A 72,089-nucleotide genomic window follows, 5' to 3' on the forward strand; every position below is an offset into this window, starting at 1 on the left:
TGACTAGAAAGCAATCATGCTCCTTGTTAGTGGAAATTAATTAATATTAGCTCTTTCAGTCCCAATTTATGACTTATGAAAAGGTGTCTCATTACCAACACTGTGTCACACAAGAAACATTTCATGATTTGTAAAAACCTTATTGTTACAAAACACTGTTGGCATTGGTTACACACTTTCAAAAATGGATGTGTTAAGTAATATATAAATATTTTTTGTCTATGCCGTTTTAACATTTTGTGTCATTTTAAGAGGGAGACAACACCATGCCATGCACCTTTTTGGAGTTGATGTCCTTAAGAATATACATTTGTGGTATAAGTAACAAAAGCCATTTTAATATGTTTTTACAGCTCTTTTCTCAGGAGCTCTGTCAAAAACAGGTAGATTACTGTTTATGAGCCTCTCTTCTGATTGGCCTGACACATGACGAGGCTAGTCAAATGTAACAACGTCACAATTATGTCACAGTGCTACATAAGGAGCTTAAAATATCTTCTCGTGATATCAACTACAGCTGTGGTAAAACACTGTTAAACGAGCCCACTGGACAGAAACGATTGTCAATAAATTGAATAATAACTTAGCTGTAAAACTGAAATGTATATATACATCTGACTAGATAGACACTGTGAGTTTGTCCTTACTATACACGAGAGATCTGATTCACCTCATAGATCCTGTCAGATCGTCCATCCTCCATCAAAGCTGAGAAAGGGTAGATAACCTTTCCCTGTATGAGGACATAAAAGGAAGATTCCAGATTGGGCCATCTTTGCTTTTGATTTTCTCATAGGCGAAGTAGGATACCCAGGTCTCGGCTTACAGTTATCTCCATGTTTAGCAACTGGGGGTCCTTAGGCAGGCTAGGGGAACTCATATTAATGTTAAAAAAAACTCATAAAGTGAAATGTTCATGCCATCGGACCATTAACTATCACCCAGTCACATCGCTGCTAGAAATGTTCTCAGATCGTCCTGCTGGTGACAGTGATGTTGCTAGTATGCTTCCTGAGATGATCATGATGTGGAGCCTTTAAAGTGTTGAGGCACGCTATTTGGAGAACCTTTAGATTAACACTCAGAGTGTGTTTGATTCCACAATACCGAGTTAAAGTAACACTGAACCAGTTTGACTTAATTTCTGTCAGACAAAAGCTCTTAATGCAAATTAACAGAGTATTGTATTTAGTTTTATTTTATTGTTGGGCTATTGACCCTTACACTTTTTTTATATTAATATACAACTGACCACTTATCAGTAAAAGTTTTCTTCTGGCACTTATTTTGTTATAAATGTGTTAAATTTACAACACAAGTCAAGGGTCAAGAGCCCATCTAAAGCAAACACAGTGATGATTTGTGATCGACAATCTTCCTCTGCTGAGACTTTGATAATTGATAAATATAATATAATTGAAGTAACACAATGTATTGTCCTTAACTACACACACTGTGTGTGTAATTTTTGTTGTTGTTTTTTTAACACACACATGTTTTTATCACACTAATGTGTCATAAATAACACAGTTTGCGTCAGAAATGTTCTATTCCTAAATATTCAATATTTTATATATTTGAAAAATATCAAGAGTGCAGAAAGAACGATACAGTGAGCGCTGTTGGGGCACACATTTGACCACAAACCGGCCACGATTAGATATACCTGGAAAGATTTCTAACAGAGGAGTAAAAAGAATTATCAGAAGAGTTGTCCAAAAGCCAGGAACCACTTGTGGAGAGCTTCAGAAAGACCTGGAATTATCATGTACAATTGTTTCAAAGAAAACAATAAGTAACTGCTGTAACCTGTGCACAATCACTATGCAAAGATCTATTGCTGAAGAAAACGTCTGTTAAAGCTCATTTACAGTTTGCTTCACAACATTTAAACAAAAATGTAACACTCTGGATGCCATAATTTGAATGCCGTAATGTCAAATGGCACTGTACATCAACCCAAAACATGGTGTAGCACTGGCAAAATTCATATAATTAAGGGAAGGATGAATGGAAAAATGTAGTGAAACATTCTTGATAAAACATCTTCTGTCATCTACCAGGATGATGAAGATGAAATGAAGATAAGAAACCCTCAATTAGGTTTAGAGAAGGAAAGTAAAGCTGGTAGTATTGCCCAGCCAATCATCTTGCTTGAAACCAATAGAAAATCTATGGAAAGATCTAAGTTTAGAGTTCATAGAAGAGACACCTGAGCAATGCATACAACTAGCATACAACTTATCTTAAAGCTGTTAGTAATTTTCAGTTGAACTTTTATGATACTTTTTCCCCAGGTAATTCCTTAATTTCTGAACTTATTTACAGAATTTTTTGGGGATTTCTTGGTTGTTTCCAACATCTGGTGAAAATTTCATGTCAACAGCACCTTACGACGTATATTTATTGAAAAAATTGTCACATGTTGAATCAATATTTTATCTGCTGCGTTAATTCTTTAAATAGTGTTAAAATAGTTGTGTTGAAGTTGTTTGGCATACTGACATTTATACATTAACTTGTATATTTGACTATCAGGTACACCTGATAGTCCACTTTCAACATTCAACTATAAGTAATGTTTGCAAGTATATGTCAACTAACTCTCATTAGAGTAATAGCAGACTGCTAGGTTACGGTTAGTAAAAAAAAATTGACATTTCACAGTTAAAGTCATCTGTTGAGGGGCTATCAAAACGAAGTGTTTGCAGACATTAAGCAGACAATCTACTAATGCTTCAATGACTTCTAGTTTATACATAGGCCTGGTTACAATGTTACTTAAATGTTGGAAATGGACTAGCAAAATAAAGTTTTACTTATTTATATAATATCTGATGAATATGTTATATATTCATGTGTAATAGTCTATATTCAAATATGCTCTTGTATATTAGTCAGTGCTTTTGATATAGTATAAAACGTGCATTATTTGAATAAACATAATTTTTTAAACACTAATTAGTGCATACCATTTTTTTTTCTTCAGCACTTGGGACTGGAGCAAGGACAGTACATTCTCATCAGCAGATTAAAGTGCTAATGAGCAAAACAAGAGTACTTACTGTACAGTGTTGCATGTGCTGTTTTGATCATTCCTATTAATTGTTAAACTTTTCATTAAACAGGAAGACATCAACATGGGGCTGTCTACGTAATGGTTCCATGGCTCTCATGTTAAATATATTTACTGGAATTATTTTCATTTCATTATAACTTAGTTTATCAGCAACTCTTGTCATATGTGACTAATTATGAACAGATGTATCCAGTAGTGATTTAATTAGCTTCAGGCTGATTAAAAGTGTGCTCCTCTTCGGATTCTTAACTTCAGGGATCCCAGATGCTCCCTGGGATTTATTGTTTCAGTGCTTGAACAGTCCCCTAGGAAACTTGAATCAGGGCACACACACACACACACATTTGCATTTGTAGTTTACAGGGTCTCATCATAGAAGTAATTTTTTTATACTGTACAAACCATACAAACCCTGCACCAACTCTAAATCTAAAAACTACCCCTAACAGGAAACTAATGGTTTTTTATTTTATTTCATAAACTACTGTTTAGTATGTTTATTAAAAATTTTGTTTACGGGCACACTCCTATGGAAAGTGTCCTCATAAACCATGTTTATGTTGTAGTACCCATCTCATTATACACGTGTGTCCACATAAACCACAAATGCCAGTACACACACACACACACACACACACTATATTGCCAAAAGTATTGGGACAGGCCCTTTTAATGAACAGCTTTGACTACTTCTGTAATTTCTACAAGTATAAATGTTAATGTTTAAGCATACAAACAACTCTTTTCTATTCCAACATAAGTGTCTCAGTATATATGTCACGTGCGCCTCGTGCGCTCCCTCCATTGCCCGCGCCCACCAGGCTCCATCGTCCCTCCGGCTCCGCCTTGGTCTGTCGTCGACCATCCGTCACCTCGGGATTCCTCTCCTCCGGCTTCGCCTCGTCCCTCCATCCCACCGGCTCTGTCAGGCTCCTCCTTCCCTCCGGGTTCACCTCAGTCCTCCATCGCTCTGGCTCCGCCGCGTCCTTCCCGTCCCCCGTCTCCGTGTCAGTCGCCGAAGCCTGTGGCGTCGCCTAGGACCTCCAGCGCCTCGGCGTCACCCTGGCTCTTCGGCTCTCCATCTCCGCCTAGTCTTCTCCACCACCTGCTCCGCCGCCGTCGGTCCCATGGAGTCGATGGCCGCTCCTCCTCCATGGCTCCTGTCTCTGTCGGCTCCACCGTGGACCACCATAGCTGGGCTCTGGATCTCCTCCTGCTCCGGACTCCTCCTGTCTCCTCCCTGGCTCCTCCCTCCGTCTGTTCCTCCCTGGACTGTCTGTCTACTCCCTCCTGGGGGCCGTCCTCCACCAGAACCTCCTCCCAAGATCCGGTATCCCCAATTCCTAGTTGTTTTGTTTTGATGTTACTCTTTAGCTGTGAGGAGGCACCTTCCGGGAGGGGGTGGTAATGTCACGTTCTCTGGACTTTTGTTATGGTTTTGTCGTGTGCTTGTGTGTAATTCCGTAAAGTATTTAAGTCCTGTGTTTTCAGTTCCGTTTGTCCGATCTTGTCTTTATGTGTGTGTGACTTTGTCGTATCTGCCTGCCTGCCTGCCTGTATTTATATTGTTTATTTCATCCCTGAGTGGATTAAAACTCTTTATTTTCATTTAGGCTAGTTGTGTGCTCTCATGCTTACCACACTCGTGACAATATATGACAATATTTAAAAAAATAATACAATTATTCATTCAGTCAGAAAGCCATCTAAACACCTATGGTGTGACTTTAAATGCAAAATGTGAACCAAAAACTCATCACTAAACACCAATCACAAAAGTATTAGGATGCCCCCTGAAAAAAAAAAACACTTTCAACACTGTTGCTGAAGAAATTTTTAAATACATAAATTTATTTTAATTTTTGTTGCCGCAGTTTTGGAAGTGTATAAAATAACTATACTAAACTATACTATAATATAAGTGTTTGGCTTTTGTTTGTTGTGTAGACTATTTGCACATCCTAAATAATCTAAAGTGGAAACTATTCATCAATTGTAAATGCCTATAAACATTTTGTCACGACTCTGGTCCATGACCTTCCATACGATTGCCACCAGAGGTTGCTTTTCTATTGTATTGACTCTCACTAGAGGTAAGAAATGCAGGGGCTAAAGAGTAAAAGTCTTGCCATAAATATCTTTCACCCATGAACTCAACAGCTGATCTCACCAGTGGAGGAGGAACCAATCATTACATTCAAGTCACAAGCAAATCTTGAGTCAAATCTCAAGAGATAATTATATGACTGATTAAATGATGATTGTGCATTAGTGATGAACACTTGCTGTTAGCAATCAACATCACTGAAGACAGAATACAAAAGAGATATACAAGAACTACAACTGATGTGAAAAAAAGAAAAAGAAAAACATTACCATCATAACTGTGATCAATGTTTGCTTTTAAACAAAGAATACTCATTCATAATAAGTTATAAACAAAAAGCCTAGTTAAGGTGGCAATGTTTTTTTTTTTTCTTTTGATTTATCCAAGGCTGTGGCTGAAGTGAACTCTAAATACTGTATTTCTTCTTGTTTCTTTTTTTGCTGTTCTTCTCTTTTTTTCAATGATGTAGTTTAAGAGCTGGTGTTCTTTCATTTATTTTTAACACTGCTTCAGTGCTATTTTTTTAACTTCACTGCATTTGAAACAAATATGATTTCAGTTTTCTCTTTGTTTAACTGAAAAAGTTTTGCACTTCCAACTGTTAATTTCATCAACGTGTTTGCAGAGGGAGTCAATGGAGCTAGTCATTTGGTGATAAGGATAGGTAAATCTGGGTTTCACCTCCATAGCTGTGATAGGCAAATTGGTTCTTTCTCATTATTTGAATTAGTGGGAGCATCCAGGCTAAACAAGAGCAGTGCAAGACATGGACATCTACCTAAACTCTTATGCTCACATAATAACCTCTTCTTTCTAAGTATGACCTGTAACACCAGCACTGATATTTTGCCAGAATCAAAATACAAAGTAATATAATTTTGTTATTTTTATGAGAGCTGTCTCTGTGCTGTGCATTCAGAAACCGTATTGGAAACTGTCTAGGTATCCATTTGAGTTTAAGTGGTTGTTCAGCTGATTAAAAACTACTTTTTCAATTAACTTGTCTACAAAAGGTAGATTTGATGTAGGTCCATACACACTGTATTACTCAAATATTACTTATGGGGGGTGTTAAATACAGCCCATTAAGTGCACTATTAGTATGCTTCTTTTAAACTAAAAATAGGAAAGTACACTTTTAGTCTACATTTTATTTACTTTTTGGTCTCAGAAAAATACTTTTAAGTATACTTATAATTAGAAAAAGTATATTCAGGCTACATTTGTGCTCATTGAATCTGTATTGAATGGTAGGGGGCGCTAGTACATACATATTACATGCATACGACATGCATATTACAATGCAAAATGAGTATACGTATTTCCAAATAAAGCCAGAACTTGTGCAATTTTCTCGAACTCTTTTATGAATACTGAGGATTCAAATATACTTATTCACTTGCCTACTGCCTTTTGACTGCCATATAATAGGTAAGTATGCCATTTTGGATGCAGCCACTATTTTCTTATTAATCTGACTTTATTGAAGTACATAAAACATACAATGATATATCCACCCTTAGTGGTTGCTAAAGGAGGTCACAAAATGCATCACACATGGATCCAAAGATATTTGTGTACCCATGATTTCATTCTTTTTTATTAAGAATAAACCAACTCTAATATCTCTTCTAGATGCTTAAGAAATAATTTCAGTATATTTATAATGCAAAGCAATATAATTCAATAATTTAGTGAAAATAAAGAATATAGTGTTCAGGCTACATGGCACTGACACTGTAATAAGACAGTATACGAAACACTACAGTCTTGACTGGCTGAATTTGAGGTCAGGTGATGTAGTGCAGAGCAAGACCATACAGAGACATTTGTCTTTAGAAATTTAGGAATGTCTTTGTATTTGTGTGCTGTATTGTTTGTCATGTTATTTATCACAATCTGTGTTTTAGGCAGTATGGCCAATAAAAAAACTAAGAATTGTATGTGACTGTTTTTATGTTCTTCACTGTTCTTTTTTTAAAGAAGGATGACACGCATGCTATATGGGTTATGCGTTTAGAAGTGGAGCATGCTTAGTTAGCTCTCAAAAAGAGACACGGTGGCTTGTGGTTGTGGTTTCGAGTCCTGCATTTGTAGCTCAGGGATATTTTGTGATTCTGCACACTAAACTTTCTGTCACGTCTAAAATTTCCCATAATATCACATTACATATAAAAAAATAGTGTGATATGCACCCACAATTGTCCTGTCTCTGCAACTCTTCGGTTTTTAATCTTTTCAATAATAACTACTAATGGCAGAGGTAGAAATAAGTATTAAGTTTATGTCATTAACATTTTAGAATAGAGGAAATAAAATGATTTAAAGCTAAACTAAGCTGGTTTACGATAATAAAATGATCTATCTTCTGTTTAATATTCATTACAAAAAAATTACTTGAATGGGTTTATGAGGCAAATAATTTTTTTGCGAATATCAGGCAGGTTTAAAGCATAAACAAGTGGGTTGAGGATGGGTGGTATGATAAGAAACTCCAGTGAAAGAAAAACTGACAACCCTACAGGAAGATTTAAAGTCACAACCCGACTTAAAGTGACATCAGAAATAACTGCAACTGAGAAATTCAAAAGGACCACTACATGTGGAATACATGTTTGATAGGCTTTGCCTTTGAATTGTGATGAGCTTCTTTGACAGATGATAAGAATATTTACATAAGAATATAAAATCAAACTTAATGGGATGACAGTAGTTACAATTGTTATAAACATACCAAAAACATTAATAACTATAGTGTTTTCACATGAAAGCTTTGCTAATTCATAATTGTGGCAGTATACCTTAAACAATTTGTTTCACACATTTTCATTTTTGTAGTTAAAATACCAGCAATACCAAGCAAAATCATTGTATAAGTCAAGTTTATAACTATTAAAATAGTTAGAGACCGTGGTGTAATTATGGTGTGGTACTGTAAAGGTTTGCAGATTGCAGCAAATCTGTCAAATGCCATTAACATTAATATTGTATACTCATTTACTACATATGTGAATATCACAAAAGACTGTAAGATACATAATTCACGGGAGATTGAGTGTATATCAGACAGTAAGTCTGTCAGTACTCTTGGGAAAAAGGCAGCTGTACCAAATACAGAGTTAACAGACAAACATGAAATCAGAATGTACATGGGCTGGTGTAATGTCCTTTCCAGAAATATTGCAAGAATAGTAAGAATATTAAAAAATATGATAGTACAATACAGAATAAATGCCAAACTGAATAATACATATCTTGTATATCCAATATTTTCAAACAACATGAAGTAAAAATATGTTGAATTTTCCATATTGCATTAGCCAAAGTTTTGTCACTGACCTGTGGAAGGATTAGATAAATAAATAGTTTGCATTGTTTTTTAAATAGTTTACAAGTGAGTATTTTACATTTTTAACATGTAAACAATAAGGCAAAAGCGAATATTTAATTTGTTAAAGCCAACAATTTACAGCATTTATTAATGTAGTTGATAGACATTTCTGAATATTCTAATAGCTAGATTTCTAAGATAATTTACCGTTAGTTAATGAAGTATGAATTACCATTATCAATAAACAATAGTATATTTACAAATTAACATGAATTTAGATTAATAATTGCTGTAAATAATTGCATGATTATACATATAATCTTCAGGTTTATTCAGTTTACTTATCAAACAATTGTCATAATATTTTTGTAATAAACATTGGTAAAATGTTTCAATACCTTTAAAACAAACATTAAATTATTTATATACCTTGTGTGATACACCTTGGAATGATTATTGCTGCTTCTTTATTTGTGATGTGGCGATGTGTGAGAATAAACTGTTTTAGAAGAACTGCAAATCACCAGTATGCCTGTGTTTTTATAGTGTCTAACAAGTCTCAGGAGGCTTTTGCAAGTATTAGACATGTTTAATGAGGTTTTTAGCTTGTACACTCATTTACTTTCAGCTAAAAATTTATTTACACATTATTTACTCATTTACACATAAGAAATTAAAATTAATCTACAAACATGTCAGTAGTCTACGAATCACTGTTAAACCCTTATTAATCCTCAGTATGTTGATGATGCAGACATGTTGAGACCATATCACCAGTGTAATACTACAGTGAATCACTTCATTTGCAGTCATAATTTATAGGCTATTGTAAAATACATGAATCATGGCTGAAAGCGAATACCATTTATATGTTGTTACATTACAGTAATGGGAATAATCATCCTAACATAAAGATAGCTATGAAACACATCTTTTGGAGGGCCAGTATCAGACAGCAGTTGAAGTGCACTTGTACCTGCAAAATACCTCAGGCCATCTATGCTCTGTAGCCATTGTGATTCTGCAAGTTCCCCTCAAACAAATACAGAAAGGCACTGATGCGAGGTTTATGCAGGAGCTGTACACAGTCAGTGGCGAATATACCACCACTGGAGAGGACCATGCTGCTATTCTGTCAACAAACAATTCTGTAATAAAGCTTTAATACTGAGAAGAAAAAAATCATGTTTACAATCAGGCTTTTAGGCATGAACATTTATCATATGACCTTCAACAGTGTTGACAATAATTATTCATGCTTGATGCATGATGGGCGTTTTTACTATGGTGTTAACCATGCATTGCAGCATAAAGCATATTGTTGATTGTCACCATTGTTGAGATTCATATCCTGCTTCTTGATGTCTGTCTGTACTTAAAAAAATACTGGAGTTGGTCTGCCATTTACCAGTAAGTACTGAGAATGTTGTTTACTGTAACTGTTATTAAAGCGCTTTATAGTAAGGGTACTTGACTTACCATGAATTCATGCATAAAGTAGTGCATTAATTATGCCTTTCTTCATTCAGTAATGTTTCACAAAAGGCATTTACTCCAACATGCTGTGACTAAACAGAAAACTATTACACAAAAATCAAAACATAATTTTAGGAGTGACTCCTGGAGCTCTACGTGGTCTCCCCCATGGTCGTGGAGCTGGTCAGTTGGGTCTGGCTCGATAGAACTGCTCGATGAGGGACGGATCCAGAATATCCCAGGCGGCTACCCATGATCTCTCCTCCGGTCAGTAACCCTCCTACCACTAGGTATTGGAGCTGACCCCCTCTTCGCCTAGACTCTAGCTAGCAACTCATTTACCCGATAGACGAGAGCCCTGTCTATATCCAGAGGTGGTGGCGATTCTGGGGCCTCATGGCTGGGGTCAACATCCAAGTGAACCGGTTTGAGGAGCGACACATGGAAGGATGGAGAGATACAGTAATTAGCAGGAAGCTTGAACATGTATGTGACTTCATTAATTCTCTCTAGAATTTTGAAAGGGCCCACATACCTTGGGCTGAGCTTCCTGCTTGATAGCTGCAACTTGAAATCCCTGGTAGAGAGCCAGACCCGTTGACCAGGTTGGTAGGGAGGGTGTGGTCGTCTATTGGCTTGTAGTGCTTGAGTTCTGATGGCTCGTTGAAGCCTAACATGAGCACTGTCCCACACCCTCTCACTACGATGAACCCAGTTGTCCACGGCTGGAACTGAGGAAGGTTCTCCAGTCCACGGGAACATGGGAGAGTGAAAGCCCAGAACACATTTGAAAGGAGTCAAGCCAGTGGAGGAGTGATTCAGGGAGTTCCTTTGCAGTAGGGAGTCCCTTAAGTGGGATTAGACGGCATGATTTAGAGAATTGGTCGATCACAACAAGTATGGTGATAAAATTTTCTGAGGGAGGTAGATCAGTTACAAAATCTATTGAAAGATGGGACCAGGGACGTTGAGGGATGGGTAGAGGCTGGAGGAGGCCCGAAGGTGGTTCCTTTGGTGTTTTGGATTGTGCGCAGACATGGCAGAGTTCTGCACCAGGCAAATAATTTGAGATATACCGGGTTGTCCCACACTCAGGGAGGTGTGTACCCATTGCATAACACAATGTCTCAAGTTGGAGGGGACATATTGCTTGTTGGGAGGATATTGGTCAGGTGTGGGTTCTTGAACCTGTTGTTTTTTTTTCATTATATCCCAGGATACGTGACACCAAATGACTATGGTGGGTGGTAGGATGATTTCTGGGTCAGAGCATCTGCCTTACTGTTCTCCAGGTCGATATCTAACAGTGAATTGAAAGCAGGTGAAAAATAGAGCCCATCGGGCCTGACAGGGATTAAGGCATGTAGCAGCCTTTATATACTTAAGATTTTTGTGGTCCATGATCACTTGAAACGTGTGGACTGCGCCTTCTAGCCAATGATGCCACTCTTCAATAGCAGCCTTCATGGACAGCATAGTTTCCGAGAGAAAAAGGCACATGGGTGCAGTTTACTAGACTGTGGTTGCTTTTGGGAAAGAACAGCTCTAATGCCACAATCAGAGGCATCAACCTCCACTATAAATGGAAGGTTAGGTTTGGGATGCTGGAGAATGGGAGCTGAAGTAAACCTTTCCTTTAAGGCCTCAAAGGCATGGGTGGCTTCTGATGTCCATCTAAACGTGGTGGGCTTGCCCTTTAGAAGAGAGGTTAGTGGGGCAGCAACCAGGTTATAGTTACGAATAAAGATCGATATCGATAGAACATCGATAGAAATTTGCAAACCCTAGAAATCTCTGGAGTTCTTTGATAGTGTTAGGTTGAGGCCATTCAATCATACTGTGTTGACCTTCACGTCGTCCATTTTGACCCCCTGGTGACTGATGTGGTAGCCCAAGAATGCGGTTTTGGCGCCTTCACATACAAGTGGTGCTCTATGAGTCGGAACAGGACTGTTCTGACATGGGTTATATGTTCAGATTCTGACTTGAAGGATACGAGTATGTCATCAATGTAGGCAATGACAAACTGGTTGATAATGTCTCTGAAGATCTCGTTAATAAAAGATTGGAAGACTGCTGGTGCATTTGCAAGTCCATAGGGTATAACAAGATACTCATAGTGCCCCCTAGTGGTAAGGAAAGGCCGTCTTCCATTCGGTAGGTTGTAGGTACTCCTGAGATCTAACTTGGTGTATATAGTAAAAACTATGCAAAAACTTGATATAACTGAAACTATGCACTCTCTTTTTCTAGCACTTTAGATACAGTTGCTCCTTTGCACTTAAAAAAGATAAAAGAAAACAATCTGACTCTATGGTATAATGAAAACACACGCACCCTAAAGAGAGCAGCCCGGAAAATGGAGCGCAGGTGGAGAAAAACTAACTTAGAAGTATTCCGTATTGCCTGGCGGGACAGTATCCTGTCATACAGAAAAGCATTAAAAATTGCAAGATCTGATTATTTTTCATCCCTTTTAGAAGAAAACAAACACAACCCCTGGTATTTATTCAGTACAGTAACTAAATTAACAAAAATAAAACATCAACATGTGCTAATATTCCCCAAGAGTATAGCTTGTGGGATATTTTCTATCCTTTGTGAATATATATTACTGATGTTTTATTTTTTTATATTATTATCATTATTATATTTTTATTATTATTAATTCACTGTTTATTTTGAGCATTATATTCCGCTATGGTATTTAAATACAAAATAGCAAATATATCTTTTAAGTAGTATGGTATTTGTGCAAGCAATATATTGTGCAAAGAATGTTAGTTGAACAGGGAACTGTCAGCTAACGTCCCTGGCCTATGTCTGCGTGCAGAGAAGTGATAAGCAAGTTGCATGCTTGGGAGTTGAGAGGGTCAGGGTCATGTATGTCTCTCTTCAGGTTCTATAGGTCACAGATGGAATGAGGAGGTCAGCTTTCTTGAAAAGAGGATACAACACCGAATGGGCAATGGAGTCAGATAACGTGAGGGGGTGTGAACTGAAGAGGGACGACGATAAATATTGAGAACTGCTGGAGTGTGGACACACTGTCTTGTGTGAATGAACTCAGCAGCTGATGTTTGTATCATATGCATCTGTCGAATAAATGATTTGGAATATAAAGTTATGTCTCCTCTTCGATAAAAGAATGCGCATGGATTGCAGAAAATAATTACTACAACAAGCTGCAATGAGTTCGTGAATTTCTTTACTTCTAAGATTGATACCATCAGAGATAAAATTGTAACTATGCTGCCGTCAACTACAGTTTCACATCAGATAGTGAGCTTTAGATCCCCTGAGGAAAAATTACTCTCTTTCTCTATTATAGGAGAAGAAGACTTGTACAAACTTGTTAAATCATCTAAACCAGCAACATGTATGTTAGACCCTATTCCATCTAAACTATTAAAAGATTTGCTTCCAGAAGTCATAGATCCTATTTTGAACATTATTAATTCATCATTGTCATTAGGATATGTTCCCAAAACCTTCAAACTGGCTGTAGTTAAGCCTCTTATTAAGAAACCACATCTTGATCCCAAAGACTTAGTAAATTACAGACCAATCTCTAATCTCCTTTTCTGTCAAAGATACTAGAAAGGTAGTATCTCTCACAACTGTATTCCTTTTTAGAAAAGAATGGTATCTGCGAGGATTTCCAATCAGGATTTAGGCCGTACCATAGTACTGAGACTGCTCTCATTAGAGTCACGAATGACCTGCTTTTATCATTTTATCATCGTGGTTTTATCTCGTTATTAGTGCTATTAGATCTTAGCGCAGCATTCGATACTATCGATCACAACATTCTCTTCGATAGACTAGAAAACTATGTTGGCATTAGAGGAAGCGCCTTAGCATGGTTTAAATCATATCTATCTGATTTAATATCCATCATATCCATCTGATCATATCCATCAAGCTATCAGTTTGTAGCATTAAATGAGGAGGTATCATATCATTCACAAGTGAAATATGGTATTCCTCAAGGCTTAGTGCTAGGACCGTTACTTTTCAACCTGTACATGTTACCTCTGGGAGATATTATCAGGAGTCATGGTGTTAGCTTTCACTGCTATGCTGATGATACTCAGCTCTATATTTCAGCGCAGCCTGGTGATACACACCAAATTGAGAATCTAACAGAATGCATAGTCGATATAAAAAGCTGGATGATGAGTAACTTCCTAATGCTAAATTCTGAAAAACAGAGGTGATAATAATTGGACCTAAAAACCCCACATATAATAATCTAGAACACAGCCTATCACTTGATGGCTGCTCTGTTAATTCTTCATCATCAGTTAGGAACCTAGGTGTGCTGTTTGACGGCAATCTTTCCTTCGAAAATCATGTTTCTAGCATCTGTAAAAGTGCGTTTTTCCATCTTAAAAATATATCTAAATTACAACCTATGCTTTCAACCTCTAATGCAGAAATATTAATTCATGCGTTTATGACCTCGAGAGTTAGATTATTGTAATGCTTTATTGGGTGGTTGTTCTGCACGCTTAATAAACAAACTTCAGCTAGTCCAAAACGCAGCAGCCAGAGTCCTTACTAGAACTAGGAAGTATGATCACATTAGCCCGGTTCTGTCAACACTGCACTGGCTCCCTATCAAACATTGGATAGATTTTAAAATCTTATTAATTACCTATAAAGCCCTGAATGGTTTAGCTCCTCAATACTTGAGCAAGCTCTTATTACTTTATAGTCCTGCACGTCCGCTATGTTCTCAAAACTCTGGCCATTTGATAATACCTAGAATATCAAAATCAACTCATGGGCGACAGATCCTTTTCCTATCTAGCACCTAAACTCTGGAACAATCTCCCTAACTCTGTTCGGGAAGCAGACACACTCTGCCAGTTTAAATCTAGATTAAAGAAACATCTTTTTAACTTAGCCTACACATAACACACTATGGAAGAGCATAGGCGGAACTTGACAGTAACGTTTTTAAGGCCCCGGTAATCAATACACAGTCTCAACCCTCCACCTTTCTTTTCCACAATGAAGAACCCGGCTGTAGCAGGAGACGTCGAAGGGCGAATAAAACCTGAAGCGAGGGCTTCAGAGATGTAGTCTGATTTTCAGTTTGAGATAATGGGTAGACCTTGCTTTTAGGAGGCATAGCATTGGGGAGCAGATCAATGGAACAATCCTAGGGACGGTGTGGTGGTAGTTGGGTGGCTTTTTTTCTTCCTAAAAACTTCAGACTTATCCTGGTTACAGACAGGGATTTGGACAAGATTGAGGGTTTCAGGACTTTTTATGCTAGTGGTCATCAAGGAGCAGGTTTGGTGGGGATGCAGTGACTATGACAAAAGTCTGACTAAGGTTTTAATTCACCAGCCAGGGAAAGCCTAGGATGACTTGATGCTTAGGGGAATCTACTACATACAGTGAAATGTGTTCCTGATGTAAAATACCCACGCGAAGAGTCAGTGTTTGGGTTTGATAGGTGATATCTTTTCCGATGAGGGAGTCATTGATGGCTGTGATACGAATGGGTGGAGTACTTGGTTGTGTAGGAATCTGGAATTTAGAGATGATACTTTGGTCAATCAGGTTTAGAGCAGCTCCAGAGTCAATCATGGCTGTGAGATCAATAGAAAGTCCATCAGTTTCAAGAGTAATGGCTAACATTAGTATTTTGTTGCTAAGTAGAGCAAAATGATCCATATTCACCCAAGATTGTTGGGGTTTTTGCGGGCATCCAAGGCTGCGATGTCCTGCCCTTCCACAATAGAGGCACAGATGATTAATTCGACATCTCTCCCTCTCACTCTCTGAAAGTCGTGAATCGTTAAGCTGCATGGGTTCGTCATGTTGGGGTGAAGGCACAGGGATATGAGTAGTTCTTTGCAAGTTCATTCTACTGTTCTTGTGGTAGGGGTTTGTCTCAGCAAGTTATTTATCTTAATTGTCAAAGTGATAAAATCAGAAAAGACAAATCTCCACCCTTACAAGCCAGTTCCGTTTGCAAATTGTGGTTCAAGCTGCGGTCAAGCTGCGATAGCATAGTCAGCGGCAGTGCGATTACCTTGAGTGAAATTGATGAGCTGAGTGGAGATATCCTTACCACCAGAAGGGTATTCAGAAACTTCTTGAATTTGTTGAAGGAAGTAATTTGCGGAATATTTAAGATGCAAATCCGTTTCCCACACCGATGAAGCCCAGTCAATAGCTCTGCCAGTCAATAACATCATGAGAAATGCACATTTCTTTTCCTCTGACTCGAAATTACCCCTTGATGGTTTAGATACACTTTAACTTTTGACCGATGAAGCACCTACATTTGTTCCATGTTACCATCAAACTTATCGGGAGAGCAAATCTTACCGTCTGGGATGTTGGGGGTGCAATGCTTGGATAAAATGAGTCAGATGTTCTATAACTGATTGCAGCTTGGTCAGTTGCTACTGGTAACTCTTGAGCAATTCTCCTTGGTAGGTGAATGCAGCTTGAAGATTTGAAACATCCGCTGGATTTGGGGTATGCAAAGTATTCTGTAACGAGAACGCTGAGGCAGAGTTGGAATCCTTTTGCAGGAGTTTTTTTGAGGTTTGAGACAACAATCATAAACAGGTAGGCATGCAGAAGGTCAGAACCAGAACAGCAATCCAATCAGACAGACAAAACAGAAGGGCAAATCCAACAATCGGGAAACAGGCAGGCAGGCAATGATCATACACAAGATAGCAATAGGTAGAATGATAAACGCTCATCAACCCTCTCTCTCTTTCTAGGGACAAAACTTCAGCTGGTAGTCATGGTGAGGCTCCTGCCCAGCTTAACATTATAGACCTGATCCCCTACCCCCTACCTCCTGTTATGCCAAGCCAGCAGAGGGAGCCCTCCCCTCGGAATGAACTGTGATTGCTTCCTCTGCTGCCACTTCCTGTTTGGAGACTATAAATTCTGATCTCTGAGTTGGTTTAAAGTTCATTAGAAATAAAGCATTATATATCATGTGTCTTATGAACCTATTGTTCTTCACTTTCATGTTTGTTCTCATTTGAAAGGTCTGCAGTTGGTAAATTGGTCTCAATTTCACAGTAATCACTTATATTATGTAAAAGATTAAGAACTTGGTAGAACCGTGTTCTGTTGAGAAGGAAGTGTGTCCTCCTTTTGGGTCTCTGAAAATGTTCCAGCCAGGTGTGACCCTGGAGTGAATATTCATCCAGCCAAGTCTCGGACTTTGGGGCCTTGATTGCCCGGTGTATGTTTTCTGTCTTTGTCTCTGCTTCTTTCAGGTCCTGGTCTCATGTATGCTGCCATGGTCAGTCCAGTCCGCCCTAGAGGGTTTCAGTTCTGGCTCTGCCTGTCTTTTGTGTCTTGTCTCTTCTTAGGGCCCACCTACTTCCTGGGGTCTCCAAGCCACCAGATCCACCCTGGTTGGCATCTGACTCAGCTACTCCTACGCCCGCACTGCCCTGGAGGCTCTCTGCTCCGGCGCCCTGCCCTAGAGGATCTTTGCTCCACATGGGGAGCTTTCGACCATGCTTGCTGTGTTCTGGAGTGTCTCACTGAAGACACAACTTGTTCATAAGGGTCATTTGTACAGTTTGTGGAGTTGTGGAGTTTGTGCCTTAATATCTGTGTGGTCAGTGATCGCGTTTGGTATTGTGGAGGAAGTGGATATTGCATCGACCACTGTAATGGCAGCTTTGCTATCCAACCCAGTTCACAAGATGGCTACCCTGCCTGAGCCACTGCACAAGATGGCTACCACCCCTGATCCCTTGGCTAAGATGGCGACCACGCCTGAACCCCAGCACAAGATGGCCACCAAGCCTGAGCCACTGTCCAAGATGGCCACCAACCCTGATCCACTCCCCAAGATGGCCGCCTCCCCAGAACCACTGCACAAGATGGCCGCCTCCCCAGAGCCTCGACACAAGATGGCCACCTTACCAGAGCCACTAAACAAAATGGCCACCTTACCAGAGCCACTACACAAGATGTCTGCCTGCTTTGCCTGTCTTTTTTGTCTCGTCCCTTTCTTAGGGCCCACCTACTTCCCGGGGTCTCCAAGCCACCAGATCCGCCCTAGTGGGTGTCCGACTCTCCTGATCCGCCCTAATTAGCTTCTGACTCGCCTACTCCACCTGTTCTACCCTGGAGGCTCTCTGCTCTGGCGCACTGCCCTTTGCTTACTGGTTCTTGTTCACCTCACTACCCTCTTGTATCTGTCTGTTTTGTCAATAAACCTCAATCTGCTAATGGGTTGTCCTTCCAGATCCCTAACACATCATTAAACCTTTTTTAAATGTTTTTGTTCCTAGGAAGGTTGCGGCATCAGCCATTTAGGATAGTTGTGAATTGGTTTTAATAACTTAGAAAAATCATAGTCGTTTAAACCAAAAATATTTATTTATAAGTGAAGCTGACACTTGAAAGTTTGATTCAGCATTTCACAAAATCTTTTAATTTCTTAAAAGCAAATTTCTGTGTATTGCTTAAAGGTCCAACTTTTTTTATATACCTTTTTCAGTTATTTTATTTCTCTTATCACTCTTCAGTGATGTTGATTGTTAACAGCAGGTGTTAATCAGTCACTTAATTATTTCATTAACTTAAACTTTGTTTGTGATTTTCTTGAGATTTGCTTGCGATTTGAAAGTAATGACTTGGTTCCTTTGCTGCTAAAATCAGCTGCTTAGTTTATGGGTTTTCATGGGATTTTAATCTTTAGCCCCTGGATTTTTGGATATATTCTGAGTTAGGAAAGTGTTCTATCTATGCACATTGGGCTGAAGCGGTAGGACATCCAGGGATTTCTTGCCTAATCTTTTATGAACACTGTGCTTTTTGAACATTTTTATTTCTTTGCAATCTCTTTTTTTCCTCCTATTAAGTAGGCATATTAAACGTATATGCAAATAAAACATAAAAATAAAATATTCTTTCACAAATACTAAAGATTCAAACATACTTATTCTTTTTCCTACTGTATAGTAGGAAGTATGCCATTTTAGATGCACCCACTATGTTCCTATTCATCTGACTTTATTGAAGTACATAAAACATACAATGATACAACCACCCCTAGCAGTTGCTAAAGGATGTCAATAAATGTATTGTGCATAGATGATCCAAAGATATTTGTCTACCCAAGTTTCCATTTTTTATAAAATAATAATAAAATAAAATTAAGAATAAATATAACTAATAATGCTGCTTCAGCAAATATTTTCAGTATATTTACATATGCAATAATTTAGTGAAAATAAAAGAAAATAAAGAATACAATTTACAGGCTCCACGGCATTGACACTGTAATAAGACAGTATACAAAACACTGCAATCTTGACTGGCTGAATTTGAGGTCAGGTAATGAAGCACAGAGCAAGACCATAAAAAGAAATTTGTCTTCAGGAAATCACGTCTTTGTATTTGTGTGCTGTATTGTTTGTCATGTCATCACAATCTGTGTTTTAGACATTGTGGCCAATAGAAATGCTAAGAATTGTATGTCACTGTTCTCCTGCTTTATTATGAAGGATGTTACACATGCTATATGGGTTATGTGTTTGGGAGTGGATGCTTAGTTAGCTCACAAAAAACCCTCTTCTTGAAGGACAGTAGCCAGACATTCATGGTTTTTGAGTCCTGCATTTTTCCAGTGCAGCTAAGGGATATTTTGTGATCCTGGACACTAATCTGAAAAAAATTTAGTCAGGTCTAAAATATCAAATATAATAAAATCAATTATTAGGCTACATCAGGGAAAAAAAACTTACTTGAATGGGTTTATGAGGCTAAGAATTTTTTTGCGAATATCAGGCAGGTTTAAAGCATAAACAAGTGGGTTGAGGATGGGTGGTATGATAAGAAACTCCAGTGAAAGAAAAACTGACAACCCTACAGGAAGATTTAAAGTCACAACCCGACTTAAAGTGACATCAGAAATAACTGCAAATGAGAAATTCAAAAGTACCACTACATGTGGAATACATGTTTGATAGGCTTTGCCTTTGAATTGTGATGAGCTTCTTTGACAAATGATAAGAATTTTTATATAAGAATATAATATTAAACTTAAAGGAATAACAGTAGTTATAATTATTAAAAACACACCATAAACATTATTAATTATAGGGTTTTGACAGGAAAGCTTCGCTAATTCATAATTGTGGCAGTATACCTTAAACAATTTGTTTCACACATTTTCAGTTTTGCAGTTAAAATACCAGCAATACCAAGCAAAATCACTGTATGAGTCAAGTTTATAACTATTAAAATAGTTAGAAACCGTGGTGTAATTATGGTGTGGTATTGTAAAGGTTTGCAGATTGCAGCAAATCTGTCAAATGCCATTAACATTAATATCGTATACTCATTTGCTACATATGTGAATATCACAAAAGACTGAAAGATACATAATTCACGGGAGATTGAGTGTATATCAGACAGTAAGTCTGTCAGTACTTTTGGGAAAAGGCAGCTGTACCAAATACAGAGTTAACAGACAAACATGAAATCAGAATGTACATGGGCTGGTGTAATGTCCTTTCCAGAAATATTGCAAGAATAGTAAGAACATTAAAAAATATGATAGTGCAATACAGAATTAATCCCAAACTAAATAAAGCGTATTTTGTATATCCAACGTTTTCAAACAACATTAAGTAAAAAGATGTTGAATTTTCCATATTGCATTAGCCAAAGTTCTGTTATTGACCTGTGGAATAAATAAATAAATCAATATATATATATATATATATATATATATATATATATATATATATATATATATATATATGTTTCTATAGGTTTATTCAGTTGACAATGTACTTTTGTTAAAAGAACAATTTGTTAAATATTTCAATACCTTTAAAACAAACATTAAATTATTTATATACCTTGTGTGATACACCTTGGAATGATTGTTGCTGCTTCTTTATTTGTGATGTGGCGATGTGTGAGAATAAACTGTTTTAGAAGAACTGCAAATCACCAGTATGCCTGTGTTTTTATAGTGTCTAACAAGTCTCAAGAGGCTTTTACATGAAGTATTAGACATGTTTGTTGTTGTTTTTAGCTTGTACATTCATTTTCTGTCAGTCAGTGTTACAAATAAGAAATTAGTTTACGATTTTATACATTAAAATGAATCGCCAAACATTTCAGTAGTTTAAGAATCACTTTTAATTCCTTTAGCAAGTTTCAAGTCAAATCCCAAGTCCTAAAAGAGATAATTAAGTAATTAAGTGACTGATTAAACAATGATTGAGCATTAGTGATGAACACCTGCTGTTAACAATAAAAACCACTGAAGAAAGACATATGAGAGCAACTGACTTAAACCAGAACAGTGTTTGCTTTAGTTGGACTGAGACATAGTTTTTAAGCAATTTATAGCAAGCTTTTGTTCAATGCAGAATCTAACTTTTAAGCAGCAAATAAATTTATGTTTTTTAATTGTTACTTTTACATAATTTTTACATAATCTCTGTGTTTTAGCGTTTCTCTGTTTGATTTAATACCGCTGACGCTTAAAGAAATGTAATTAAGCAAATGGATGCTTTAAAATAATAATAATAATAATAATAGTAAGAAAATATGTTTAAGATCAGGCTTATAGATGTGAACATTTATCAAATGGCCCTCAACATTGGTAATTATTGTTACATTGCATGATGTGCTGTGTGAAGCATTTTGTTAATTGTAACCATTGTTGAGATTCATATGCTTCTTTTGATGTCTGAGTTCACCTTTTTATATGCATATGGATCTAAAGAGAAAAATAACATCTGCCACTTTCCAGCATTGGTCTCTCTGTTTTACAATAGAACATGCATTGTTACAATCAGAGATCGACACACGAGTCAAGGCTCAAGAGCTAAACACTAACTAAAACAAACACTGATCTCTATGATGATACCGTCATTTTAACCAATAAAACATCTACATCTAACCAAATTGTTTTTAATTTACACAAATTTTATGAATCTATGTAAACTCTTTGTGTCGTGTCAACACCACTGAATGAGGAATAATCTATGTGAAATTGATACAACCAAGTTCAACCACCTTAATTTATTCGCTTCCTTGTAACTTAAACAAGTTAAGTTTAATTAACATGTTCTGGATTATTAAAAAAACTGGCCTAATGTCTTCAACTTTAACAAAATAAGGAGGTTTGTTTTAAACAACTCTAAACTTTAAGTTATGGACAGTGGTTCCATCCAATTGTTCTAGCTACTTTAAAAAAGGATTTCTAATAAAAGTTTAATACAATTGTGTGTTTAAGGAGAAAATCACAATTTGTCCTTTACTTGGGATCTTGACTTGAGTTAATAGCATAATTTTTTTTTTGGTTGCTGCAATTGAGTTATAGTAGCCAGACAAGCCAAGAGATAAAACAATCATCATCATCATTATCAGATGATGATGATGATGATGATTATGCTTATTACTAAACTTAGACTATTTTGTGTGTGCAGTTCCATAACAGTAGATCTGAAAATATAGTGATGCCTAGACGTTGCAAGTGACAATCAGTTTGCTTACTTATGTTATTGTGATTTAGGTATTTTTATTTTTTGTGAAAATTATTGTAGTAAATACTTATTTGTTTAGTAATGACCAAAGCTCAACATTTAGGTCAGCTCAGGCCTGAAATGGATGTGTCAGACAAAGGAAACATGCAAATTGTACAGTATTCATAGGCCTCCAGCAACATGGTTGGGAACCACAGTAGATGTTAGATAAATAAATCAACTGCGAAAACAGATTTTTATCTAAATACAATAAAAAAAAAACAATTAGATAAAATGTATTTGAATACAATATAAGAGTTCACATTATATGACAATAGACTGTGCTTTACATACATTACAAAAGCTAATTTCACATTTTCACTTTGTAACATCCATTCATCACAGACATTCACAAAGGTAAAACATTTCTTTTCTTTATAAGTTCGTGAAAAGTTCGTCTTAATTCTTTTTGTTCTCCACCCATAGATTATTGGGTTAAAACAGCTTGGAAACAGAATGTATATAATGCTCATAAATATACGGTTGCTGGAAGAAACATTACTCCTTATTCTGTAGGACATAAATGCAATCAATGCTGAAGTCAAACTAAGTGTTATAACAATGATGTGGGTAATGCAGGTATTTATGGCCTTTAAATGAACCTTAACATATCTAAACACAGAGGTAAAAATCACAATATATGAAATTGTAACAAGAATAAAATCAGTAGTTGGGATAATGAAAGCAGACAGAAGTCCTACAATGTTATTAATAGATGTATCTCCACATGCTAACTGAACCAGTGCCATGTGCTCACATAAACAGTGATCAATTATATCTGTACAAAATGACAGTTTTTCCTGCTAAAAGAGACCATAGTGACCATCAGAAATCCATTTCTAAATAACGGCACGAAAACAAATTTTGCAAAGTTAGCAATTTCCATGTATTTATGATAATTAAGTGGCTTGCATATCGCAAAGTAGCGATCCAGTGCCATCCACAGAAGCAAAGTAGATTGAAATGCTCCAACAAAATGAATGCCAAACATTTGTATCAAACAACCGGTCAGAGATATGCCACTCCAATTGAATAAAAAGCTAAGAAGCATGTTAGGTACAAAAAATATTGGCAAGATCAAGTCTAAGACAGCCATAACACCAATTAATACATACATAGGAGAATGAAGAGACTTTTGAGATTTGATTAAATATATGATAATAGAATTTGCTGTGATAGCCAATAAAAACATCAGAAAAAAAGGAATAAACAAAAAAGGCCGCCATTCTCCTAAATTGTAGAAACCAATCAGCTTAAAGTTTGTGAATGAAATATTTTGTGCAGCAAGATCCTTCATGCTGGATGAAAGCTTTGTTCTGTTTCAACAAGTTGCGCTTGATAAAACGGAGAAATTATAGTTGATCAAGTTTCCCACTTAACCACATATGGATACCCTGAAATGAAATACAAATTTACACAATGGTGACAAATATAACCCTGTCTTATAAAACGAAATCATTGTAAAATGACAACACAAAACAAATTAACCTCAGTCAGATAAGAGGTGTGTTGCGTTTGAAGCTTTCATTACACTCATTAAAATTTATAAGCTCTAAACATACTGTTTTGTTTTCCCACATGTCAGTTTGCTACTCCCATAGAGCAATAGAGTTCATTTCCTATTTGTGATATTTGCTTCTGTCGTAGTGGTCATTGGTGTTTTTTATGACCAACAATAACTACAAATGCAACTAAGAACACTTTCAAAGAAGTGTACTGTATTATAATTGTGTGACTATATGAAAAGCCACTACTGCTAATAATTTCTTTTTACCTTGCTAGCTTGTCATATGATACTCAGTGTATTTTCAGGCCTAATCATGAGTAGGCCTTTGAACTCTGTGGAGAACAGCAGGAATCAGTTTCCAAATTTGAGAAAAAATAAATAAATCTCAGTATCTCTAACTCATTACTGGACTGTTTACCTGGCTAGATTCATCTCAAGAGCCCTTTGTGTTTCTGTTGCTATAACTATAGTCAGGGTCAAACTGACTTTCAACTCACTAGAAACACACTAAATAGCACTCAAGGGATGCAGGCTTAAGGTCTGAGTTGACCATTAGAGACATTTGACATCACCAGGGGGCCAATTAGCTCACACCAGCGATGTCATGCCCGTTGCAAATAATCACATACCATTTATATGACAGTGTATTGGAGAGTTTTGTCGTTGTCCACAATAATAATGTACATGATTAAAATAATAAAGAGCAACAAATGTTTTCCACATATGGAAAACCTAAGGACACAACAAAACCTTGTTTGTGACAATCGTGACTGAGCTTGCATCATGACCCAGTTTATGAACATTTGTGTAATTTACTTAAAAATATGTTGGTACCACATGACTGTATTAAATATAAGAAAGATTTCGGGGTCATACTTAATCTTACAGCATTGGGATTATTTGTTTTCCTGCTTCATACATCCCTTTGATATGTGCTGTGTCATCACCCTTTAACCCATAGAAACAAACAGTTATACGATATACTGACTTCAAGTAGCCATGCTAGGTCACCCTGGTTAGTCAGGTCACCAAGTTAGCAGGCAATTTTCTTTAACATCAACAATAGCCATTTTTAATTGCAAACCTGGAACAAAAGCTGCATGTGACATAGCATTTATATCTAATTACAAAGACTGTTTAATGATGCTCAGACATGTACTGTATTCACACACACACACACACACACACACATAGACAGACACACACACACACAAGCTCAGATAGTAGTATCTGTGATTTGCATGAATTTTTTATGTTTTAAACAGGGCTGTCAAGTGATTTTTTTTTAAATATAATTATGGTGACGATAAAGTTATCATTAAAGATAAATAAATATTTTAATGCAACATACAAATTTATAAGGAAATATTGAATAATTAAAAAAAGATACTCCAAATGTCCAGAAGGTGGTGACAAATCCCTGTATTACATTATTAAGTGAATCATTCAGTCGATTCAAACAGCTGATTCATTCAAAAACAAAGTTACTGCCTGTATGAATGGTTTACTGAATCATTGATTCAATCGGTTCTTTTAAAAATGTCAATTCATGTAGATTCTACAATACTACGCATATAGTCTTCTTTCTGTCTGACACCCCCTTCTTTATGGGGTCAGACCCTCCATAATTCACACCCTGGTGTTGGTGTGCCTCCAGGAACAGGGTGGGAAACGCTGATTTAGACTTATGCTTTCATATACTCACATAACACCCTCTCTCTTCTAAGTATGACCTGAATCATTTGAGCATCATCCCAGAAAGCCTGACCAAGTTTTTGGTCTCTCTAGAAATATGTTATAATCGACAGTGTCAGACGCAGCACTAAGATCTAGTAGTACCAGCAGTAATATTTTGGCAGAATCATAATTAAAGAATATCACTTATGATCTTAATTTGTCCTGTGATTTTATTGTTTCTGTGTCATTGCACTGGGAAAAGGCATCACAGAACTGTAAGGGGTGTAACATTTCCATCACATGCTTGATGTATTCAGCCAATCACACCTCACTTCACAGAATGATGAGCTTTGTAAAAATTGACGTGCTTCAGAAAGGTGGGGCATGAATGAACAGTAATATACAGTATGTGGAAAATGTTGTTGTTTAAACCGCATAAATATATTGCATTACACCAAACATACAAAATAATGTTCTTTTTAGCAACATCATATGATCCCTTTAACCCCTTAACTGTCACTCACATTTTTGAACACAGACATTAGGATGCACTATCCAAACTTAAACTTATAATTTAGGAATTTGAACATTTTGTAATATGATTTTGATGTACACAGCAAAATCACTGGCGATAAATATGAACACTTCCAGGTGTCTATATGTGTCCACACTGAAGCAGTGTTAATAAGGTAATTAAGAGATTCATTGAGTGATGATTGTCCTTTATTGAAGACACATGATAACAAGCGAACCAAATATCACCAAATGATCACCAAATAAAAAAACCACAAGTGGTCAGTGTTTAGTTGGGCTTTTACCCTTGATGTTACAGCATTACATAATGTTTGTTTGCTACAACTGAATGATAATAACCAGACGAGCAAAAGGCATCATGTGGACATGATACTGTTTTTGATATGAGCATCATGACCTGAATAAATTAGATTTTTTGTTGGTTAAGTCTGTGAACTGTGAACAACATAAGACAGATGCATTTACAAAAATTATTTAGATCAAAACCTTACACACATACACTGATTCTTGTCTGTATGTGCCTAAAAAGAACAACATTTTGAAGTTTTTTCAGCTTTTAAAACAGCCTAAGATTTATGTAAAAAAACAAAAAAAATATCAAAATGTTGCTGTAATCACTAAATGAAAATTAATTTGAAGATTAGTTTTAAGGTAACACTTTATATTAACCACTCAATTTTCAGCTAAAGGCATTTCATTGTTGAATGCAGAGACGTTGTTATCTAGATCAGCTCAGTTTCAATAGGATCTTTGTAATGAAACTGATTATAATTACTGGAAATTAAGTGTCCCCAACCAAGAAAGGACAAGGAACCAAAACTCCCATCCATGACATAATGGAGAAGAAAAAACCTTGGGAGAAACCAGGTTCAGTTGAGGGCCAGTTTTCCTCTAAATCTGACCAGCACTAAATTTCCAGTTAAATTTTAAATGCAGCTATATCAGACTGTGTAAAGGACTCACTGTACTGTGTGAGTATGAGAGAGAGAGAGAGTGTGTGTGTGTGTGTGTGTGCGTGTTACACTGTTGACCCTTAGACCTACCCATACCAGTTAACCTTGCGCTGATTCATGTCATCTTCCCACTTCCCATTAAACTATGACAGGTCCTTTACTGCAAAAAGACGGTCAATGCGACACTGTAAAGTAATGAAACTATGGCACCATGTGCTTTTTAAAACCATTTACATAGGTTTTATATTATATTGTTGGCTCAAAAAATATGCAAATATAACCAGAAAAACATACAACATGGCCTCTTCGTTTTAAGGGAACAATAATTAAAAAAATAATTATTATTTTTGTACATTATTATTGTGAAACAAATTATGTTATTGTATAATGATGTGCACATGTCCAGTCACAGCCACAGATGTATCCCTTCTAGCCTTAACCACAAATTAGACAGGAGAGCAGATTAACTTCAGTGAACTTAAAAGTAAAAATCGATGTGTTTCATGGGTTAAAATAAAAAAAAGTTTCTGATGTTTATTCATGCTGATTTTGTGCTTGAAGTAAATGTAAAAAAAGGGACTGGTTCACGTATCTGAAAAACCCAATGCAGTGGATCTGTGTTTAAAGTTTCACATAAATTGTAAAGACATAAATTGTACTAATTTTTAATATACATATTGTCTTTAATGTGCATTTATTTATTTAAAATATATTTTACTGGTAGCCTAGCTTTTCTTCCCTCAGAAAGCAAAATTGTCTTTTATATGTATCATTGTTTCAATATAATATAATGCTATCATATACTGCAAACATTCATTTTCTAAAGAAAAAGACCTTTTTGGTTTATAAATTTCAGAAAACGTGTCTTATTTCGCTTTGTTCTCCATCCATAGATTATTGGGTTAAAACAACTTGGGAACACATAAGCACATGACACTTATAACTATACGGTTATTGGAAGAAATGTTGTTTCTTATTCTGTATGATAGAAATGCAATCAAAGCAGAAAACAAAGCAACTGACAGGACAATTAAGTGAGTGATGCAGGTGTTTAAGGCCTTCGTGTGAGATTTGCCAGATTTGAAACACAGAGTGAAAGCTTCGCCTTATAGGAAACAGTAATGAGAATCAAATCTAAAGCCGGCACAAGAAAAACAGCGTCAAAAGTCCTACAATGTTATTACATAGATGCTTATCCTCATGCTAACTGAACCAGTGCCATGTGCTCGCAAAAACAGTGATCAATAACATTCATGTAATAAATGAAAGTCTACCAGCCAGAGAGACGATGGCAAATAATCAGCAGTCCATTTCTTGATTAGAGGTGCGCATACAAATTTCAAGTATAGAAAGTTACAGATCTCCTTATATTTATGATAGTAAAGAGTGAATAAATAAAAATGCCTCCATTCTCCTAGACTGTAAAAACCATTAAATTTGAAGTCTGTAGTGAGATATTTTGTGCAGTAAAATTATTCATAAGCTCTCCAATCTGTCAAAATTCCTTTTGTATGCAGTGCTTAAAGAAATGACATCAGAGAAAAAGAGAAAAATAGTAACTAAGTTTCCTTTCAACAACACCCAAGATATCTTCTTCAGTGTCAAGCTTATGGCATTGTGAATAAAAATAAAGAAATGAAACTTTTTAGTATTTAAGATAATTTCCATTTCATATTTATATATTAAATATATAGTACAGATGAATGAAGTTCTTTTCTCTCTCTCACTCTCTTTCTCTCTCTAGGTAAGACGCCTCATCTTAGTCAGAGTGTAATGAATGCTTGAGAAATATCACAGAATCTAACATACATTGTCATTTTCCAATGAGCAAAAAGGCATTTTTTTTATCAGCAGGACTACTGCTTCTGTGGCAGTGCTGGTTTTGTAAGCTCTGGATTTTAATGACCACCAACCAACGGTCATAACAAATGTTCCTCCTGGTGTGGGAAGGTAGCATGGCAAGTATGTAACCTTAGACCTGTATTCAATGAGAGAGACGTCCGTTGTATATATGATGTAATTTTTTCAGTTGTAAAGTTATCTTTAAATATCAGACATTCCATAGTCTTTTCCAGAGTCCTAGGTGAATATTTTCTAGTGCAATTAATTAAATCTCAAACACAATGTCTATGTATAATCTATGTATGCTCACTGATCAGAGAACCCCATCATGCAGCTTCTCTGTTAGGGCTACACTGGTTTTATGGGCTTATTTTTAGCACAACCATAGGTATAAACCGTTTTTTAAGGTTTGAATAGAAGCGAAACATGCAATAATGGATGTACTTGATACATCTATAACACAACGATACAGCTGAGGAAATGCAAAACACATTTTAAAGATAAGTGTATAGATGTACCCTTTACTTCAATCTATAGAGACATTTTAAATCACATTTTGTAGTCAAATAAATATAAGGCAATCCAAGTTGGGCAATCCATATACACAGAGAAAGTATTAAAGAATAATCCATATGCATTTTATTTGTGAAATAACGTTAGTATCCCTATAAGAGAGTTTAAGATTTCTTGAGCCATTTATAATGACAAAATGTATAATATTTAGCCTGGGTATAAATGTTTTGTTTTTACTTTGTCAGAATCACATTTTAAGATGTTTTTAAGTAAGTTTAGGGAGAAATTCCTTGTTGTTTTTTCCTCAAAACAAGCCTCATTTCCTGTGTTTTGTCATGTTGCTTGGTCCACTTGTTCATACAATTTGCATTCATATTTTTAAGCGAAAGACTTTTGCATTGTTTACATATCTCAGAAATAATTGTTCATTTCTTTTGTTCTCCATCCATAAATTATAGGTGAAAAACAAATAATGCGAAAAAAATAAGTAAACAATGCTTATGAATACACGGATACTTGAAGAAATGTTATTTCTTTATTCTGTATGACAAAAAGCAGTCAGTGCAGATGTCAAACTGAATGACAAGACACCATGAGTTGATGCAGGTGCTCTAAGGCCTTCATGTGAACTTCTCCCAGATTCAACACAGAGGTAAAGTGCTGTGTTCCCATGAGTCTGTGTGTTGCTCCTATCTCTCCTTGTGCTGGTTCAAGTTTTTGTACCAGTGGTAGTGCTAGTTTAATTTCCTCTTCCACAGCTTCTTTTTTCAGCACATATTGTCATGCACTTTTGTTTACCACTTAGCAAATGCTGATAACGTTTTATTCTCTTTTTTTAATAGTAACCTGCATTGTAACATTGCACTGTCATATAAGTCATGCCCCAAGTTCATTAGCTTCTGTCACACAGTGTGACTTTATAATGATCTTATAAGATTGTTGAAATTGCACAGTCTATAGAAGGCTAAAATTGTATCCAAATACGATAATGACTGCAGAAGGGTTGCTACGCCATCAAATGTTTCAGAAGGCCGTCTTAATCAGAATGATCCTTGAAAGACAGCCGTGTCTCACCCTTCAATCAGCTGGGAATTTAACGGATGCTTTGATGATCCTTCGTGACCTTCAGTCATCCACAGTCCTTTGTACATATTCCAATAGAGGACAAAAAAATTAATCAGTACTGAGTTTGTCTCTGAATGTATAATTCAAAATTATAAACGTTTTAAGCATTAAAGCAGCAGACTAGTAAGCATAATATGCTGCCCCCTCTTTTGTTTTGGTGTGAAATACTGCCAATACTGCCAATACTGAAAAAAGTTTTTCCACCCCAGCATCCCTCAACAATTCCACAGAAATATGGTCTTTCTTCAATGTGTGCACTCACTTACACGAACGTTATTGTCTTGCAGAGACCAGCAATAGCTGCTTTTTTGACTTTGCCATTGTAGCTCTGAAGGAAGAAGAAATCTAGAAGTCATTCACTATGATGAATGAATTATTGGAGATGGATTCTAAATGATTTATTTGCTCTTATAACGCTTGTTACAGCAGTCAAGAAAGTCTTTTTAACATTAAGAACATACAGTATTGACAACATATTCTGTCTCATAACACATGTATATGAAATGCAGTAGTTATTTTGTTTTTGCTTTGTTTAGAGAGCCTAGGGCAGGCTGATATTTCACTTGCACTACTACATGAAAAAAACAAAAACAAAAAGCAATAAAATAGTAGGCATGCTTTACAAACTCTGATACATAATTACAGATGCGATGTTAATCTTTAAAGTAATTGTGATTTTAATAGAAAAGTAACTAGAATTACCTTATTCGATAATATATTGCGCTTTATTAATGTTAATAATGAATTTATCTGCAAGATATATACAACTTTGTTCTCCTCAAAGAAATAGCTTCTTTTTTCAATGTACTGCATTATCATGTCAGGATTAGATGTAGCATCAATGCTCCATTAATAAAAATCATTTCATTTTTTTAATGCAAAGACCTTGCATTGTTTATAAACTTTAGAAATGATTGTCTTATTTCTTTTGTTCTCCAACCATAGATTATTGGGTTAAAGCAACTTGGAAAAAATATAAGTAAATGATACTTATGAACATACAGGTTGTTGGAAGAAATGTTATTTTCTTATTCTGTATGACAAAAATGCAACTGTGCGTCAGAAAAACAAACTAATGGACAGAGATAATTAAGTGAGTGATGTATGTGTTTAAGGCCTTAATGTGAGCTTTCTTTCCAGATTTCAACACAGAGGTAAAATCACAGCGTAAGAAACCGTAATAAGAATAAAATCATTGCTGGTATAAGAAAAGCAGACAAAAGTCCTACAATGTTATTAGATATATCTCCACATGCTAACTGAACCAGGCCATGTGCTCACAGAAACAGTGATCAATAACATTTGTTGCACAAAATGATAGTCTTCAGCCAGAGAGACCATGGTGGATCATCAGGAGCCCATTTCTCATTGCTTGCAAAGACAAACTCAGAAAGTTAGGACTTCCATGTACTTATGATAGTACAGAGGTTTGCATACTCGCAAGTAACGATCCAGTGCCATCCAAAAAGCAGTGTAATTTTGAAATGTTCCAACAAAAATGAATGCCAAACATTTGTATCAAACAACTCCTGTTAGAGATATCCCACTCCAGCTGGAATAAAAACTAAGAAGCATGCTAGGTACAAAAAAATACAGGCATGATCAAGTCTAAGACAGCCATAACACCAATTAATACATACATAGGAGAATGCAGAGACTTTTGACATATGATTAAATATATGATAATACAATTTGCTGTGATAGCCTAATAGAAAGCCCATCAGAAAGAAAGGATAAACAAAAGGGCCTCCATTGCTCTAGGCTGTAGAATCCATTTAATCTGAAAATCAGTGAATGAGACATTTTTGCATTAAAATCCATTGTGCTGAAAAAACCTCCTTTTCAGTGAGCTGTTCTAACTACTGAAGCTGATGAAACTATGAAGAAGAAAAAGGCTAAACAAGTTTCCCCTTTAACCACACAATGATTATCTGTGTACTGGGCCCTATCCTATCTACTAACATCATTCATTAACCCATGCTGTTCTTATTACATTGATGAATACAGATCTTAATGCTTTTTAAAAGAAAATGAAAGCTTCACACATAACATGGTCTATAAATACAAATCTCTGTTCTCAGTTGCTTTCCATGAGTCTGTGTAAAGCAATCCCATGGAGGAATAGAATTCTCAGCTTTTTCTGAATGCTAGACTGCAGTTTCTCTGTTAGAGTACTTGTTTTCTATTAGAGCACATGGGTAAAATTTGAAATGTAACATGCAAAATGCTAATAAATTTTTCTTCAACATTTTTATTAGGATCACTATCATCAAAGATGGATGAGCAATTAGTACATACATTGGATTAGTAGTATGGCTCTTTTCCAGCCAGGAACTCCCTGTGTGCAGCCTTGCATGAATGAGAGCAGGAGAGCAGTGAGAATCCCCAGGTTAAATAGAACAGATCAATGTAAATGCTTTAAAGATATTGTTAAAGTTCAGTAGTTTTAGGTGCATGTTTTATAATTAGTCTAATTCAAGGAGATCCTGACTCACAGAGGAGGAATTGGGGATGGAGGAGGGCAATTAGCTATGGAGCAATGTGAAACTGCTGATACTGAGGGACTCTCATATAAGGATTCTTGGATATATATTCCCTTATTCTATAGGTAGACAGGGATCAGCTTAGAGTCAGCTGAGATGTGAGCTCGACTAACTGTCAGAACTAACTAACTCCTATTCAAGACCACTATGGTCAAAGATTATTGGCAATAAGCATATAGTTTGATTGGTGGAATGGTTCTGTTTCTGGTAAGGAACTCCTGAAACAAACCTCCCAAAACAAAAGCATATGCTGATATTCCCCAACTCAAACTGATATCAAAATCTCAAAGTCTTAATCATTGGTTAAGACAAAAATTATTGATGCTTGAGAACTGACTTTCTTTTGAGAAACAATGACTTCTATAAACAGTACACTTTCATATTAAAAACAGGATGTGTAACTCACCTGAGCCACCACAGTCGGGAAACCTGCATAACATGTAGTAAAAGCATGCTGCCTTGGCCTGCCAGTCTAATAAATGCTCAATAAACTGACATATTTGCAATAACATATAAACAGACTTAAAAAACCATCTGCCCTGATTTGTCAGTTTATTTCATAACTAATGCAATGATCTTTGCTAACAATCAACATAATTGAGAAAGAATAAAAATTATCATCAAGGCATTAAGGCATCTCTGAAGAGCTCAGAGGAAGATTAAACATGTTCACAGAGCAGCTTCACTTCAGCCATCATTACTAACCAGTTTAGTTTTATTTCTTTCACATCTCTGACTCTTACTGGGGGTACAGGATCAGATATTGATGCTTTGTGGTTACAATGATATCACCACCATGGAGATCAGTGTTTGATTTAGCTGGGCTCTTGACCCTTCAGCTCCTGTATTCAGATCTTTTTCTGTAGCAGTACAGTATACATTAAACATATTGAAGCTTTTGCCAATGTAGCAGTAATTTTGGGGCTGATGCTATCACGCCATGATCTTCTTCTGGAGCATGATGTACGCCTCTATTCCTCCACTTGTGATGTAAACAGTTTTCTGGGATATCTAATGGAGAGATTCAGCAGGAACAATGACCAGAACCAGCCTGCACGGTGCCACCTGAAGCTGTACTGAAAACCTTCATCCAGCATACGGCCCGTAGCAACATGCGGGTGCGAATTATCCGTATTAGGCATTGCCACGTTTCAGAATTCTCTTGAAGGCATTGCTCACATGGACTCCTTTTGTGTTATTATTTTGTCATGTGCCATGTGTTCTGCTGACCTACTTGTAGATTTTTGACGTTTTCCACATGTGTATCTTATTTGTAAATGTTGCACTGTTCAGTTCTGCTGTATTTTATATGGTTTGATTCACACCGTTTGCCTACCTGCAAGGTACTTATCCATATATGATTAAACTCATTTCTTTTATATATTCTCGTCAAGTGCTCCTTCATAAACCACACTGTGACGAGCATCTACAGGATTACTTACATCCAGTGTGTCTAGGCTATCAACCTCTATGTTCTCAAGTAATCTACCAGAACCCTCCTACTGTACGGCTGTTGCAGTGGATCATTATAGTGAGTAGATGGGGACAGTGCTCATATGCGTCTTGAGCAGGCCGTCAGGATTCAGGAGATCAAGCTAATTGCAGAATAAACGCCTACACCTCTACCAACCTGAACCTGTGGGTCTGGCTCTATCATGGACAGCATCAAGATCGGCTGCAGCAGCTCAAGCCAAAGGTATATTGGTCTTCAAGATTATTAAGCAGATTAATGAAATGAGTACCAGCTCCAAACCACCATAATTATCATATCTCTCATCTTTCATGTCTCACTCTAGGCTGATCCACCTGGAACCTGACCCTGGCCTGTGACCCCAGAACCACCGCCACCTCTTGAGCAAGTTCTGTCCAGATCAAATGGTAGATATAAGCACCCAGAGATGATGTCCATCTGGAATGGGAACAACAATTGCAGCACACACACACTGGCTAACAGGTTTTCTCAGATTTTTTGCTCCATTCTACTGTATGGATGAAAGTTTAGTTTCTTGCCATTATCGCCTCTGGCTTGTAGATTGTGGACCATAATTTCTAGGATTATAAATAATAAGCCTTTACACATAAAATAAAAATAATTGATTGACTGATAATTTATTCAAGTCAAACTACTAATAATCCACATAGTGATTTTGTTCTTTGTTTTTCTGGTTAAGGCCCATAACTCCAGTTACATAGCAGCAAAGGCACTCGCAATGCAAAATGCTCCTCCAAAGTCAAGAAGCGCCAAACTCACAGTGGCACTGTCACTGAAAATGGCTAAAGTGTGATTTTCTTCTTTTGCTGGTGATTCTGCTTATTAACACATTGGAAATTATCTTTAATGAGAATAATCATCACTCAATAAATCTTGATTAATTCATTCACCTTATGCTTTAACGCCTTCAGTGTTACTTTTACCATCTTTTGGACATATGTAGATGCCCAGCAGTGGTAATTTGACACCATGGATTTTGCTTTGTATTAGGTGGTGGTAGTGAGTATTACTATGTATTGCTTTAGTCCCAGTCCTTGGCTAGTTAGTTGGTTAGACATTTTATTTATTTATTTATTTGAAGGTTGGAAACAATAATAATAATAAAAAGCATTTACTGTAACTGAGACTGGAGTCTCTTGTTACCAGGTAAAGAAACAGCAGTGGTGTGTTTGGCATAGACAGAAAATGTAGATCAGCCTTGTGCAGACCGACCTCATAAACAATGCCTCCCAAGTAGTCATAATGTCCCTGTTTCTTTTATCCTAATATATTAGGGAGTCAGACCGTCTAACATGCCAGTCACTTCTCAAACATTGAAGTAAGAATGAGTTGGCTGATAAACCCAGTTGGCAAAGGCCTACAACTATAGTTATTTTTTACATTTTGTGACTACAAATTGTACCAGATAATATGTATGACAAAATCCATCATCAATTATTAACCTGTTTTATATTTTCATGTACATAGACACAGTTGGTAACGCTACAATGATTAACAAGCGAGCATTACATTTTACATGTACATGAAATAACATATAAAATAAGGTCAACGAAAACAATAATAATCCTCATGGTGGTGCTTTTACATTAAGCGTAAGGACGGTTTGCTGGAAATACCTAAGTAGTACTGAGCTTTGTTGATCACCACGCTAACAGCATGAAAAAGCATTATAATACAGATATGTTTGTATTAACTGGCTTTTTATTAATGCAGTATAAGTGAAGCATCATCTTTGTTGCCTCCCAGTAGTTACATAAAATTAGGGTTTACTACATTTTTATTCCCAAATATCAAACTTAATTCACTGGGACTACTAGTTATTTACAGAATCAGAAAATCTTACAGTATGGGGCTTCGAGTGTTGGCTTCAAAATACTTACATTCTTCTTATAACATGTTTTTCAAATACAATTTGATTTTATGAAGTATTTACAAAATGAGTCAAATTAAAGACCAATTCAGGCTGCAGGATGTTTCATGCTATTCTGTTTCAGTTAATTATTTATGATTACAGATGCAAAGCATGCCTTCTATTTTTATTCTGTTTGATGATATATTTACAAGCTGATGTCATTGACACAGATTACATATATTATATAGTTCTCTTTTCTAACCCATTATGATTTATAGGTTTTAGACATTTATATATATTTGAAATGCATTTTATCTACAAAGTATCTTAGAAATATCAAGACAACAGCTCCATATATCAAGCTTATGTGTTTGAAATATCATCATGTTATTTCACATGAGAAACCATTCATTTATTTAATAGGAAGACCTTTGCACCATTTATAAACTTTAGAAATGTGTATGTCGTATTTCTTTTTGTTCTCCATCCATATATTAGTAGGTGAGGAACGAAGCTTGGAAAGAAGTAAAGTATAAGATGCCTAAATGTCTGGTTACTAGAAGGAAATGTATTTCTTATTCTGTGTGACAAAATGCAATCAAGGCGATCAGTATTATATAATAGTATATGAGTAAATGAGTATTGATAGCGCTAGAAGCCAAGCCTTACAGATCTAAACTACAGAGAAAAATCACAGCATAGAAATAGTAGCCAGAGTATAAAATCAATTTATTTGTTATAAAGAAAGCAGCCAAAAGTCCCTACAATGTTAATAGATACTGCTCCTCACATACTAACTGGAACCCAATTGCCATATGTTCTAAAGAGTGATCAATAACGTGTTAAACAAGGTAACCAGTCTTGACCAGAATAATGATGACAATCAAATTATTCTGATTACTGGCCCAACAACAAACTTTAGAAAGTTAGGGATTTCCAGCCATTTACTTAGTAGTAAAAAGAGTCTGCATATCATAAGTAACGATCAAGTGCCATCCAGAAAAGCAAAGTAGATTGGGATATTTCAATAAAATGAAGACCAAACATTTCCATCAAACAACTATTAGAGATATCCCACTCCAAATTAGACTAAAGAACTAAACATGTTAAATTACAAAAAACATAGGCATTATAAATCCAGCACAGCCATAACACCTATTAGTACATACTTAGGAGAATGCAGGGACTTTGAGATTTGATTAAATGAATGAGAACAGAATTAGCTGTGATAATAATAAAACATCAGAAGAAGGCAGAAATAAAGCGGCCTCCATTCTCCTATAGACTATGAAACCAATTAATTTAAATCTTTGAATGAGATATTTTGCTATAGAGTACATTCATTCTAGAAAAAACTAGCACAACACACAGAATGTAAATTTGATGAAATCATATGGAAATGATCAGGTTTCCTTAGAAGTTATACAAAGTATAGTCTGCCCAACAAATATAATCCCTGTAGTCATTACGCTATCAATTTTCAGTCATATAGATTTAAAACAATAAAAAATAATTGTTATACGTTTATGAAGCTAAAACGGTATTCATTAAAAAATATATATAAAACATTTAATACTGTGCAATATAATCTTTATTACATACATTAGGTTTTAATGCAGTATGTAAATTTAAAACATAAGTTACATTTATCACTTCAGCGAGTTAAGTACAATAAATGACTCAATATATCAATATATTCTAATCAAATCTATCGCATTTTATGTATTTGTCCCTCTTATACTATAAATACAACTTATTATTTTCATATAAGATGTGTTAGAGTGTAACTCTTGTCAGAGAGTGTAATGAGCAGCAACACATATCTTAAGCTCTAAATACATGTTATGTTCCCATGAGTCTGTGTTTCCCATGGAGGAACAGGCTAGAATGAAGAACCAGAATCCCTGCCTGTGTTATAGGGCTGCGTGACAGTAAAAACCATATTAGGTTCCACATACCATTGGATACCACATTTACAATATAGCTGCACTAATGTGGGTTAAATTCATGTTTAACTAATACACGATAATCTTGCACTGTAAAAAATATGTTAAATTACAGTAATGTACTGTTCATTTTCTTCATTTTTACAGCATGTTACTTTATATACTACACGTGGAAATGAACTCTGCTCCAATTGCTCCAAACAGTACAAGTTTGAATTACTTATTACTACCGTATTTATACAGTGTTATTAATATGAATTCACATTGTTTAATCCATAGAGAAGAAATATGTCTTAATACAAAACATCAAACATTTTAACATTGCACGTTTACCCACAAAACTACGATTAAACGGACTTCACCCACAATTTAGATGAAATCAACTGAGACATTAAATCTGATTAAACAACTCCTAAATCAGCATTACCATTTTCATACATTACTATAACCAGACCAATGCCATTTCTTTTAGATATCACGCAGAAGTGCTTGTGAGAATTAGTAGAGATTTAAATGTTGTTGATATTCTTTTTGTTTTTAGCCACTACCATGATGGAGATCAATGTTATCTTATTTGGGCTCATGACTGACTTTTTTTAAATTAGTTTATTATTCTTATTATTGTTATTGCTATTATTTAAAGATACACATTTATTATATGGTAAATTCTGTGAAGTGGACAGTTCATTGACATAATTTATTCATGTTGCAATGCATGCTGGGAATCATTGCTGAGAATTGCCACTGTGCTAGTACCCAGCATGCATTGTAGCATGAAGTTTTTAAACTCAAGCATTGTTGAGATTCATCTGCTGATTTTTATATCTCTGTGTTATCTTAATGATGTTGTGGTATTAAAGGGTTTTGTGCGTATGTAAGTCCTGTACAGATTGCTCAAACTTGATTAGTTAAATGCATCAATGTCTGTAAGTCTGAAGCGAAAGAGTCCAGCAAGAAGATTGTTTTCTTTTTTTTTGTAGATTTATGATTCATGCATGTTCCAGGTTTTGTAGAACGGTTTTCTATAATTCTACAAAGTGGATTAATTACAATCTATATAACACATATAAATATTTGAAGTCAGCATTATGTAGAGACACACAGACAACAAGAAACAGCATGTGAATCTCAGCAATGGTGACAATCAACAAAATGATTCATGCTGAAAGTGCATGCTTGTGTTAACATAATAAAAACTCCCATCATGCACTGCAGTAGGAAATATGATTATCACCACTGGCCAGGGGATCATATGAAGTGTTCAGGTCTAAAAGACTGAGGCAGTTCAACTCTTTAGTAGTTCTGCCCCTTCTTTTTCCCCAATGTTTAAGTATAATGATGGTTTGTAATGAAGTTTTGTATTTCAACAACAAAACAGAAAGTACTTCATGATGTTCATTCATCAAGTGGATTTCTTGTTCTTAGCATACTTTTGCATATGGATAGATCAGGAGAAGTAATGTAGAAATTACATGCTGTTTAATGTGTTTTTAGTAAAGGAAAGACCTTTTAAAGTTTGTTGTTCAGTTATATTTGTGTTAGGCTATGGCTACATGAGCTGTGAATGTGCTCACACTATTAGTGAGAACATTTTTGTTTGATCATTATATGTGTACTGGAAATGATGTCTAATACAGTAAGCATGCAATAAAATAACTATGTCAGATGAGTAGATGATTTACACAGTCTACATGGTTGTCATACTTTCTTTCAAATAAATAAGTTCAAATGAATGGAAATAGGTGTCAAAAGTTAGATCTAGTTAGAGCTATTTTTTGAGTGTATGAAACCAACAAAAAACAACTAAACAAAACACCTCATTAAAGATTCCCCGCTGAATGAAATCAGAAAAGCATGCCACTTCATAATAACGACAATCAATACACATCTGCAAACATTTGTTCTTGTTTTATTTATTTTTGCTGTAAAGAGTATTTTTACAAACACATCTACAGCAGCCAGAAAAAAGCTAGCATTAAAAATTTGAGCAAATGCTGATCACTGCAATGCTGAGGTCAAACAAAACGTTTTCAATAAAACATCTAAAGCCATCTGCCATAGCTGCATTTAAAATTTAACTGGAAATTAAGTTTTGGTCGTCAAGGAGAACTGGCCCCCAACTGAGTCTGGTTTCTCTCAAGGTTTTTTTCACCATTCTGTATGGATGGGGTTTTAGTTCCTTGCCGCTGTCACTTCTTGGCTTGCTTTGTTGGGGACACTTAATTTCTAGGGATTATTGTTGATTTGATTACAGAGACCGTCCTGCATTTAATAACAAATTGTTCAATCTCGTTATCATACATCATTGTATTCTGCTATTGGATACTGTTCAGTGCTTTGATACAATCCGTGCTATATAAATAAAAGTGATTGATTAATTGATTGATTAAAGGTTGTGGCTACTGATCAGTTGTAGTTTCATTTCTATCTCTTTCATTTCATCACTAGCTGAATTCACTCGTTAGTGTTCCATTCTCTCTCTCAGATGGGTTATATTAGCCTCTTATTGTTAATTCACAGGACTACAAGGATACTTTCTGTAAAACAACAAATAATACCCAGAATGCATTGTTTTATTTATAAATTCCACAGTCTTATATGCCTGTTTGCAGGCCAATACATGTTGTTGAACACACAAATTAAATATATCCATACAAAGAAAGTTAATGTTTAAAAAAAGTCCCACATTTTTGTTATAATAAGGTTTAGAATTACTATTTAGTAGTATACATACAAGTGCACTCAGGAATGGTCCAAGAGACACAGTTAGCCTCAGTAAGGGCCTAATTATCTTATGTCCATGTTATTTAGTCTTTATTCTCAAATGATCACAAGTAATGTCATAGCCATATATGACAAATTACATCATCCAATTGCTGTTATACTCAAATGTTTTGGCTTTATTTAATGTATTAATTGTACATGTTTATAATGACTGAGAAAATCAAGGTTGCTGTCTTTACTTCTGAATGGAATGAACAGCCATTCATCTTTTTAAAGGAAATACATTTGAATTGTTTATGAACTTAAAAAATGTTTGTCTTATTTCTTTTATTCTCCATCCATAGATTAGTGGGTGTAGACAGCTTGGGAAAAATAAATAGATGATGCTTATAAATATACGCAGGTTATTGGAAGAAATGTTATTCCTAATTCTATATGACAAATATGAAATCAAAGCAGTTGTAAAACTAATTGACAAGACAATTAAGTGAGTAATGCATGTGTTAAATGCCTTCATGTGAACTGTTCCAGATTTTAAAACAGAGAAAAACATTACAGCATAAGAGACAGTAATGAGAATAAAATCTGCCGCTGCTATAAAGAAAGCAGCCAGAAGTCCTGTAATATTATTAATGGTTGTATCTTCACATGCTAACTGAACCAAGGCCATGTGTTCACAAAACAGTGATCAATAACATTTGTTGCACAAAATGAAAGTCTTCCAGCCAGAGAGACCATGGTGACAATCAAGAGCCCATTTCTGATTACTGGTGCAAAAAACAAACTTTATAAAGTTAGGGACTTCCATGTATTTATGATAGTAAAGAGGTTTGCATATTGCAAAGTAAGCGATCAAGTGCCATCCAAAAAGCAAAGTAATTTGCATTGCTCCAACAAAATGAATGCCAAACATTTGTATCAAACAACCTGTTAGAGATATATCATTCCAACTGAATAAAAAACTAAGAAGCATGCTGGGTACAAAAAATATAGGCATGATCAAATCGGCACCTGCCATAACACCTATTAGAATATACATGGGAGAATGCAGAGACTTTTGAGTTTTGATCAAATAAATAAGAATAGAATTAGCTGTGATAGCCAGTAAAAACATCAGAAAGAAAGGGATAAATAAAAAGGCCTCCATTCTTCGAGGCTGTAGAAACCAATTAATCTGAACTCAGTGAATGAGACATTTTGTGCAGAAAGATTTTTCATCTTAAAAAAAAACAAACCTTTGTATACAGTATATTGTTCGCCAAATGAACCTGATGAAAATAAAAGAAATTTTGCAGAGAACATTGTTTTATTACAGTAATATAATTAATAATTTACCAGCAATTGTAAAGTCTGTAGTGTGAGGCTAAATAATTTTCTGCTAATAGTTAACAATAATAATACTAATAATAGTACTACTAATAATTATAACAGCAAGAAGAAGAATCATTCATAGAACTTTACCTTTTGTTTGTTTATGATTGTTACTGTGATATGAATTTGACTAAAAAACCTTGACACTTCAGCAAGACAAATGAATGACTCACTACAGAACAAACATACAAGTAATATATAACTGAATAAAGCATTAAATCAACCTGTTACACTCCTGAACAGTTCATTAAAAGCTTGGTCTCTAAATACAAAGTGTTGTGTTCCCATGAGTCTGTTTGTTCCTCCCCACAGAGAAATAGAAGCTGCACTCATTTTTGTCGCATCATAGGACTGTTTCTGTTTCAGATTGTTTTCTAAATTCTAGATTTTGTTTTGTGACCAACTATAAGCAGCGGGTGCAGCGCATATTCAACTTTTAAACCTTGGGCCGAGTGTGACTGTTCTGCTCCAAAGACGATCTGCGAGTGTTGGATCTGGCGTTTCAGCGGAGAGTCGTTTTCCTGCGTCAGGTGGATTGCCACAATCAGGCTGCACTACCCCCTTTTTGTGTGCAGGCGGCCATCTCCTGTTGCCTCAACACCAACTAAAACTAAAGACCTAGCTCACAGGCTGGCTCGTGTTTCTGGATGTGGTTGTTACCTGGCGCCGGGTGATGGTCCGCGATCGCTGTCTCACGTGTCTGGGCCTTAAGCACGCTGAGGTGGCTTTCGTGGGTGAGTCATGCTCCCAGTGCGGGAGGATGACCATTTAGGAGTTGTGGACCAGACTTTGCTTCCTGCGTGTCTTCCACGAGAAGTCGCGAGGCTGCCCTTGCTCTGCTGAGAGAACAGAGCGTTCACATCCTCAACTTCCTGGGCGATTGGCTCATTTTGGCTTAGTCGCGGGCTCCAGTTGTGCAAACACAGGGACCTGGTGCTACAGCACCTCAGTCAGTTGAGGTTTCAGGTCAACCAGGAGAAGAGCAAACTCTGTCCAACACAGAGGATCTCTTTTCTTGGGATGGAGCTGGATTCGATCGAACAGATGGCTTGCCTCACACAGGAGCGTGCGAATCAGTGTTGAACTGCTTGAATATGTTCAAGGGCAGGATGGCGGTCCCACTGAAATATTTTCAGATGCTCCTGAGGCATATGGCAGCGCGCGCCGCAGTGATGCCACTGAGACTACTCCATATGAGACAGCTTCAGCATTGACTACGATCGAGTCCAGAGGTGGGCGTGGCAGCGTGGCACTCACCGGGTTCAAGTAACACCCGGCCTGCCGCTTAACCTTCACCCCGTGGTCAGACCTCTCATTCCTTTGGGCAAGTGCCTGGAGCAGGTCTCCAGGTATGCCGTGGTTTTCACGGATGCCTCCAACACCGGCTGGGGGCCACATACAGCGGTCATGCAGTTTCAGGGTTTGGATGGGCCCTCAACTGCAATGGCACATCAACTGCCTAGAGTTGTTGGCAGTACATCTCGCCTAGAGGCGTCTCAAGATCCGCCTTCGAGGCCAGCATGTACTAGTCCACACAGACAACATACCGACCGTTGCATACATCAGCCGAGAAGGTGGTCTATGCCACCGTCGTATGTCTCCAACTAGCCCGCAACCTCCTCCTATGGGTTGGGAAGTTTCTGAGAGTAAACTTTCGCCATTCACATTCCAGGAGTGTGCAACCAGGCAATAGCGAGCTGTCATGAGCTGCACTACCTGGAGAATGGAGACTCCATCCCCAGACAGTTCAGCCCGATTTGGGAATGTTTTGGAGCCACTCAGGGTAGACCTGTTTGCCTCTCAGAGACTCCCCATTGCCAGTGGTTTTCTCCTGACCGAGGGACACTCGGCATGGAGCGCACTGGCTCACAGCTGGCCGCGTGGTCTTTGCAAGTATCACGTTTCCCAGTGAGCCTTCTTGCACAGACACTGTGCAAGGTCAGAGAGGACAAGGAACAGGTCCTGCTAGTAGCACCCTACTGGCCCCACAAAGACCTGGTTCCCAGAACTTGTGCTCCTCGTGACAGCCCCTCCTTGGCCAATTCCTCTGAGGAAGGATCTTCTGATTCAGAGGCAGGGCACCCTTTGGCACCCGTGTCCAGACCTCTAGAATCTCCATGTCTGGTTTCTGGGCCCGGGACACGGAGGCTCTAGGTTGACACCATTTCTTTGGCTAGAGCACCGTCCACGAGACCGGCCTATGCCTTGAAGTGGATCCTGTTCATCAGTGGTGTTCTTCTCAAGAGAAGACCCCGAATTGCCCCGCTAATTGCTGACAGCACTGCAGCAGGCTCCATTTGAACCTTTGCCAGCAGTTGAGCTAAAGTTCTTGTCTATGAAGACACTGCTCCTGCTCGCATTGGCCTCCATCAAGAGGGTAGGGGACCTGCAGGCTTTTTCAGTCAACGAACCATGCCTGCAGTTTGGGCCAGCGGATTCGCAGAGTAACACTGAGGCAGCGGCCGACTACGTGCCCAAGGTTCCCACTACCCCATTCAGAGACCAGTTGATGAACCTTCAGCGCGCAGCCCCTGGAGGAGAGCAGACCCAGCCCTGTCGTTGTTTTGTCCCGTCTGAGCACTAAGATGCTATGTTGACCAGACACAAAGCTTCAGGACCTCAGACCAGCTCTTTTGTTTGTCATGGAGGCCGGCAGAAGGGAATCGGTCTCTAAGCAGAGGATGGCCCACTGGAAAGGCATACCCTGGCCTACCGAGCACAGGTATGCCCTGCCCCCTCAGGTTATGAGCACACTCAACAAGAGGTGTTGCATCGTCCTGGGCGTTGGCTCGTGGCGCCTCGCTTTGTAGAGCTGCTGGCAGGGCAACCCCTAACATGTTCTCTAGATTCTATAGCCTCGTGTGGAACCGGTATCCTCCTGTGTTCTCGCCTCATGCGGGTAGAAACACAGAGAGGCCCGGTTTTGGGTCGGCTTGTTAACTGCTCCAGGCGTCCATACAGTAGACCCTGTCGAGCTCCTTCATTCCCTTGGCAGCCAGATGTGGCGTAACATCTGGCGCCAGGTCTCGATGAATCCGTGAGAACCGTGCCCAAGTACCCAAAGTACCCAAAGAGGGTGCATATTCCATAAGCAAACTGAAATATTGTCCATATGCGTATTAGTTCTGAGACCTCCTCTGAAAGCTGGACTTCTGCCGTCCTGTTCACCAGTGTTCCAGTCTTACGAATGGGTAGTGTTTACAAGAGTAACGTGCTTCTGGGCTCCTGCAGGTTGCACTAGAAGAGGCTGGCGTCCATGGTGTTTTAGTAGAGATCCCAATTCATCGGTTATCAACGTGAGTCGGTGTGACCGACTGAATGGGAACATCTCGGTTACATATGTAACCCTTGTTCCCTGAAGAACACGTTAGCGAATGCCAATCTTCAATTGGCTCGTTTAGATACATTCAAGTAGATTGGTCTCTCGAAAGCGAAATCCCAATTACCGTTGGTCATTCGGCGTGAAGTCTCCTTTTTTCCTTCTTCAGGGAGCGAGGTTACATACGTAACCGAGGCGTTCTTCACATTAGACACATTATTTAAAACTAACTAACTAATGCTGCTACTTAAATTACATGTATTTACTGATTACGTCCACTAAATGATTATGCCTGAAAACACTTTTTCCTAATTTTATCAACTTATCCAGACAGATTTGTATGAAGCAGCTCCACAGAGTACCATTTGAACAAAATTAAAAAGTGCACTATGAATATGCAGGTAAGCGACCCATTTGTGTCGCTAGTACTGTAATACAATCTGTTGTGATTGGTCTAACTTTTCAAAAAAAACAACAACTCTGTGCCATTGTCAGTGTTCCAGGACAACGTGGTGGCGACATCACATTGTGAGCAGCCATTGGTCATAGAGGTGTTCATAATACCATTTGGTCCTTACAGTACTACCCACATTATCTCCTTCCTTTTTACTTTTGCATGATATTCTCATTCCCAGTGACCCCTGATATGAACCAGACCAGTTGAAGTTTGCTGTCATCTGGGACAATGTAAGGTTCCATCAAGCTTTTCTGGTCTGTAACTGGTTCATCCACAAGTTTGATGCTACACCTGCCTCTATATTCTTCATTTCTGAACCCCATTGGAAGTTCTTTTCAGCATGGTGTTGCATTTTATAGGCTGAAAGTTATAGGAGCCAGCCCCACCAACACATATCCCTTCTCTAGTAGGCCTGTGTTGTGGCCATACCAAATATGAGGAGGTGATGCAGATTATTTTTATTACAGTAATACAGTAAGTCAGTTTACAGTATCTTATATATATATATATATATATATATATATATATATATATATATATATATATATATATATATATATATATATATATATATATATTTGTATTTTACTGTTAATCCCAAAGCCATTTGAGAATTAAATGATGTCCAACCTCATATTTTAGTTTATTTTTACAGATAAACTATATACTGAATTATAAATATTTACCTGTATAACTATATGCTGTATATACAATATTTATGCACATACTTGTGAGTGTAAGTGCTATGACAAACTGCAGTATGCACTAATTGCAACAACCAAAAAAAAAAAAAAAAAAGTAAGATAAAGTAGTGGTGTGGTGTTACATCCATCATACATCTGTATTTTTAGAAGTGCATCATTTGATATTTTAAAGTTTGAAGTTTTTAATTTATTTATTTATTATGATTTATTATTAGTTGCTTTCACAAGAGATGTTTTGCATCATATTTTGCAGTGTTTCCATCTAATGTGCATGTTTTGTGTGTTTAGAGTTTAGAAGAAAAGGAGTCATAGATTATGAAATGATGTGTAATCTCATGTAAAGCCATAGATTTATATGTAATAAATAAATATTTTTTTGGACAGAACTGTTTTTGTGATTATGTGAGCTGATCTTTAAAACCTAATAACCTACATTTATAAATCATAGAGGAATTATTTTCCAGCATTTTGTGTAGCATAGTATTCCTTGTACACATGCTCCATCATGTGGACAAGATTATGCCATCACATCAACCAAAGCTTAGGTCTGCATATCTATATATTAGTTTTTATAGTAAATATCTTATATTTTCAGTCAGAGAAAAATTAATTTTGCAACAAAACAAACTAATATCAGTTATGCTAGTGATTAAGGTAACATTAGAGTCAATGTTAATAAATTACTTTATTGTGTGCTATCAGTGAGAATTAAGAGCTGATGTAGTCTTCTAAATAATAAACATAATAGACATAATACAAAGAGGAAAAGGAATAATACATTTTCTGAAAACTGAAATAAAGTTTGGATCACTCTTTTGTTTTGTTGATGAAAAGAACCACACAAGCCAAAGATAACACTAGGTGATGACAAATCACCACTAATCCAGGACACATGTTTGCTAAATATTGTTGAGATGTGGGAGATTTGAAGATATTGAACAAATTGGGAATAATTGTACATTGTCATTGGTGCATTACTAATCATGAAATATAGTAAAATAATAGCGTCACAGTACTAAAGAACAGGTAAAACTACTGTATAGGTTATTAGCACAAAGCAATGGTAGAATAATTGTCTATGATAATAATAGTACATTTACAGTCTATCATTTTTGCTTTTAATCATGTCCTTTGTTGTTTGTAGGTATACATAGAACTGTTTGCAATTTTTTTTACTAAATTTACAGAGATCCTGAAATTGCTAATATTTTAGGCACTTTTAGTTTTGGAGTATAATAACAGTTTGCTGATGCATACAATCTCTGCGTTATTTTAACTGCATTTTTTATCTTTTGGTTCTAATACCATATATTACCGGATGCAAGAGTGGTGGCAGCGTTGTTACTTGGACTGATATAAAGACATTCCTCTCACTAGGCCTAATCACAGTCAGTTATATGTTATATATAACAGAAACAATTGTGGCAATGGAATAGTTTATGAAGATTATCAAATGAGGAATGCAAGTTCCAAGTGCTTTGCTAAACTAAACTAAAAGAAAGTATTTTAAAATAAGACAGCAAAATGTAGGAGCACCGATAAACTAAATATTATGACTAAACCATACACATTGCTTAAAAGGCTGAAGCTACTTGTTCCACATGATCACGTTAATGAGAGAAAGATTATCACAAATACGTTTGTTAAGTGTGGCTGCATTGATGTCAAATATATTTGACCAGCTACAGAAAAAACAGGAATTAAGTTGCTTATCTTCAGCCAACTTTTAATTTTACTAGGATTCATGATATTATGGTACTGTATTACAAATGGATACATACCTATCACAGGCCATTACTGTTAAAGTAAATGCAAAAGCGTGTAAACATTAAGCAAATAGACCTGAAGAAGACAGCCCTCGTATGAACTAGTGTACAAATCAGAGATTTGAAAGCACTTTTAATGAACTGCACTGCTTCCGAGCAGTCCAGTGCATAACAGGTTAAACAAAAACATATACATTGGTTTATGGAGACTTGATTCTAAGTTTATAACAAACATTATAAATATGTTTGCTAAGGTTGCAACTGAGTAAACTAAAACAATTAAAATAGTCAATACATATTTCTGTGGGCCCAGTGACTCAGGTTGAAAATACCAGATCAAAACCAACAGACTTGTTCATCCTTCAGGATGGAAAAGCAAATATAAGTGTATTAATGAAATATCATAATACCAGAATATTATTATTAAAGAACAAATAATAATAATAATAATAATAATAATGAATACAAAAAACCAATCAGAGTATCTTGCGCTATATGTATATATAAAATGTGTATTTAGGTTTTGTCTAGTCGGCAACTTAACAGTTAGGGTGAATTAATTTTAATCTATGTAAGTTTATAAGTCATTAGCAAAGTACTTGAATGTAAATAGAATGCTGTATTCATAGCAAAACTGGTCCAAACTAGAGTTTGTTAAAATGAACATCGAAGCAGTGTAAAAGTTGATGTCAATCAATCAATCAATCATTTTTATTTATATAGCGCTTTTAACAACACAGGTTGCATCAAAGCACTGTACAGTATAATGACAGGGATGTATAATGACAGGGATGTATAATGGCGAAAGTGACCAATTTCTTATTAAATGCAGAGACGGTCTCTGTAGTCAATTCAACGATAGTCACTAGAAGTTAAGTGTCCCCAACCAAACAAGCCAGAGGCGACAGCGGCAAGGAAACAAAACCCCATGCATACAGAATGGAGAAAAAAAAAACCTTGGGAGAAACCAGACTCAGTTGGGGTCAGTTCTCCTCTGACCGGACGCCAGCACTTAACTTCCAGTTCAATTTTAAACGCTGCTGTGTCAGGTAGTGTCAATGACTTAGTGTGTGTGTGTGCGTGTGTGCATCAGGATCTGGTGATTGGTCCACGGGGCGCATCTAGGTTTTCTGGTCTCTGATGAACATAATCTCTGGGTGCTGATCCACCATCATACTTCCTAGTTCTAGTAAGGACTCTGGCTGCTGCGTTTTGGACTAGCTGAAGTTTGTTTATTAAGCGTGCAGAACAACCACCCAATAAAGCATTGCAATAATCTAACCTTGAGGTCATAAACGCATGAATTAATATCTCTGCATTAGAGGTTGAAAGCATAGGTCGTAATTTAGATATATTTTTAAGATGGAAAAACGCAGTTTTACAGATGCTAGAAACATGATTTTCAAAGGAAAGATTGCTGTCAAACAGCACACCTAGGTTCCTAACTGATGATGAAGAATTAACAGAGCAGCCATCAAGTGATAGGCTGTGTTCTAGATTATTATATGTGGGGTTTTTAGGTCCAATTATTAGCACCTCTGTTTTTCAGAATTTAGCATTAGAAGTTACTCATCATCCAGCTTTTTATATCGACTATGCATTCTGTTAGATTCTCAATTTGGTGTGTATCACCAGGCTGCGCTGAAATATAGAGCTGAGTATCATCAGCATAGCAGTGAAAACTAACACCATGACTCCTGATAATATCTCCCAGAGGTAACATGTATAGGTTGAAAATGCGGTCCTAGCACTGAGCCTTGAGGAATTCCATATTTCACTTTTGAGCGATATGATACCTCCTCATTTATTGCTACAAACTGATAGCGATCAGATAGATATTAAACCATGCTAAGGCGCTTCCTCTAATGCCAACATAGTTTTCTAGTCTATCCAAGAGAATGTTGTGATCGATAGTATCGAATGCTGCGCTAAGATCTAATAGCACTAATAACGAGATAAAACCACGATCCGATGATAGAAGCAGGTCATTAGTAACTCTAATGAGAGCAGTGTCAGTACTATGGTACGGTCTAAAACCTGATTGGAAATCCTCACAGACACCATTTTTTCTAAAAGGAATACAGTTGTGAGGATACTACCTTTCTCTAGTATCTTTGACAGAAAAGGAGATTAGAGGATTAGTCTGTAATTTACTAAGTCTTTGGGATCAAGATGTGGTTTCTTAATAAGAGGCTTAACTACAGCCAGTTTGAAGGTTTTGGGAACATGTCCTAATGACAATGATGAATTAATAATGTTCAAAATAGGATGCATGACTTCTGGAAGCAAATCTTTTAATAGTTTAGATGGAACAGGGTCTAACATACATGTTGCTGGTTTAGATGATTTAACAAGTTTGTACAAGTCTTCTTCTCCTATAATAGAGAAAGAGTGTAATTTTTACTCAGGGTTCTAAAGCTCACTATCTGATGTGAAACTGTAGTTGGCGGTTTGCATAGTTACAATTTTATCTCTGATTGTATCAATCTTAGAAGTAAAGAAATTCATGAACTCATTGCAGCTATACTCTTGGGGAATATTAGCACCTGTTGACGTTTTATTTTTGTTAATTTAGTTACTGTACTGAATAAATACCGGGGTTGTGTTTGTTTTCTTCTAAAGGATGAAAAATAATCAGATCTTGCTATTTTTAATGCTTTTCTGTATGACAGCATACTCTCCCACCAGGCAGTACGAAATACTTCTAATTTGGTTTTTCTCCACCTGCGCTCCATTTTCCGGGCTGCTCACTTTAGGGTGCGTGTGTTGTCATTATACCATGGAGTCAGATTGTTTTCTTTAAGTGCAAAGGAGTGTAAGACCCTAGCATGCAGTGACTCTCCCAGCCACTAGGTGGTTCCAGTGGGAGTATAGTTCTTTGTGTTAATGCTAATCAGGTTCATTTGTAACACCTGTGGACTGGTCTATTTAAGCATGCTTCTCTCAGTCAATTATGTTCAGTCTTGGACCATCAATGGATGTTTTTGTTCCCGAGAAAAGCTGTCTTTTGATTTATGCAAGTATTCTGCTGCCTTTTTGTTTTCTGTATCTTTTGTGGAAGCTCGGCTTCTGAGTTTTGTTATACTTTGTAAAATACCCAGTAAACACCTTTTTGTTCAGCAATCCAAGCCTTCTGAATGTTGCTCCTCTGCTCTTAGGTCCAACTAAAATACATGCCTGCTGTGGCTTAGTGAGAAAGACCTCATTCCCTCAACCGAGAGACCTGTGTTCGATCCCAGTGCTTGGCACCCCATTACAAGGAGCAACTGTATCTAAAGTGCTAGAAAAAAGAGAGTGCATAGTTTCTGTTATATCAGAATATATATATATTTTATATATATATAAAAGTTTTTAAATCATATTGGATGAGCTAAGGAATTGAGATAAGTCAGGAAGGTTATTTAGAAAGCTATCTTTTGTGGTGGAAGTGATGGTTCTACCATACTTGTAATAAGGTGCAGAGTTTACAGGTTTAACCATACAGAGTTCACACAAGACTAGATAGTGATCTGAAATGTCATCACTTTGCTGCAGTACTTCAACCATTTTAACATCAATTCCATGTGACAGTATTAGACCTAGAGTATGATTTCTACAATGAGTAGGTCCAGAGACGTGTTGTCTAACCCCAACGGAGTTCAAAATGTCTAAGAAAGCTGATCCTAATGAGTCTTTTTCATTATCAACATGGATATTAAAATCGCCAACAATTAAGACTTTATCTGCGGCCAGTACTAACTCAGTTAGAAAATCAGCAAATTCTTTAATGAAATCTGTGTTGTGCCCTGGTGGCCTGTATACAGTAGCCAGTACAAACATAACAGAAGATTTATCACTAGCACATGATTCTGTAGATAATGTTATATGCAGCACCAAGACTTCAAATGAGTTATACTTAAAACCTGCACTTTGAGAAGTACTAAGAATATTGTTATAAAATGTAGCAACACCTCCCCCTCTACCTTTTAAACGTGGCTCATTTTATAGAAATAATTTTGAGGTAGATTCATTTAGCGTAATATAATCATCTGGTTTTAACTAGGTTTCTGTCAAACAAAGCAAATCTAGCTTCTGATCTTTGATCAAATCATATGCATAAAGGGCTTTTGTGAAAGTGATCTAATATTTAGCGAGCCAAGTTTTATCGTTTGCTTATTTGAATTATAAGTAGTTTTAATTTGTTGGACCAAATATATGCCAGATATGTCACCAAAAACTTCAAATTGGCTGAATTTGAGTCTCTCATTAAGAAACCACATCTTGACCCCAAAGACCACTCTCAAATCTCCCTTTTTTGTCAAATATACTAGAAAAAGTAGTATTCTATATTCATTCTTATAACGATATAACTATATTCATTCTTAAAGAAAAATGGTATCTGCAAGGATTTTTAATCAGGATTCAGGCTGTACCATAGTACTGGCACAGCTCTCATTAGAGTTACAAATGACCTGCTTCTATCATCTGATTGTGGTTGTAACTTGTTATTAGTGCTATTAGATCTTAGCGCAGCGTTCACTATCGATCACAACATTCTCTTGAATATACTAGAAAACTATGCTGGCATTAGTGGTACCGCCTTAGCATGGTTCAAATAATATTTTAGTGACCGCTATCAGGTATCATAAGTAAAATATGGAGTACCTCATGGCTCATTACTAGGGCAGTTACTTTTCACACTTTACATGTTACCTCAGGAAGATTTTATCAGGAGTTAGCTTTCACTGATATCCTGTTGATACTCTCTATATCTCTATATGTCTGTATCCTTCATGATGAGTAACTTCTTAATGCAAAAAATTATTTAAATTAACAAAACGTTACATTCATTTTACAAATGAGATTTGGGTGTAGAATCTGGTTTTCAGAAATTTGAACAACAGATCAGTTCTTTGTCTCTGGGTCCCAAAAGGGCATTGGGAGTCACAGATGGACCAGCATCAGACCACAATCATCATCCTCTCCATCCATCCTGCCTGCATTCCACCTCACTGACCAACTGTGGGTATATTGGTGGTCCTGCTGGTCTAGCTTGTATGGTGTCTGGGTACCTGATTACACAAAAACCTCTTACTGTCTCCTGTAAACCATCAGACTTGGCTATGCGACTCAGTTTGTCTGGCTTTCCCCCAAGTTCAGTGGCATCCAGTTCACATCAGTAAAGGCAGCTGATGCTCCTGTCTTCCGTGTGTAGATCTCAGTTCAGCAGGCAAAGGTTGCGATAAAGCAAATCTGAAGTTTTAACCTTGCCTTAAACCTTTGCTGATTTCACGATTCAAGATGGTGATGCAAAACACATTTTCAGTTGCATTCGTCCCTGAAATTGGTTTGCAATGATCAATCCGAAGGACACGTATGCGTGTCGATACTTTCCCACCTCAGACCATTGCTGTGGTTTGTTTTTTGAAGACAAGCATAAAAGTACAAATTCCTACTCTCTATGTTGTCCCTGTCACCCCACATCTTCACAAATGTTTGTGGAAGCAGCCCTTGTTCCCTTGAGAGAGCAGGGTATTCGCAGTGCTCTTACACCTCAGCTAGTAGGGTCTTGGGAAAATAGCAAACTCTCTAGGGAGAGGATCAACAGACAGCATGCCTCACGCAGGGACATGTACTCAGTCGATGGTGAACTGCCACAGTGTATACAAGAGCAAGGCAGTGGTTCCACTGGCAGCTTTAGTGGCCGTCACACCACTGGAACTGCTTCATATGAGACTTAACACTGCTTAAACATTAGTTGTATGGCTGAGTCCTGAGATGGGTATGGCAACATGGCACTCAACTGGTCAAGTCACACCCCAAACACTCCCCATGGTCATACATTGCATTTCTCTGGGCTATAGTGCCCCTAAAACAGGTGTCCATGCATACTGTGGTTTACAGGACCAGTCCCAACTGCATTGGCACATCAACTCCTAGAGTTGATAGAGTGCTAGTTCACATGGACAAACATTGCGACCGTTGTGTACATCAAACTAAAAGGTGTTCTACGCTCCTGTTGCATGTCACAAATCACGCATCACCTCCTCCTCTGGAGTCAGATGTATCTGAGGTCACTTCATGCCATTCACATACCTGGCCTGCACAACCATGCAGCCGACAAGCTGTCATAAGTTGTGCTCCCTGGAAAGTGGAGACTCCATCCCCAGATGGTCAAGCTGTCTTGGAGCTGTTTTGGAGCTGCTTGGGTAGACATGTGAGTCTCTCCAGAGGCATCTCTCTGTCAGTTGTTTTATTCTATGTTTAAGAGACACACAGCATATAGATGGCCATGGGGGTTGAGTAAGTATGCGTTTCCCCCAGTGAGCCTTCTTGCACTTATGTTGGGCAAGGTCAAGGTCAAGGTCATTTGAACCTGGTTCCCAGAATTAATAATCATCATGACAGCCTCTCCACAGATTCTATTGATGGTGAATCTACAGATCCAGCCATAGCTTTGCTTGTCCTGTTCGAGCCTTAAAATCTATATTGACTGGACACACTGCTCACTCAAGTTGTGAGCTCACTCTAAAAAAAAAACCCCTCTGGTGTAAGAAATATGGTCCTGAAACCACAGCTTCCAATATTACAGGACTATGCTACTATCAATAAACATGACAACACAGGGTAATCTCAGAGAATGTAATTCAGATAATACAAAAATAGTTTAAAGAACCAAGGGCCAGTGATCAGTTAACGTTTAAATAACCTGGTACCCATCAAATTATTTTTCATATGATTTTTTTCAAGAAAGTCCTATCTGATTATACTTGCCATACTTGTCACAGCTGCTATGTTCAGCTGCTGACTGTTTTTTGATCACGAATGATGCAGGTTCGATTCTGTCCTTTACCAATGTCACGTGAAGGGTCTGAGGCGTGCGGATCCATGTGCAGGCTTTTATTAAGCGAAGGCATGGTCATAACAGGCAGGCGTCGAACAGGGCTAACAGATATATAGGAGGCAAGACAATAGCAAAATCCAGAGACAGGCGGTGGTCAGGTCAGGCAGCAAACAATCACGGAATCAGAAGACAGGCAGGGTCAAAACCAGATAAACCAGAGACAATAATCACGGGCGATCTAACAGCGAAACAGGCGAAACAATGCAACCTGCAGTTGGTGGCTTGCTGCAGTATTTATAGTCCTCTGACAGGAAGTAGCAGCAGAGGAGTGATCGCAGATCACCCAGAGGTAAACTCCCTCTGCTGGCTTGGTGACATAGCCCCCTCCTAGGAGCGACTCCTGGCGCTCCACAAAACAAACAAAACAAAACATAACTGGGAGCTTGGGAGGGGTTCGGGAGGAGTCAGCAAGCTGAGACCAGGAGAGGAAGAGAGCGGTGGGAGGAGCCAGGGAGAAGGCGGGAGGAGTAAGGAGGCGGGAGGCGATGCAGAGCCCAGCCATGATGGTCAGTGGTGGAGCCGACGGAGGAGGAGCCATAGAGAGAGCGGTCATCAACCCCATGGAGCCGACCGGCGGCGGTGGAGCAGGTGGTCGAGGAGACTGAGGCGAAGGCGGAGAGCAGAAGAGCCAGGGTGATGCAGGCGCTGGAGGTCCCAGGCGACACCGCGAGCTTTGGCGACTGATGCGGAGCGGGGGGGCGAGAAGGGCGCGGCGGAGCCAGGCGACAGAGGACTGAGGTAGAGCCGGGGAAGGAGGAGCCCTGACAGAGCCGGAGGGACGGAGGGGCGGCGAAGCTGGAGAGAGGAATCCTGAGGCGACGGATGGTCGACGACCGACCAGAGCGTAGCCGGAGAGGCGATGGAGCCTGGTGAAGCTGGTGGATTGGCGGAGCACGGTGGAGAGGAGGAGCTAGGAGCCTAAGGGAAGCCGATGGGTCTACAAGCCGAGCTGGAGTCCGGGGCTCGGAGGCGGGGCGATGAAGCGAGGATCCTTCACCCACGGCGGCAATGGAGACTGGCAGACCCGTGGCGAGCTCCAGGTGGAGGGCAGAGGATGAGTGCAGGGGCTGCTGGGATCCATCGTCGGCGTGTGGTAAGGGTGGGAGGTGGGTTAACTTGAGGAGCGCAGGCGCGGGCACTGGGCGCGCGGCGCCTGGCGCTTGGGCACTGGGCAGGCGCGCGAGCGCGGCACTGGGCAGGCGCCGCAGCGCGCGGGCACTGGGCGAGGCGCCGCAGGCGCGGGCACTGGGCAGAAGCGCGCAGCGCGCGGGCACTGGGCGAGGCGCCTGGCGCGGGCACTGGGCGAGCGCACTGAGCGCGGGCACTGGGCGAAGCGCCGCGAGCGCGAGCACTGGAGGCTTGCACGCGGCGCGGGCACTGGAGGCTTGGCACGAGCGCGGGCACTGGAGGCAGCACGAGGCGCGGGCACTGGAGGCTTGGCACGAGCGCGGCACTGGAGGCTTGGCGAGGCGCGGGCACTGGAGGCTTAGCACGAGGCGGGCACTGGAGGCTTGGCACGAGGCGGGCACTGGAGGCTTGGCACGAGGCGCGGGCACTGGAGGCTTGGCACGAGGCGGGCACTGGAGGCTTGGCACGAGAGCGCGGGCACTGGAGGCTTGGCACGAGGCGCGGGCACTGGAGGCTTGGCACGAGGCGGGCACTGGAGGCTTAGCACGAGCGCGCGGGCACTGGAGGCAGCACGCAGGCGCGGGCACTGGAGGCTTGGCACGAGGCACGGGCACTGGAGGCTTTAACGGCGGCAGGCGGCCATGTTGGAAGCGGCGCAGGGCAGGCGGCCATGTTGGAAGCGGCTCTGGGCAGGCGGCGACCATCTTGGGAAGCGGCTCTGGGCAGCGGCGACCATCTTGGGAAGCGGCTCTGGGCAGGCGACCATCTTGGGAAGCGGCTCTGGGCAGCGGCGACCATCTTGGGAAGCGGCTCTGGGCAGGCGGCGACCATCTTGGGAAGCGGCTCTGGGCAGGCGGCGACCATCTTGGGAAGCGGCTCTGGGCAGGCGGCGACCATCTTGGGAGCGGCTCTGGGCAGGCGGCGACCATCTTGAGAAGCGGCTCTGGGCAGGCGGCGACCATCTTGAGAAGCGGCTCTGGGCAGGCGGCGACCATCTTGAGAAGCGGCTCTGGGCAGCGGCGACCATCTTGGGAAGCGGCTCTGGGCAGGCGGCGACCATCTTGGGAAGCGGCTCTGGGCGGCGGCGACCATCTTGGGAAGCGGCTCTGGGCAGGCGGCGACCATCTTGGGAAGCGGCTCTGGGCAGGCGGCGACCATCTTGGGAAGCGGCTCTGGGCAGGCGGCGACCATCTTGAAGCGGCTCTGGGCAGGCGGCGACCATCTTGGGAAGCGGCTCTGGGCAGGCGGCGACCATCTTGGGAAGCGGCTCTGGGCAGGCGGCGACCATCTTGGGAAGCGGCTCTGGGCAGGCGGCGACCATCTTGGGGAAGCGGCTCTGGGCGAGCGGCGACCATCTTGAGAAGCGGCTCTGGGCAGGCGGCGACCATCTTGGGAAGCGGCTCTGGGCAGGCGGCGACCATCTTGGGAAGCGGCTCTGGGCAGGCGGCAGCCATCTTGGGAAGCGGCTCTGGGCAGCGGCAGCCATCTTGGGAAGCGGCTCTGGGCAGGCGGCAGCCATCTTGGGAAGCGGCTCTGGGCAGGCGGCAGCCATCTTGGGAAGCGGTTCTGGGCAGGCGGCAGCCATCTTGAGCAGCGGCTCGGGAAAGCGCGCCATCTTGGGAATAAATGCAGTGTCTTCTTCCTCCATAATACCCAACGTGAGAGCTGACCCCACAGTCACTAAACCAAACTCAATAAAGTGTGCCAGTGATTCCACGTGGACCCTCTCGAACAAGTTGTGTTTTGAGTGGCTGATTTATTCCCTCGTGAAAAAATTCAATTAGCAAACAGTCCGGTAAATCAGAGAAGTAAGCCAGGTCAGAAATTCCTGAGTATAATCCTCAAGTGATCGGGTGCCCTGCTTGAGGTTAGCAAAGACATTGCAAGGTGCATACCTGGCCATGGTTCGGAGTGAAAAAACCGCTGGATCCTGGTGTGAGGTTGCATTCTGTCACGTATGAAGGGTCTGAGGCGTGCGGATCCATGTGCAGGCTTTTATTAAGCGAAGGCATGGTCATAACAGGCAGGCGTCGAACAGGGCTAACAGATATATAGGAGGCAAGACAATAGCAAAATCCAGAGACAGGCGGTGGTCAGGTCAGGCAGCAAACAATCAATCACGGAATCAGAAGACAGGCAGGGTCAAAACCAGATAAACCAGAGACAATAATCCACGGGCGATCTAACAACGAAACAGGCGAAACAATGCAACCTGCAGTTGAGTGGCTTGCTGCAGTATTTATAGTCCTCTGACAGGAAGTAGCAGCAGAGGAGTGATCGCAGATCACCCAGAGGTAAGAAACTCCCTCTGCTGGCTTGAAGTGACAACCAAACTTTTTTTTTCTTTTCAGTTTTTAAATCTCATATTAGATTGGGTAGGTGTAGGGAGGGCTTATTTTGGCCCCATACGGTGTCATCCATTTAATAATTTGAATTAAAATGATAATTTACACTCAATATGTTATTACTGCATTTTTATAATGTTATAAAGTACTAGCTGTAATTGCCAATATTTTGCACTAGGATAAATAATATATCATGGAGAAAATACTGCTGTTTTCTGCAGTGTAAATAACAACTAAGATTAATAAATGCTGCAGAAGTGTTGTTCATGTTAACTAAAATTCTCTCTACTTTTAGCCTACAGTATGCCATAAGTATGTTAATGATACTGAAATACATACATGTTTACCTTCTTCAGTATTTTTATACTGTAGAAACAGTGGTTTAACTGTTTTTCAAGAAAAAATTGACAAAAGAGTAATGGGGGCCTGTGCCCCAGTACAGCTTTGTCTAGCACTGCCCTTATTTTGATCATAGTTTATCATGAAAAATAAAGACATTTTATTGTAGGAGAAGGATGGTGCACAAACTGTTCTGACCAAATATTTGATCACAATGGCCATTAATTGGCCACTGATGAAAATGTGATAAAAATGAATGAATCAAAAGACGACAAATTTTAGCCTAGGATTATAGGAATCTTTTAGGATTTAAAAATTTGTCTCAGACTGCTAAATTGTGACTAAAATCTCACAGTGTGAGCCAGGCTTAATAATACTCATCTTCTTCTAAACGTGGAATATTGGCTTCACACAACAGCCTTCCAAAATCTTTACATCAGGCCTATACTCTGGGTATGATCATGCCTAAGGGACTTACCTCCCTTATTTCAAATTTAGTTTATGGACATGATCTCTGTCATAGATCCACTAAAAGTGTTACGCTGTTTGAGGATAATTTCTTGGATATTTAGACAAACTAGCTGCCCAACAAACGTCTTATATTATAGAATTGTTTTTTTTTTCATTTCATGTGTGTGCAGTACAATGTTGTTTATAATGTGATACTACAAAGCTATTATGTTGATGTTCTCTCATCCTTGTGGATGCAATTACCCTCATCCTGCATTTTCTCATTATTTAATAAAACTGCTGCTGAAAGATCGAATTTCAACACTTCACTGCCTGCTATTATAGTTAGAAAGTTTTAGATAAACGGGGGTAGGGCCTATTACATAAAATACTGTGGAGGTGGGTCTTGTGGATCAAAGCAATATAAAGCTACTGTACAATAGCTCAGATCGTCAGAAGATAAGGGGAATCTAGAATCAGTAGGTAAATGGATATTTCAGAATGTATTATTTCATTAAAATATTTGATATTGCATTCTGTATTCTAACGTGAAATGCCTTTGTTTCTTTTCAGTAGGAAAAATGATTTTGCAAAGTTTGAACATCAGTCTGGTTTTTACCAGTTATGGACCTCCTGGTGCACTTAATTATGGAGTTTTTGTAATCTCTCTTGCAGTATATCTTACAACTGTATTTGCAAATGTAATATTGATGCTGGTGATCTGCTTGGACACATCTCTCCATAAGCCCATGTACATATTTTTATTCAACCTGGCTATTAACGGACTAATCGGCTCCTCTGCTGTGCTTCCTAAAATAATGGAGAATCTTATCAATGATGCAAAAGATATACTATATACTGACTGTATTCTGCAAGTATTCTTTATTAATGTTTATGGAACATGTGCTTATGCAATACTGACACTTATGGCATATGATAGGTATGTTTCAATTTGCAAGCCTCTACAATATCACAATATCATGACTCCAGCTAAAATTAGACTTCTGCTTTTCATTGTATACTGTATTCCTATCTGCTCTCTAGCTGTACAGGTGTATCTTACATCAAGGCTGCCAGTGTGCAGGTATACAATAAACAAGTTGTTTTGTGACAATTTGGCGGTTGTTAATCTCTCCTGTGTCAAAAATACCTGGGGAGACCTGTATGGCATATGTCTGGTACTTATTTTTGTTGTTCTACCTCTAATCTTTGTCATCTTATCATATGTGCGGATATTATTTGTCTCTTTGAATGCATCAGTAAGTGCCCGGAAAAGGCTCTAAAAACATGCACACCACACTTGATTACTTTTATAAATTTCTCACTGGCCTCCTTATTTTCTGTGATATACAATCGATTTAATTTCAGTCTTTCAAAAGAAGTTAATGTCTTTATGTCAATTCATTTTATCCTCATCCCTCCACTTCTGCATCCACTTATTTATGGAATTAGAACAAAGGAGATCAGCAATAGCATCACAAAAATATTTAAAAGAAAAATACTTACTCTTGGTTTTAATTTAAAAAGTTGAACAAAGGTGTAATGATGCATTGTTTATTTCTAAATAAATGGCAATGACATTTGAATGTCTTATTTCACATTTGAGCATTTTTTCCATCTTTGGAAAGGACTCTGGAATTGTATGTGTGTATCTGATTTAGTTTGGATGCATTTATTTATAAACATGACAATATATGTAGAGACAGATTCCTATGTCTCCTTAAATTTTATGTGGGAGTATCTGAATAGCAAATGTTCTTTAATTTTTTATTCAGGAGTGCAGAATATGATTCATATAGAACGTAGAAAAAATTTTCTTCAGATTTACTCTAACCACTGACACTCTATTCTAGAAATAATATACAAAAACTGTGATTTGAAAAGTATGTTGTTTATTTTTAAATACTTAAATGTGTAAAGAAAATATTGTTACTAGTATTATAAAAGTGCCATAATCATTATTTTGATAAAAGTAAGTAAGTGTATAATTCCATGATCTGATGCGCAGTGCTCTTCAGGCTTGGTCTTTTTAATTGTATATAACTATTTTCTTCTAAAAATAGCAAAGACATTTTTCTTTCCTTCTTTTTTCTTTTTTTTTTTAACAAATTAATAGATGTTTGTTTTTCTGTGTATAATGTATTTCAATAATTATGTTGCTATTGGATTAAGAAATGTTTTTGAGTAACACTTTATTTTGATAGACTACTTTAGACATAAGTAACTTTGCAACTGCATGTCAACAGTCATTAGTGTATTCGCAGACTGTCTGTTTAATATCTGACTATTGACTATGACAAACTTTGCAAGTTTGTCAATTTGCTCTACTAACCTAAACCTACCTAACAGTATACTCTGAGCATTAATAGAAAGTGATTGCAAATTAATGATAATTAGTTGTCATGTATTCACAGAGTTAACTAGGTGAGACGTAGGACCCACAATAGATCCAGAGTATCCAGACAAAAATGTGTTACCCATTCTCAGTGCAAAAGTGCCTAAGAAAAATTGGTTAAAAAAAGGTTGCCCAGCAAAATTGCATCCCATATACAATTACATTTAATCATTTAGCTGACACTTTTATCAAATGTGAATTGCAAATGAGAACAATGGACGCAATCAAAATGAACAAAGAGCAATGTTACCCAAGGACTATAACTGGTCTCAGTTATCTTAACATAGGGCAAATAGCAAGGGTTTTAAAACGATATAACAAATAAAAGAAAACAAATAGAATAGAAAAAGAATAGAGCAAGCTACGGAGGCCATTTTTTGCTATAGTTGTATAAGTGAAAATAAAAATAATGTGTTTTTAGCCGATTGTTGAAGATGGATACAGATTCAGCTGCTTGGATTGATTTCATAATTGACAGGTTATTCCACCAGTAGAGAACATTTAATTTGAAATTGATTTTTGTACATCAATCAATAAATCGATCAATTATTTTTATTTATATAGCGCTTTTAACAACACAGGTTGCATCAAAGCACTGAACAGTATAAAGTAGAAGAATACAATGACAGGGATATATAATGACAAGAGTGAACAATTTGTTATTAAATGCAGAGACGGTCTCTGTAATCAATTCGACGATTGGCATAATTGACAACCACCAGGATGTGTTCATGTCCTGTGTTCTGCTGCCATGAGGTGACCAGCAGTGTTTCAGTTGGTCATCCTCTTACTGAGCCCTGACAAATGAGCCCCTTCCACGCAACCTGTTGAATCACATCAAGAAAGTGATTAGGATTATGGGAGGGGACTCACCTTCTCTCCCCGCTGTCAGAGGCCAGCAAAGCAGGGCATTGTTGCTGTCCTCTGGCTGGCTTCAATCTTCATCCTTGTGTACACAGGTGATCGTTAAGTAGGTCTTGCTCTCCATACGGGGCCCGAGGACTTGAGCCTGGACAAGGCTGACCATGCTGCCCCAATCCAGTAGAGTCTCTTGTTTACCTTCACCTCCCCTTAAGGGGCTCCGGTTGGTAGGTCAGAGTGAAGAATGAAGCCTGCCAGCCACATCTGCGTTGGTAGAGTAAGATCCTTGGTGGGCAGTCGACCACCATGCGCTCCGCTACCTGGCTAGCCAATGGAGAACAGCAAGTGCTTACATAAGACAGGCAAGCTCAACAGCCTGAGCTCGGACAGGTAGGTGGGGCTTGTACTTCTACTCATGGAAGTGCTGCGCCACTGAAATGAGAACGACCCAGCCGACCAGGATCTGGGTTTTGCCAGAGGGGCCTTTTAAGCGGCAGCTGGCCTGGAGTGCTGCGAGTGTTCCGCTGAGCGGCTTCCTCCATGGTAGGGAAGAAGTGCTTTGCCTAGATGCAGTCGGAAATACAGAAACACAAAAAAAAAAAATTGGTGAGGGAGATCACTTGTCGATGATTCTTCAAGCACTTGCCCGCATTCTCCACCAGTGTCACAGAATGAACAATTACACAACAAGGAGTGCTCAAAGTGAAAGCCCGGAGGGTGGTTTTATTTAGAATAGTGTAATTTAAAGGTAATGTGTCGAGTGGTGAATCTGGTGGTCGGCAGTGCTTTCTCTTTTCCTCGTGGTGCAGTGGGTCCGTGGGGTGCTCCGTTGAGGCCGATAGGTCACACGCTGCTTAATGGGAAAGCATAGAAGAGATAATGTTGGTTTGTTCTCTCATGGAGTCGATGCTCAACTTCTGGTATGCCTTGTACGGCTTTATAGCCAGGCCGGGATGAGCTACAGGTGTGACCAATCAGTCTGTGATGGGTGCGGCCAGGTGTCCGCAGTTCGTTTCCACTGTTTCCTTATTACCAGTAACAGTATTCTCTGGGCCATGAAGTAGTCTTTGTATATGGTGTTTTTGAATAGAACATTTGGTTTTGACCTGTAAGTTTGAGGTTTGTGCAAGTTGTGTAGTTTTGAGATTTTGTTTACAATTTGTTTCATGAATTGTGTGTTAGCAATTGAGAAAACTGTAATAAAGTTAAAGTGAGACAAACATCATTGTATCACTTTTTGTTTAAAGAAACAACTTTAATTTGTTTCGTTTTTGCATTTATAAAAGTAAGAAACATCAGTGAAACATTTAGAACAAAAATTATATTTTATTAGTGGTATTATTTCTACGCATTTTAATTTAGGAAAGAACAGCAAGTAAACATTATAACATTTCGAAATTGTGTATTCATCAGTAATTATTTACTATATATTGACTCACTATAGATTTAGATTTTTTTTAAACAAAAAAAAGACAGTAATCATTCAGTCGCAAAGAATAATAATATTACATACTACTGCAATGTGGGTTTTATGTGGTTCCAGGGGTAAATAAATGTTTTGAGTGCTCTTTTATCCTAGAAAGTCTCATACCATACATGATAGGATTGATAAGCGGTGTACATATTGGAAAATAAAGTGAGAGTATCACACGGAGCGCAGGGGGCATAGGCACCTTATCAAATCTGCTTTGGATAACTTCAAATAAACATCCAACAGAAAAATTCAGTAGCGCGATAAGGTGTGAAGTACATGTGCTTAAAGCCTTTTGGGTCATTTCTCTTGTAGACTTCAAGCAGACTCTTAAGATTTTTGCATATGAAAACAAAATTAATGCTAGAGGAGCAACAATGGTTAGAATGATACCGATTATGCCATAAATGTTATTTGCTGTTGTGTCTGAGCAGGCCAGTTTCACAAGCATGTAGTTGTCGCACCATACTTTGTCCATTACATTTCCACACAACTTTAGCATTACACTCACCGAAAAATTTATGGAGAATTTGATAACTGAAACTGAGCCAGCCCAGAGCGATCAAAGTAGCTGTCATGGCAGGAGACATGATTCTATGATATTCAAAGGATGACAGATGGCTACATATCTGTCATAAGACATGACTGCTAAATTACAGAATTCTACTGATGCATACGTGTATAAAGTGAATATCTGAATGTGGCAAAAGGTCAGTGAAACTTCTGGAATCTTTGACAATAGCATATTACTTAAAGAGATGGAAATAAAGCAATGCTGCCATACAATTCATTTACAGACAAACTGCATACAAAAACATACATAGGTTCATGCAAGGACTTCTCCTTACATATTATTCCAATAATTAATTGATTTGCTACAAGGATTGCTACAAACAACAGGACCAAAACAAAGAAAAATAAGTACTTAATATTCCCAATATCAATGTATCCAGTCAATATAATGGTCGAAAAATGCGTTGAATTATCCATGAATGTCAGATGATAGCATTCAATGTTTAAAAGTTGTTCTTATAATCAGCGTACACTGTAGATGTTGTAGCCATTTGATTCACACGTGCTTCTGTATATAAAGGAATAAGTAAAATTCGTAATAAGACAGCAAGTATGAGAGTTGCAAAAGCAGAATAAAATTGTTTAGGTAATTTAAAAAAATACTTTTGTTGAATAGAGCAGACTGTCAGTTGAAAGTTATTTTGAAACAGTCATGTAAACCTAACCTACATTAAGAATATTAGCACATTTAAAAACAACTGGTAATAAAACCTTCAATCAATAATATCAACTTACTAAGTATAAAATCTATCCAGAGTACAATGTTTTAAGTCATCAGACATATAAAGTCAAATTATGCTGTGCTGGCAAGCACCTGAATTTATAATAAAAAGGCAAACACACAAGAGAGTGTTTAATGACATCATTAGTTTCAGGTTTCCAGGCTTCACTTACTAGGTAAATAAATTAGATATGTATTTTTAGAAATATCATTACTTAAATTGTTTAGTGTTAAAAATCAAGTTTAGTGTCAACTGCATTATCCACATTTTCCTCGTTTTTCCCCTTCTAATGTGCTGAATATTTTTTACACGTTATAATAACTACGCAATATAATTAATTAGTTAAGCATTAAGTAAATAGCCAATTCATCATTTTTAAAGGATTGTTCCTACATTAAAAAAGGCATTGGTAAGCAATTAATAAATACAGCTATATAAATAATATATTTATAAATATATAATATATTTATAAATATTTAATTCTTGAAGCAACTTTAGTAGTTGCCAGTCATCTATTAGCTCATCCAAAGCGGGGACTTTTGCATTGTAAATCATTTACAAAAGAGATTTAAAGGCTCATTTATCTTAAAAACAGAAAAGTTAAAAACAACACAGAGGAATGCAGAACACATTCATATTTGTTTTTCAAGATGCAGGTATTGAAACTATACAGTTGATAAAATGTACACTTGATAAAAATGAAAAATAAACCTAAGGAAATTTCATAGAAAAAATTGTATCCCTATGCAACCTAGTCTCACAGAATTCCATGTAATGACCACAGACCCTTAACCCTGAATCTGTGGTTTCATCACAGAATCTTAGTCAGTGACAGGCATCAGCCATGGTCCACATATGGATAACCCGGATCTGATTCAAATTCACATTCACATTTAAATTCAAATTCAAATTTTATTTGTCACATACACATACATACATGATACGACATGCAGTGAAATGTTTTTACGACCATCCAGCATCGGAATGGAGACAAAATATATATATATATATATATATATATATATATATATATATATATATATATATATATATATATATAATATAAAATATAAGAAGAAGTGTACAAAGTATATAAAATAAAAAATAAAATAAAGTATAAAATATAAAATATAAAGTGTAAAGTGTAAAGTGGCTGTGTGAATGTCCAATGTAAAGTGACTAGTGCAATATTGTCCAGTGTAATTGTCAATTGTAAGTGGCAAGTATCTGGGGAAAGAGGGGTGAACATGGGTAATGATATTGCCATCATTGCATATGTGTTGGGGTGTGATTTTTTTGTCACAACAGTTTTATTTATATTACATTTATATTAAATCTCCTGCTTTTACTAATAAATCAAGAATAAGCCTTTAGAGCTGAATTTATAAACTACTTAGTAATAATGTTGGGACAGTGCTTTGAGGGGATGATTAGGATATTTACTTTGCTTACCTAATAATTCATAGTGTACAGTTATTACACCCTAATTTGATGTCTGCTACAGGTCTCAAAATAGTTGGGATGGGGGCATGTTTACCATGGTGTGGAATCTCCTCTTCTTTTCAAAACAGATTAAAGATGTCTTTGTTATGAGTTTGTGGAGTTTTTGTGTTGGAATTTGGTTCCATTCTTGCCTGATATAGGTGTCCAGCTGCTGAGGAGTTTGTGTTCATCTTTGATGTATTTTTTATTTAATGATGCACCAAATGTTTTCTATAGGTGAAAGATCTGGACTAAAGGCAGTTGAATTCAGCACCCAGGCTATTCTACTATGAAGCCATGCTGCTGTAATAGCTTCAGTATGTGGTTTTGCATTGTCCTGCTGAAATACAAAAGGCCTTCCCTGAAATAGACATTATCTGGAGGGGTGCATATGATGATCTAAAATCTTTATATAACTTTCATAATGCTTTCCAAAACATGCAAGCTGATAACATAAATGTGCTTTATCACACCTGAATTCAATTATTCTATCCACAACCAGGCCTGATTACTGCCACACCTGTTTGCAGTCAAGAAATCACTTAAATAGGACCTGCCGGTCATGAATGAGGGGTCTGAGGCATACGGATCCATTCGCTGGCTTTTATTGAACAAAGGCATGGTCAAAGGAGGCAGGCGTCAAATCACAGCAAACAGGAGTATAAGAGGCAAGGCAATAACAGAATCCAAAAACAGGCAGAGGTCAGGTCAGGCAGCAAACAATCAAAGTATCAAAAGACAGACAGGGTCAAAACCAAGGAATCTATGACTCAAGGAAACACAAGGAAAACTAGAAACAACAATCAGACAATTAAACAATACAACCTGCAGGTGAGGGGCCTGCTACAGTATTTATAGTCTTTCAAACAGGAAGTAGCAACAGAGGGAGTGAACACAGATCATCCGGAGGTAAGAGCTCCTTCTGCTGGCTTGGTGACACTGCCTGACAAGATCCTCAAAAACTACACATTATGTTGAGATACAAAGAAATTCTGAAACAAAATAGAAAGAAAGTAACGGAGATCTAACAGTCTGGAAAGGGTTATAAAGCCACTTCTAAAGCTTTGGATTTCAGTAAACCACAGTGAGAGCCATTATCCACAAATGGTGAAAACATGGAACAGTGGGGACCTTTCCAGGAGTGGACCAAAATTACCCCAAGAGCGCAGCAACAACACATCCAAGAGGTCACAAAAGAGAGTTCCAAGACAAAACAGGAACATAAAAGCTAGTCTCAGTTTTTGCTAGAAAACATCTTGATGATCCCCAAAACTTTTGGGAAAATACTCTGTGGAGAACCAAGACAAGACCTATTTGGAAGGTGTGTGTCCCATTGCATCTGGTGTGAAAGACACACAGCATTTCAGAAAAATAACATCATACCAATAGTAAAATATGGTATTGGTAGTGTGATGAGGCTATTTCAGGACCTGGGAGAATTGCTATGATAAATGGAACCATGAAAAGGGTTCACCCACCCGCTGGAATCCAGTGGCTGGTTGAAGCATGGATGTGTGTAGACTGTTTCTAGCTCCTCTGTAAAATCACTTATATTGATTATTTTTTTAATTTAGTTCTGACCTTATATAATTTATTTGGACTCAAATAGTTTTTTTTGCTATATTAATTTAAATGTTACTGCTGATCCTCTAGTTGTGATTAAATTTGGACCATTAATTAACTATAATACTTCCTAGTTTCCATCCAGTCTCGGACACTTAAAGACCTCTTTGGCCAGAACAGACTCACGACTCATCTGGGCCAGTCCAGGTCTTAGTCAGCGGCTACCCAGTAGATCGCTTACCTTAATGCAGCCATTTCCTCAATAGAATCAAAAAGAATATGTTTTTATGCAATCCCTAAGTAATAGCATGCTAAGCCAGTTTGGTGGCCAGACATCAAGATCTCAAAAACCCCCTGGCTCCGTCCATTGATCATTGACCTAACTCACCCTAGCACACAAACAATGCGGTCACTAACCTACTAGAATAATGATTTTAATGATAATATTATAAGTTAACCAAGATTCCTTTGAAAACCATGTTTGCAGCATCTGTAAAACTGTGTTTTTCCCTAAAAATATATCTAAATTATGACCTATGCTTTCAACCTCTAATGCAGAAATATTAACTCATGCGTTTATGACCTCGAGGTTAGATTATTGTAATGCTTTATTGGGTGGTTGTTCTGCACGCTTGATAAACAAACTTCATCTAGTCCAAAATGCAGCAGCTAGAGTCCTTACTAGAACTAGGAAGTATGATCATATTAGCCTGGTTCTGTCAACACTGCACTGGCTCCCTATCAAACATCGGATAGATTTTAATATCTTATTAATTACCTATAAAGCCCTGAATGGTTTCAAGCCTTGCTCACGCCGTGGCTGGTCTGGCAAAGATCATTGACAAAACATCCCATGTTGTTATGGCTCATCCACTGACTATTTTAACCACACACTCTGTTATGCCATTTGTAAATAGTAATTCATTTACCTTTTCACCACTGAGACAAAGACATCTGGCCAAAGTTTTAGACACCCCAAACCTGACGTTTACACATTCAGAGGGACAGAAGGTTAACATCTACAGCGACATATGTTGCATATGTTGTAACTGCCGTACACATTGAGCTGCCCAGGTGGAAGAGAATTGACTATATCACTGCTACGGGACATTCCATCGTGCATGCTAAAGAAGCAGAACAGCTGTCAGAGGCATTGGCCATGCCTGCTGCAGTAGCTGTCATGAAATGTCAAGGTCAGGCAACTTCTAATACCTTAATTTCATTAGGAAATGCAGCGGCTGATGAAGCCGCCAAAAACGCAGCTGGATATCTGCCAAGTCAATGCCTAAGTCACAGTGTCATTTGTTTCCTAATTTATCCAGACCTTATATCATTAAACAACAACACCTAGCTAGTCCATCAGAAAAGACTCAATGGTTAAACAAAGGAGCCATTAAGGCACATGATGGTTTGTGGACATCACCAGATGGTCATCCTGTGTTATCCTCATCATTAGCTGTTTCTGTTTTGACCCAAATTCATAGTCCATCCCACTGTGGAGACAAACAAATGTCCTGGTGACACCCTTTTATGCCACATCTTACCTGGGGTACCTGGTGGCACCCTTTCATGCCACGTCTTTGCACTGTTTGCACTAGTTTGCACACTGGGTTTGCACTCTACTCCTTGCTGTTTGCACTAGTCCGCACACTTTGCACTTTATGTGGCTAAGACACAGTTCTTTTGTATTGTGTTGTATGTGTGACTCCATGTAGCACCAGGTCCTGGAGAAACATTGTCTAATTTCACTATGTTCTGCACAGCTATATGTAGTTGAAATGACAATAAAAGCCACTTGACTTGACTTGACTTGACTTGACTTGACTTGATCTCACACCATATTGTTTCATGTGAAGTTTGTCAAGAACACAACATTAAGCCTTCAATGCGCCCATCAGCTGGTAATTTTCCACTGGCTAGTGGACCAGGTGATGAGGTGGTCATTGATTTTACTGATATGATAGACAGAGTAAATGGTAAGAGGTACCTGTTGGTCATGGTAGACACCTACACTGGATGGCCAGAAGCATTTCCTGTGGGGAAGGAAGACAGCACCGCTGTCATAAAATGTTTGATAAATCACTATATACCCCATTGTGGTTTTCCAAGATGGGTCAGGTCTGACAATGGAAGTCATTTAAAAAATGTGCACTTAAGAACTGTAGAAACAGCCTTAGGCTTGACACATTCATTTGGTGCTGTGTTCCATCCCCAATCACAAGGAAAAGTCGAACGTATGAATCTAACCCTGAAACACAAGCTTGCTAAAATCTGTGAGCAACTTAAGATTAACTGGCTGTCTGCTTTAGCACTGGCACTAATGTCTGTCCGATCTTCTGTTAACAGGGTTACGGGCTTTACACCTTTTGAACTTATGACAGGTTGATCATTTCCTGGACCAGCAACGGCTCTGTGTCTTGAGCCCATTGAACCTTTGACACATAAAGTGCATTTTGACAAACTAACTGCCTTGATTAACTGTTTTTCCACTTAGGTTTAGGGCATCATGCACTGACAGTGCTGAGCAAACTGCTCAGCCTCGGCCGACAGAGTGGGTAATACTTCGTCTATTTAGGAGAAAGTGGAAGGAGCCTAGGTGGTCTACTCTCCTGAGTCACTGCTAGAACTTCACACTGTGTTTGCCTAGCTGGCAAAGGTGACACCTGGTATCACTTGTCTTCATGTGCAGCCTGTGACCCACCTGAGAGGATCATTTAAACATACAAGATTGGCCCTGACAAGTCAGGACCAAGAGAGGGATATTGATACTGGTAACACAAAAACATTGCACACACCAACAGCAGTACAAGCATTACAGATTATCCACACAACAGGTGATTTATTCACATCTCCTCAAGGAGAACCTTTGGCCCATCGTGTGAGTGCTGACTGTGCATATGGAGCAGGTATTGCAAACCAGTTCAAAGAACGATATGGAACATACAAAGTAAGAATCCAAAATAAAAAACCTGGCGAGTGTGCAGTGACCAAAGAAGAAG

General features: G+C 38.1%; 1 protein-coding gene and 6 pseudogenes across 1 annotated transcript; 1 reads left to right on the forward strand and 6 right to left on the reverse strand.

The window, feature by feature from the left end:
• Positions 1-7,579: 7,579 nt before the first annotated feature.
• On the reverse strand, positions 7,580-8,496 carry LOC122359523 (annotated as a pseudogene).
• An 11,251-nt stretch (positions 8,497-19,747) lies between these two features.
• Positions 19,748-20,663, reverse strand: LOC122359531 (annotated as a pseudogene).
• A 482-nt stretch (positions 20,664-21,145) lies between these two features.
• On the reverse strand, positions 21,146-23,850 carry LOC122359323 (annotated as a pseudogene).
• A 4,194-nt stretch (positions 23,851-28,044) lies between these two features.
• Positions 28,045-35,980, reverse strand: LOC122359324 (annotated as a pseudogene).
• Positions 35,981-41,577: 5,597 nt separating this feature from the next.
• LOC122359325 lies at positions 41,578-45,469 on the reverse strand (annotated as a pseudogene).
• A 15,135-nt stretch (positions 45,470-60,604) lies between these two features.
• On the forward strand, positions 60,605-61,512 carry LOC122359326 (olfactory receptor 52H1; the record flags this gene model as incomplete). Its single annotated transcript, XM_043259634.1, is given in 2 exon segments — positions 60,605-61,289; positions 61,292-61,512. Coding segments are annotated over 2 exon segments (906 nt in total), but the record flags the coding sequence as incomplete, so codon positions are not given.
• A 3,296-nt stretch (positions 61,513-64,808) lies between these two features.
• Positions 64,809-65,743, reverse strand: LOC122359328 (annotated as a pseudogene).
• Between the last annotated feature and the right edge of the window lie 6,346 nt (positions 65,744-72,089).

The sequence above is a fragment of the Puntigrus tetrazona genome, chromosome 15, assembly GCF_018831695.1.
Source record: "Puntigrus tetrazona isolate hp1 chromosome 15, ASM1883169v1, whole genome shotgun sequence".
Lineage (NCBI taxonomy): Eukaryota > Metazoa > Chordata > Actinopteri > Cypriniformes > Cyprinidae > Puntigrus > Puntigrus tetrazona.